Source organism: Aulonocara sp. 'chitande type north' Nkhata Bay, linkage group LG19, assembly GCF_057382095.1.
Source record: "Aulonocara sp. 'chitande type north' Nkhata Bay isolate Kocher_YH1m ecotype deep benthic linkage group LG19, A_spYH_male_GT1.1, whole genome shotgun sequence".
In the NCBI taxonomy this organism is placed as follows: Eukaryota; Metazoa; Chordata; class Actinopteri; order Cichliformes; family Cichlidae; genus Aulonocara; species Aulonocara sp. 'chitande type north' Nkhata Bay.
The window spans coordinates 4095992-4168080 of NC_141362.1; the positions used below are offsets into that span (position 1 = coordinate 4095992).

At 38.2% G+C, this 72089-nt stretch overlaps 1 protein-coding gene and 1 long non-coding RNA gene across 3 annotated transcripts; one reads left to right on the forward strand and one right to left on the reverse strand.

Moving 5' to 3' along the window:
* Nucleotides 1-12248: 12248 nt before the first annotated feature.
* Nucleotides 12249-16087, reverse strand: LOC147306337 (uncharacterized). Of its 2 annotated transcripts, XM_086275643.1 has the most exons (10): nt 15738-15797; nt 15419-15563; nt 15279-15322; nt 15107-15136; nt 14749-14793; nt 13924-13962; nt 13726-13746; nt 13481-13625; nt 13226-13300; nt 12249-12868 (listed from the first exon to the last, which is right to left on the reverse strand). In XM_086275643.1, the coding sequence occupies exons 1-10, from the start codon at nt 15789-15791 to the stop codon at nt 12756-12758; spliced, it is 711 nt and encodes a 236-aa protein (XP_086131769.1). In that variant the 5' UTR covers nt 15792-15797; the 3' UTR covers nt 12249-12755. The 2 variants fall into 2 exon arrangements, with proteins under 2 accessions (XP_086131769.1, XP_086131768.1); XM_086275642.1 differs by lacking the exon at nt 12249-12868 and having other exon boundaries at nt 13113-13300; nt 15738-16087.
* Nucleotides 16088-16296: 209 nt separating this feature from the next.
* LOC147306338 (uncharacterized) lies at nt 16297-22086 on the forward strand. Its single transcript, XR_015126496.1, has 4 exons — nt 16297-16707; nt 16804-16921; nt 18118-18169; nt 19236-22086. It is a non-coding gene; the product is annotated as an uncharacterized LOC147306338 (long non-coding RNA).
* Nucleotides 22087-72089: the final 50003 nt, after the last annotated feature.

A 72089-nucleotide genomic window follows, 5' to 3' on the forward strand; every position in this document is an offset into this window, starting at 1 on the left:
CATTATGTGAATAACTTGGAAATCTTAGCTCAAACAGCTGCAAAACCTGTTTGCCCAGCACGGAGACCTTGAGTTCTATAAGATAAAGCCATAAACATGTGTATCCGAGTCTTCTATCAAAAGTTACAGCTATTTATATGAAGTTGTACAAAAACGCTTTCTTTCGCCAAGACAGTGCGTTTCTCACTGTTACATGCATTTGAATGGGGAACTCCACCGAAACAAAGTATAGGTTTTCATTATGTGAATAACTTGGAAATCTTAGCTCAAACAGCTGCAAAACCTGTTTGCCCAGCACGGAGACCTTGAGTTCTATAAGATAAAGCCATAAACATGTGTATCCGAGTCTTCTATCAAAAGTTACAGCTATTTATATGAAGTTGTACAAAAACGCTTTCTTTCGCCAAGACAGTGCGTTTCTCACTGTTACATGCATTTGAATGGGGAACTCCACCGAAACAAAGTATAGGTTTTCATTATGTGAATAACTTGGAAATCTTAGCTCAAACAGCTGCAAAACCTGTTTGCCCAGCACGGAGACCTTGAGTTCTATAAGATAAAGCCATAAACATGTGTATCCGAGTCTTCTATCAAAAGTTACAGCTATTTATATGAAGTTGTACAAAAACGCTTTCTTTCGCCAAGACAGTGCGTTTCTCACTGTTACATGCATTTGAATGGGGAACTCCACCGAAACAAAGTATAAGTTTTCATTATGTGAATAACTTGGAAATCTTAGCTCAAACAGCTGCAAAACCTGTTTTCCCAGCACGGAGACCTTGAGTTCTATAATATAAGGCCATAAACATGTTTGTCTGAGTCTTCTATCAAAAGTTACAGCTATTTCTATGAAGTTGTACAAAAACGTTTTCTTTCGCCAAGACAGTGCGTTTCTCACTGTTACATGCATTTGAATGGGGAACTCGACCGAAACAAAGTATAGGTTTTCATTATGTGAATAACTTGGAAATCTTAGCTCAAACAGCTGCAAAACCTGTTTTCCCAGCACGGAGACCTTGAGTTCTATAAGATAAAGCCATAAACATGTTTGTCTGAGTCTTCTATCAAAAGTTACAGCTATTTATATGAAGTTGTACAAAAACGCTTTCTTTCGCCAAGACAGTGCGTTTCTCACTGTTACATGCATTTGAATGGGGAACTCGACCGAAACAAAGTATAGGTTTTCATTATGTGAATAACTTGGAAATCTTAGCTCAAACAGCTGCAAAACCTGTTTTCCCAGCACGGAGACCTTGAGTTCTATAAGATAAAGCCATAAACATGTTTGTCTGAGTCTTCTATCAAAAGTTACAGCTATTTATATGAAGTTGTACAAAAACGCTTTCTTTCGCCAAGACAGTGCGTTTCTCACTGTTACATGCATTTGAATGGGGAACTCGACCGAAACAAAGTATAGGTTTTCATTATGTGAATAACTTGGAAATCTTAGCTCAAACAGCTGCAAAACCTGTTTTCCCAGCACGGAGACCTTGAGTTCTATAAGATAAAGCCATAAACATGTGTATCCGAGTCTTCTATCAAAAGTTACAGCTATTTATATGAAGTTGTACAAAAACGCTTTCTTTCGCCAAGACAGTGCGTTTCTCACTGTTACATGCATTTGAATGGGGAACTCGACCGAAACAAAGTATAAGTTTTCATTATGTGAATAACTTGGAAATCTTAGCTCAAACAGCTGCAAAACCTGTTTTCCCAGCACGGAGACCTTGAGTTCTATAATATAAGGCCATAAACATGTTTGTCTGAGTCTTCTATCAAAAGTTACAGCTATTTCTATGAAGTTGTACAAAAACGCTTTCTTTCGCCAAGACAGTGCGTTTCTCACTGTTACATGCATTTGAATGGGGAACTCGACCGAAACAAAGTATAGGTTTTCATTATGTGAATAACTTGGAAATCTTAGCTCAAACAGCTGCAAAACCTGTTTTCCCAGCACGGAGACCTTGAGTTCTATAAGATAAAGCCATAAACATGTTTGTCTGAGTCTTCTATCAAAAGTTACAGCTATTTATATGAAGTTGTACAAAAACGCTTTCTTTCGCCAAGACAGTGCGTTTCTCACTGTTACATGGATTTTGAATGGGGAACTCCACCGAAACAAAGTATAGGTTTTCATTATGTGAATAACTTGGAAATCTTAGCTCAAACAGCTGCAAAACCTGTTTTCCCAGCACGTAGACCTTGAGTTCTATAAGATAAAGCAATAAACATGTTTGTCTGAGTCTTCTATCAAAAGTTACAGCTATTTATATGAAGTTGTACAAAAACGCTTTCTTTCGCCAAGACAGTGCGTTTCTCACTGTTACATGCATTTGAATGGGGAACTCGACCGAAACAAAGTATAGGTTTTCATTATGTGATTAACTTGGAAATCTTAGCTCAAACAGCTGCAAAACCTGTTTTGCCCAGCACGAAGACCTTGAGTTCTATAAGATAAAGCCATAAACATGTTTGTCTGAGTCTTCTATCAAAAGTTACAGCTATTTATATGAAGTTGTACAAAAACGCTTTCTTTCGCCAAGACAGTGCGTTTCTCACTGTTACATGCATTTGAATGGGGAACTCGACTGAAACAAAGTATAGGTTTTCATTATGTGAATAACTTGGAAATCTTAGCTCAAACAGCTGCAAAACCTGTTTGCCCAGCACGGAGACCTTGAGTTCTATAAGATAAAGCCATAAACATGTGTAACCGAGTCTTCTATCAAAAGTTACAGCTATTTATATGAAGTTGTACAAAAACGCTTTCTTTCGCCAAGACAGTGCGTTTCTCACTGTTACATGCATTTGAATGGGGAACTCGACCGAAACAAAGTATAGGTTTTCATTATGTGAATAACTTGGAAATCTTAGCTCAAACAGCTGCAAAACCTGTTTTCCCAGCACGGAGACCTTGAGTTCTATAAGATAAAGCCATAAACATGTGTAACCGAGTCTTCTATCAAAAGTTACAGCTATTTATATGAAGTTGTACAAAAACGCTTTCTTTCGCCAAGACAGTGCGTTTCTCACTGTTACATGCATTTGAATGGGGAACTCGACCGAAACAAAGTATAAGTTTTCATTATGTGAATAACTTGGAAATCTTAGCTCAAACAGCTGCAAAACCTGTTTTCCCAGCACGGAGACCTTGAGTTCTATAATATAAGGCCATAAACATGTTTGTCTGAGTCTTCTATCAAAAGTTACAGCTATTTCTATGAAGTTGTACAAAAACGTTTTCTTTCGCCAAGACAGTGCGTTTCTCACTGTTACATGCATTTGAATGGGGAACTCGACCGAAACAAAGTATAGGTTTTCATTATGTGAATAACTTGGAAATCTTAGCTCAAACAGCTGCAAAACCTGTTTTCCCAGCACGGAGACCTTGAGTTCTATAAGATAAAGCCATAAACATGTTTAACCGAGTCTTCTATCAAAAGTTACAGCTATTTATATGAAGTTGTACAAAAACGCTTTCTTTCGCCAAGACAGTGCGTTTCTCACTGTTACATGCATTTGAATGGGGAACTCGACCGAAACAAAGTATAGGTTTTCATTATGTGAATAACTTGGAAATCTTAGCTCAAACAGCTGCAAAACCTGTTTTCCCAGCACGGAGACCTTGAGTTCTATAAGATAAAGCCATAAACATGTTTAACCGAGTCTTCTATCAAAAGTTACAGCTATTTATATGAAGTTGTACAAAAACGCTTTCTTTCGCCAAGACAGTGCGTTTCTCACTGTTACATGCATTTGAATGGGGAACTCGACCGAAACAAAGTATAGGTTTTCATTATGTGAATAACTTGGAAATCTTAGCTCAAACAGCTGCAAAACCTGTTTTCCCAGCACGGAGACCTTGAGTTCTATAATATAAGGCCATAAACATGTTTGTCTGAGTCTTCTATCAAAAGTTACAGCTATTTCTATGAAGTTGTACAAAAACGTTTTCTTTCGCCAAGACAGTGCGTTTCTCACTGTTACATGCATTTTGAATGGGGAACTCGACCGAAACAAAGTATAGGTTTTCATTATGTGAATAACTTGGAAATCTTAGCTCAAACAGCTGCAAAACCTGTTTTGCCCAGCACGGAGACCTTGAGTTCTATAAGATAAAGCCATAAACATGTTTGTCTGAGTCTTCTATCAAAAGTTACAGCTATTTATATGAAGTTGTACAAAAACGCTTTCTTTCGCCAAGACAGTGCGTTTCTCACTGTTACATGCATTTGAATGGGGAACTCGACCGAAACAAAGTATAAGTTTTCATTATGTGAATAACTTGGAAATCTTAGCTCAAACAGCTGCAAAACCTGTTTTCCCAGCACGTAGACCTTGAGTTCTATAAGATAAAGCCATAAACATGTTTGTCTGAGTCTTCTATCAAAAGTTACAGCTATTTATATGAAGTTGTACAAAAACGCTTTCTTTCGCCAAGACAGTGCGTTTCTCACTGTTACATGCATTTGAATGGGGAACTCGACCGAAACAAAGTATAGGTTTTCATTATGTGAATAACTTGGAAATCTTAGCTCAAACAGCTGCAAAACCTGTTTTGCCCAGCACGGAGACCTTGAGTTCTATAAGATAAAGCCATAAACATGTTTGTCTGAGTCTTCTATCAAAAGTTACAGCTATTTCTATGAAGTTGTACAAAAACGCTTTCTTTCGCCAAGACAGTGCGTTTCTCACTGTTACATGCATTTGAATGGGGAACTCCACCGAAACAAAGTATAGGTTTTCATTATGTGAATAACTTGGAAATCTTAGCTCAAACAGCTGCAAAACCTGTTTGCCCAGCACGGAGACCTTGAGTTCTATAATATAAGGCCATAAACATGTTTGTCTGAGTCTTCTATCAAAAGTTACAGCTATTTCTATGAAGTTGTACAAAAACGCTTTCTTTCGCCAAGACAGTGCGTTTCTCACTGTTACATGCATTTGAATGGGGAACTCGACCGAAACAAAGTATAGGTTTTCATTATGTGAATAACTTGGAAATCTTAGCTCAAACAGCTGCAAAACCTGTTTGCCCAGCACGGAGACCTTGAGTTCTATAAGATAAAGCCATAAACATGTGTATCCGAGTCTTCTATCAAAAGTTACAGCTATTTATATGAAGTTGTACAAAAACGCTTTCTTTCGCCAAGACAGTGCGTTTCTCACTGTTACATGCATTTGAATGGGGAACTCGACCGAAACAAAGTATAGGTTTTCATTATGTGAATAACTTGGAAATCTTAGCTCAAACAGCTGCAAAACCTGTTTGCCCAGCACGGAGACCTTGAGTTCTATAAGATAAAGCCATAAACATGTGTATCCGAGTCTTCTATCAAAAGTTACAGCTATTTCTATGAAGTTGTACAAAAACGTTTTCTTTCGCCAAGACAGTGCGTTTCTCACTGTTACATGCATTTTGAATGGGGAACTCGACCGAAACAAAGTATAGGTTTTCATTATGTGAATAACTTGGAAATCTTAGCTCAAACAGCTGCAAAACCTGTTTTGCCCAGCACGGAGACCTTGAGTTCTATAAGATAAAGCCATAAACATGTTTGTCTGAGTCTTCTATCAAAAGTTACAGCTATTTATATGAAGTTGTACAAAAACGCTTTCTTTCGCCAAGACAGTGCGTTTCTCACTGTTACATGCATTTTGAATGGGGAACTCCACCGAAACAAAGTATAGGTTTTCATTATGTGAATAACTTGGAAATCTTAGCTCAAACAGCTGCAAAACCTGTTTTCCCAGCACGTAGACCTTGAGTTCTATAAGATAAAGCCATAAACATGTTTGTCTGAGTCTTCTATCAAAAGTTACAGCTATTTATATGAAGTTGTACAAAAACGCTTTCTTTCGCCAAGACAGTGCGTTTCTCACTGTTACATGCATTTGAATGGGGAACTCCACCGAAACAAAGTATAGGTTTTCATTATGTGAATAACTTGGAAATCTTAGCTCAAACAGCTGCAAAACCTGTTTTGCCCAGCACGGAGACCTTGAGTTCTATAAGATAAAGCCATAAACATGTTTGTCTGAGTCTTCTATCAAAAGTTACAGCTATTTCTATGAAGTTGTACAAAAACGCTTTCTTTCGCCAAGACAGTGCGTTTCTCACTGTTACATGCATTTGAATGGGGAACTCCACCGAAACAAAGTATAGGTTTTCATTATGTGAATAACTTGGAAATCTTAGCTCAAACAGCTGCAAAACCTGTTTGCCCAGCACGGAGACCTTGAGTTCTATAATATAAGGCCATAAACATGTTTGTCTGAGTCTTCTATCAAAAGTTACAGCTATTTCTATGAAGTTGTACAAAAACGCTTTCTTTCGCCAAGACAGTGCGTTTCTCACTGTTACATGCATTTGAATGGGGAACTCGACCGAAACAAAGTATAGGTTTTCATTATGTGAATAACTTGGAAATCTTAGCTCAAACAGCTGCAAAACCTGTTTGCCCAGCACGGAGACCTTGAGTTCTATAAGATAAAGCCATAAACATGTGTATCCGAGTCTTCTATCAAAAGTTACAGCTATTTATATGAAGTTGTACAAAAACGCTTTCTTTCGCCAAGACAGTGCGTTTCTCACTGTTACATGCATTTGAATGGGGAACTCCACCGAAACAAAGTATAGGTTTTCATTATGTGAATAACTTGGAAATCTTAGCTCAAACAGCTGCAAAACCTGTTTGCCCAGCACGGAGACCTTGAGTTCTATAAGATAAAGCCATAAACATGTGTATCCGAGTCTTCTATCAAAAGTTACAGCTATTTATATGAAGTTGTACAAAAACGCTTTCTTTCGCCAAGACAGTGCGTTTCTCACTGTTACATGCATTTGAATGGGGAACTCCACCGAAACAAAGTATAGGTTTTCATTATGTGAATAACTTGGAAATCTTAGCTCAAACAGCTGCAAAACCTGTTTTCCCAGCACGGAGACCTTGAGTTCTATAAGATAAAGCCATAAACATGTTTGTCTGAGTCTTCTATCAAAAGTTACAGCTATTTATATGAAGTTGTACAAAAACGCTTTCTTTCGCCAAGACAGTGCGTTTCTCACTGTTACATGCATTTGAATGGGGAACTCCACCGAAACAAAGTATAGGTTTTCATTATGTGAATAACTTGGAAATCTTAGCTCAAACAGCTGCAAAACCTGTTTGCCCAGCACGGAGACCTTGAGTTCTATAAGATAAAGCCATAAACATGTTTGTCTGAGTCTTCTATCAAAAGTTACGGCTATTTATATGAAGTTGTACAAAAACGCTTTCTTTCGCCAAGACAGTGCGTTTCTCACTGTTACATGCATTTGAATGGGGAACTCGACCGAAACAAAGTATAGGTTTTCATTATGTGAATAACTTGGAAATCTTAGCTCAAACAGCTGCAAAACCTGTTTGCCCAGCACGGAGACCTTGAGTTCTATAAGATAAAGCCATAAACATGTGTAACCGAGTCTTCTATCAAAAGTTACAGCTATTTATATGAAGTTGTACAAAAACGCTTTCTTTCGCCAAGACAGTGCGTTTCTCACTGTTACATGCATTTTGAATGGGGAACTCCACCGAAACAAAGTATAGGTTTTCATTATGTGAATAACTTGGAAATCTTAGCTCAAACAGCTGCAAAACCTGTTTGCCCAGCACGGAGACCTTGAGTTCTATAAGATAAAGCCATAAACATGTGTATCCGAGTCTTCTATCAAAAGTTACAGCTATTTATATGAAGTTGTACAAAAACGCTTTCTTTCGCCAAGACAGTGCGTTTCTCACTGTTACATGCATTTGAATGGGGAACTCGACCGAAACAAAGTATAGGTTTTCATTATGTGAATAACTTGGAAATCTTAGCTCAAACAGCTGCAAAACCTGTTTGCCCAGCACGGAGACCTTGAGTTCTATAAGATAAAGCCATAAACATGTGTATCCGAGTCTTCTATCAAAAGTTACAGCTATTCATATGAAGTTGTACAAAAACGCTTTCTTTCGCCAAGACAGTGCGTTTCTCACTGTTACATGCATTTGAATGGGGAACTCCACCGAAACAAAGTATAGGTTTTCATTATGTGAATAACTTGGAAATCTTAGCTCAAACAGCTGCAAAACCTGTTTGCCCAGCACGGAGACCTTGAGTTCTATAAGATAAAGCCATAAACATGTGTAACCGAGTCTTCTATCAAAAGTTACAGCTATTTATATGAAGTTGTACAAAAACGCTTTCTTTCGCCAAGACAGTGCGTTTCTCACTGTTACATGCATTTTGAATGGGGAACTCGACCGAAACAAAGTATAGGTTTTCATTATGTGAATAACTTGGAAATCTTAGCTCAAACAGCTGCAAAACCTGTTTTCCCAGCACGTAGACCTTGAGTTCTATAAGATAAAGCCATAAACATGTTTGTCTGAGTCTTCTATCAAAAGTTACAGCTATTTATATGAAGTTGTACAAAAACGCTTTCTTTCGCCAAGACAGTGCGTTTCTCACTGTTACATGCATTTGAATGGGGAACTCGACCGAAACAAAGTATAGGTTTTCATTATGTGAATAACTTGGAAATCTTAGCTCAAACAGCTGCAAAACCTGTTTGCCCAGCACGGAGACCTTGAGTTCTATAAGATAAAGCCATAAACATGTGTATCCGAGTCTTCTATCAAAAGTTACAGCTATTTATATGAAGTTGTACAAAAACGCTTTCTTTCGCCAAGACAGTGCGTTTCTCACTGTTACATGCATTTGAATGGGGAACTCGACCGAAACAAAGTATAGGTTTTCATTATGTGAATAACTTGGAAATCTTAGCTCAAACAGCTGCAAAACCTGTTTGCCCAGCACGGAGACCTTGAGTTCTATAAGATAAAGCCATAAACATGTGTATCCGAGTCTTCTATCAAAAGTTACAGCTATTTATATGAAGTTGTACAAAAACGCTTTCTTTCGCCAAGACAGTGCGTTTCTCACTGTTACATGCATTTGAATGGGGAACTCCACCGAAACAAAGTATAGGTTTTCATTATGTGAATAACTTGGAAATCTTAGCTCAAACAGCTGCAAAACCTGTTTTCCCAGCACGGAGACCTTGAGTTCTATAAGATAAAGCCATAAACATGTTTGTCTGAGTCTTCTATCAAAAGTTACGGCTATTTATATGAAGTTGTACAAAAATGCTTTCTTTCGCCAAGACAGTGCGTTTCTCACTGTTACATGCATTTGAATGGGGAACTCGACCGAAACAAAGTATAGGTTTTCATTATGTGAATAACTTGGAAATCTTAGCTCAAACAGCTGCAAAACCTGTTTGCCCAGCACGGAGACCTTGAGTTCTATAAGATAAAGCCATAAACATGTGTAACCGAGTCTTCTATCAAAAGTTACAGCTATTTATATGAAGTTGTACAAAAACGCTTTCTTTCGCCAAGACAGTGCGTTTCTCACTGTTACATGCATTTGAATTCAATTCAATTCAATTCAATTTTATTTATATAGCGCCAAATCACAACAAAAGTCGCCTCAAGGCGCTTCATAGATACAGAGAAAAACCCAACAATCATATGACCCCCTATGAGCAAGCACTTTGGCGACAGTGGGAAGGAAAAACTCCCTTTTAACAGGAAGAAACCTCCGGCAGAACCAGGCTCAGGGAGGGGCGGCCATCTGCTGCGACCGGTTGGGGTGAGAGAAGGAAGACAGGATAAAGACATGCTGTGGAAGAGAGACAGAGGTTAATAACAGATATGATTCAATGCAGAGAGGTCTATTAATACATAGTGAGTGAGAAAGGTGACTGGAAAGGAAAAACTCAATGCATCATGGGAATCCCCCGGCAGCCTACATCTATTGCAGCATAACAAAGGGAGGATTCAGGGTCACCTGGTCCAGCCCTAACTATATGCTTTAGAAAAAAGGAAAGTTTTAAGCCTAATCTTAAAAGTAGAGATAGTGTCTGTCTCCCGAATCCAAACTGGAAGCTGGTTCCACAGAAGAGGGGCCTGAAAACTGAAGGCTCTCCCTCCCATTCTACTTTTAAATACTCTAGGAACAACAAGTAGGCCTGCAGAGCGAGAGCGGAGCGCTCTAATAGGGTGATATGGTACTACAAGGTCATTAAGATAAGATGGGGCCTGATTATTTAAGACCTTGTATGTGAGGAGCAGGATTTTGAATTCAATTCTGGATTTAACAGGAAGCCAATGAAGGGAAGCCAAAACAGGAGAAATATGCTCTCTCTTTCTAGTCCCTGTCAGGACTCTTGCTGCAGCATTTTGGATTAGCTGAAGGCTTTTCAGTGAGTTTTTTGGACATCCTGATAATAATGAATTACAGTAGTCCAGCCTGGAAGTAATAAATGCATGAACTAGTTTTTCAGCGTCACTCTGAGACAGGATATTTCTAATTTTAGAGATGTTGCGCAAATGGAAGAAAGCAGTCTTACATATTTGTTTAATATGTGCGTTGAAGGACATGTCCTGGTCAAAAATGACTCCAAGGTTCCTCACCGCGTTACTGGAGGCCAAGGTAATGCCATCCAGAGTAAGAATCTGATTAGATACCATATTTCTAAGATTTTCAGGGCCGAGTACAATAACCTCAGTTTTATCTGAATTAAGAAGCAGAAAGTTAGCGGCCATCCAGGTCTTTATGTCTTTAAGACATTCCTGCAGTTTAACTAATTGGTGTGTGTTATCTGGCTTCATGGACAGATAGAGCTGGGTGTCATCTGCATAGCAGTGAAAATGTATGCTATGTCTTCTAATGATGCTGCCTAAGGGAAGCATGTATAATGTAAACAGAATTGGTCCTAGCACTGAACCCTGTGGAACTCCATAATTAACCTCAGTGTGTGAAGAGGACTCTCCATTTACATGCACGAATTGGAGTCTATTAGATAGATATGATACAAACCACTGCAGTGCAGTACCTGTAATACCTACAGCATGTTCTAATCGCTCTAATAGGATATTATGATCAACAGTATCGAACGCTGCACTGAGGTCTAGCAGGACAAGCACAGAGATGAGTCCACTGTCAGAGGCCATAAGAAGATCATTTGTAACCTTCACTAAAGCTGTTTCTGTGCTGTGCTGAGCTCTGAAACCTGACTGAAACTCTTCAAATAAACCATTCCTCTGCAGATGATCTGTTAGCTGTTTGACAACTACTCTTTCAAGGATTTTTGATATGAAAGGAAGGTTGGAGATTGGCCTATAATTAGCTAAGACTGCTGGGTCTAGAGATGGCTTTTTGAGTAAAGGTTTAACTACAGCCAGCTTGAAGGCCTGTGGTACATAGCCGATTATTAGAGATAGGTTGATCATATTTAAGATCGAAGAATTAATTAATGGCAGGACTTCTTTGAGCAGTTTTGTAGGAATGGGGTCTAAAAGACACGTTGATGGTTTGGAGGAAGTAATTATTGAAGTTAACTCAGAAAGATCAATTTGAATGGGGAACTCGACCGAAACAAAGTATAGGTTTTCATTATGTGAATAACTTGGAAATCTTAGCTCAAACAGCTGCAAAACCTGTTTTCCCAGCACGGAGACCTTGAGTTCTATAATATAAGGCCATAAACATGTTTGTCTGAGTCTTCTATCAAAAGTTACAGCTATTTCTATGAAGTTGTACAGAAACGTTTTCTTTCGCCAAGACAGTGCGTTTCTCACTGTTACATGCATTTTGAATGGGGAACTCGACCGAAACAAAGTATAGGTTTTCATTATGTGAATAACTTGGAAATCTTAGCTCAAACAGCTGCAAAACCTGTTTTCCCAGCACGGAGACCTTGAGTTCTATAAGATAAAGCCATAAACATGTTTGTCTGAGTCTTCTATCAAAAGTTACAGCTATTTATATGAAGTTGTACAAAAACGCTTTCTTTCGCCAAGACAGTGCGTTTCTCACTGTTACATGCATTTGAATGGGGAACTCCACCGAAACAAAGTATAGGTTTTCATTATGTGAATAACTTGGAACCCATACGGTAAAAAAATATATTTTGAAATATATTTTGAAATATATTTCAAAATATACAAAAATTGGCCAAAAAATATATGCGCTAAAATACATTTCAAAATATATTTATATATTTTGAAATGTATTTTAGCGCATATATTTTTTGGCCAATTTTTGTATATTTTGAAATATATTTCAAAATATATTTTTTGAAATACATTTCAAAATATATTTATATATTTTGAAATGTATTTTAGCGCATATATTTTTTGGCCAATTTTTGTATATTTTGAAATATATTTCAAAATATAATTGAAAATTAATTAAAAATCTTTCAAAAATATATTTTACCCTTCATATATTTCAGTCGAAGAAAACACATTCACATGTAACAACTGAAAATCTTTATTTGATATCTAAAACAAACACAGCATATAAATCAAGCTAGGAACATACATTATACAACTTTATTTTCATAACATTCTTAAAAATTGTAAAATTTTTAAAAAATAAAAATTATATATATACACACACACACACACACACACACACACACACACACACACACACACACATATATATATATACATACATTTTACTATACAAAATGCAACTGCAACAAACACTTATAAGTAACGATACTGTGAATTTGATGTGAACTGCTATTAACACAATAAAAATGTGATCACTCAAAGATGTTTACTGATCAATAACAAGCAGAGGAATACACACACACATATATATATATATATATAGATAGATATATATATGTGTGTGTGTACGAACATAAAACATATTTAAAATGTAACTTTTTTTTTCTTTTCCAACAGTCTGAGTTCCCCCAGCTTTGAATTGACTGCAATCCCCAAAGCCCCTCTGGATACATTGGGGAACCTCTTCCTTACCGCCACTGTAACAAACAAAAGTCACAGTTCTAGTACTTTTATCAGAGTTAAAATAAAAACATGATTTAAATTAGCTAGCTTCATTTAGCAAACAGATATTTCCGTTTATAGAGATACAGATATATTTTCCACATAATTTTACCTTTTTTTCCCCCCTCGATGGAAAGTCTATCCAGTTCACATTACAGTAATACTAACACCCCTTTTGGTCATCTATCCTTACTCTCCATCATTCAATTTGTTGACCTTCTTTGTCTGAGTCCAACCACTTCAATGCTTCATCACCTATCTGTGCAATTTTTATTGTTGCAAAGTGAGTTACTTGTGCAGTATGCAATTTTAGATACACAGTCTTCACTTACTATATATGGCTGTCATGGTTTCTTTATCAAGGGCAGTTCTTCGCTCTGCGCCGATGTCTGTTTTGCTGTGTCCTCCTATAAAAAGCATTAACATTTGAGTGTCTGGCTAGTTAAATTTCCAAAAATCTGATCTTTGTTCATCTAAACATTTGAACTACAATATTATGCTTTTTGGTAAAGAAACTGGTGACAGAGAAGTAGGCTTTTTAAAATACTATTAGCTAACCATTGGAACTAAGTTTCAAAGCTGTTTACCTTTTAAATTGCTCTGGATCAAAACCTCCAGTGGGAAGACGGCCATCAGAAGAACACGCACCATTGAAGTGGGTGTTTGGGCCTGAAGAGCAGTAGCCCACTGATGTTTCAGAATTTTTACCCCTGTAGCATGTGCTAACTCCACCTGTGGTTGCAATCACATAAAAAGAGTGTTTCAATATAAATTGTTTTTAAAAAACACATTTGAGTTTGCACCTACCTAAATTCTCAGCAAAATTACTTACATATTCAGCATCACTGGAACCCTTTAAATAAATAAACACATACATATGAAGTCAACAATGTTGTTACAGACAGAGTATTACTGGTAAACTAAATGAAAGAAGGAAGAACTCAGAATAACTTAGATGATTGAGTCTTTACACTTTAATAAGAAAGATTGACATTTCGCGGTGGAACAAAGCAGAATCAAAAATACTTACTTTAGAATCCCCAGACGCTTTGCATGAAGAGTTGGGCACCTATAAAGGAGAATATTTAAAGATTAAAAAAAATACACATAACATTGACTGCCATAAAACCACTGAATAAATATCAGAATGTGACAATGTTGCACAACAATCTAAACCTTGTAAGTCATGTATATCTATACAATTCAAGTAAATAGGTACAGCATACATGTTCTGGAGAAAAAACAAACAAACAAACAAGCAAAAAAAACAACAATATATAAGAATCCAGTGGGGTAAAAAATCTCTTCTGAAGAATATAGTTCATTTTGGGTGAAAAACAAAACATTCCTCTAAAATATATATACTGACATCAGCAATCAACATCATGATTGTAATTATTTCCCTACTAGTCCATCTACTGCTCTGTGCATGTGTCAAGCACTACGACTGTATCTATGCATATAAATTCACCATATATATCCTGCAAAAATGTCTTGTTATGGTCAAAAAAAGGCAAACAAACAAAGGCATTCAATCAGAGATGAGAAATTAATCGGGAATATCAATTATATGGTAAATGGCCTGTATTTGTATAGCGCTAGTCCCTAAGGACCCCAAAGCGCTTTACACATTCAGTCATCAACCCATTCACACACTGGTGATGGCAGCTAAAAAAACACAATCCTTATTAAGCAATGTCTAACCAGTAGTACTGGTCTGAATGACAACAAACATAGCTAGTGTTTGGGAAAATCTGTTATAAAACAGTTATTATTTCAATAGTTATGCTTAGCATGTGACATAATATCACGTGACACAGACACTGCGTAAAAAACCACAACAACTAATACTTACTTTAGGAGGATGAGGGAGGGCAGCATCAGGTTGAGACTTTGACATCTGTAAGAGAAAAACTGATGTATTAGAAACAAGTCATTTAAAAATACATTAATGTGGCAGACTGTTCCCTGTTCCGATGCAGTGTACAAGTACAATCAGGGCTGTCACAACAATGGGGCGGTGCCAAGTCGTCGCAACCCTAGGTACAATGTACAAGTACATATAACTACATATGTGAATAAAGCAAGAATCTGTTTAGGTTAGGCACACTGCTGACTGATGCTTGTTAGGTTTATATGATTGCAAACTGCACAAAAACAACAAAGCAACAAAATTAATGGTAATGACAAAAAATTAATTAGATTTTACTTACGTCAGGAAGATCTGCATTCATTTTCATGGGCTAAAATAAATAGGCACAAACATTACTGCTAAACAACCCCAAAAAAACTCCAAAAGGTCTCAAAATGATTAAAAAGGCAAGGAAATGTGGAACATTGTAATTAGTGATTATTAATGAAGGATAACTGTGCTTTGTTTCTAACCTTGGTAATTAAATGCTGTGTAGCCTGAAGGAGAGGTGGGATTTCTGTGAAAGTGAAATTAAATGTGAATAGGTTTTGATAGTTATTGTATATGACAAGTGTAAACACACACATAAAACATGCAATAGTACAGTACTTACTTTCAAGTATTTCATTTTTCAGCCTATCGTTCTCTCTTTTTAGATTCGAGTTCTCTTCTCTCAACTGATTAATGACACGCTGTAGATGTTCAAGTTTCTTTTCATTCCATAACTTTAGATCGTTTTGTTGGTCTGTTGGGTATGCCTAAGAAATGAAACAAAAAACTCTCTCTTTAAAAGCCACCTTCTGTATGAAGGAATGATCTCAAAATGTTTGGGGGGGGGGGGGGGGGTTACACATACATATATATATACACAAAACAGGTATATATATATATATTAGTATATATGTCTGTGTGTGTACGCGGCGAACACTCACCTTTTTCTTAGCTGCCGGTTCGTCTGTGACCTCTGTGGCCTCAAGGAGTTTCATAGAAGGTTTACTTTTTCTCTTAAGCACCTCTGGCTTGGGTGGTTGTTCTTCGATTTCCTTAAGCTTTGTTTGCAAAGTTTTTTCCCTTTCTGAGGAGGCAGAATAATAATAAAAAAGGCTAAAGTACATCATAATATAATTAAGTTACATATTTTGATTAACAAATAAGCGACAATAAAGTAATATTATACTGGAGAAAAGGCACCTGCTAGCTTAATGATGGAGGCTTCATAGACCGGCCACCCGCCTTTTGGCTCCTTGGCGCCTTGTCGCCACTCCACCAAATAAATGTCCTTTTCCTCCAAACCGTTTAAGTATTCCTCCTCATCAAAATCCCGAATGTGTTCAGTCGGCAGAATTGAGAACTTTCCATCTTCCGACCACTTAATTAACGCGAACATTATCCGCTTGTGTCTTCCCGTCTGTATATCGGCCTTTCGCGCCTCAAACGTCGGTTATATTTCAAAAAAAAGGGGGGGGGAGGGGGGGGAAGAAACAACAACTAATAATTTTTTTTATTACTATTATTAATATTTTTTGCGCGTTCATTGCACATGTTTGGGAATATTTCAATATTTACTTTTTATTTTATCTTTATTTATAAAAAGCACAATGGCAACGCGCATGCGCATACTCTGCTCCGCTCATTAACCTTTACACTTTCACACAACCTACAGATCTAGAACGAAGACGCTGCATTTTTTGAATAATCTCTGGCGAGCATAGATTTCATAGAAAAAACATATTATATTGTTTTAAGTACCTTTTTTTCGATTAATCCTGTGACGTACAAAGACGGACGTTTTTGGGACTTTACGTTTAAGTTTTTAAAGTTTTTGTTAAGGTCTCCATTGCGTGTGCAGACGCTCGCGGAAGAAGACGCTGAAATTTTGCGAACTCCCTGGAAAACTGCTCGGTAAGCATATATTTCACTACATTTATTTTATATGTTGCAGTTTCTGTTTTACAATCCTCGATGTTTTCTTCAATGTGATTTTAATGTCATCAACAGGTCACGTGTGAGTCAAAATGAGCGAGCCTCCTGAAAGGATTCCGTATAAACGTTATCTAACTGATCCTGAAGAGGAAATTCCTTCAAGAACCAAACGGAGATGGGCACAAAAAGAAAGGTGTGTTGGTAATGTAATATCCCTCACTCTTTACCCTGGAGGGTCTTAGGGTCGATTTGTGGCTTTTTCAAATTTCGATTACATGCCATTTGCACAGTGTTGAATGGAATATAGCGAAAGTCTGCAAAAAAAAGTTCGGTCACATTTACTGTTAAAATTTCAGTATGACTTCCGGAAATTAGCTTCAGTGGCTAAGCTAGCGATAAACTTACGCTATCGGACCTAGCTAGTGGTCGATTTGTGCCCCCATTGAAACCCATTATAAACGCTATTTTTCACGCCAGAAAAATTACGGTCAAATCGATCGTGATCGGTAATGCTTCCGCTTCCGCTTGCAGTACTGGCCTTAGAGTTGTAATTTTTTTATTTGTCCACCGGGTGGCGCCCTTGCTTCACATTTGACCTCTGCTGGAAAACAGCGGGCTGATCGTGCGGGACCATTTTTTGGTCCCTAGGACCATGAGAGGGTGCTTTTTTTTTTTTAATATATTAATATATAAAATATATAAATATATATAAAAAATATTAATATATACATTTTTTATAGCGCTTTTTTGGGCGTGGTCGATTTGTGGCTCTAAGACCGATAGTGTATGCATTTTTCTAAGACCCTCCAGGGGTTAACATTAACGAATGCCATAGGGCCGCACAATCAATAAATCTAGTGGCAATCACTAAGGATGCCACAATTATGTAATCGTTCAAAGTGGCAAATAATTGTCCACTGCATGCTTAAGATGTTTGTTTGTTTTTTATCAAGAATAAACAAAGCCAATGTGTAATAGACATTTGGGGCTTAATACTCCAGAATAGCATTGAAGGATTTTCAATTAGTGTTTTCAGCTTATGTTCTTGTAAAAATAGGACATGCAGTTGCTTAAAACAATGGTATAAACATCATTCTAAGTAAATTTTATCAAATGTAATTAATAGCCACAATGAAAATTGTAAGGAAAAAATGATCTTTATAAATTACCATACCATAAGGTACTCTGGCTCCCAAATGAATGATCTGGAGTTGGAGTTGGCTCTTTTAAACAGGGAATGTAGCTAGGCTATGTCTAATCTGCTTATTACTGATCAATAAACATCTTTATAAGTGATCACATCTTTATCGTGTTAATAGCAGTTCACTTAGAGTTCAAATATAGCAATAAGCAATTTCTATTTTCTTTATTGTATATTTTCTTTTTCAGAATTAAGGTTGCAGAAGAAGAACTTCAGAATGTTATCAAGGAATGTCAAAAGGTATGCCTTATGATATGATTGGTGGTTCAATTTGCATTTTTGTAAATTCATAAATGAACAGTTCAACCAAAAATGTAAATTCTCTAATCAATTGCTCACTCTTAAGTTGCTCACTCTTATAAACCTGTATGAATTTCTTTTGAACAAAATAATGTTGATAACCAAACAGTTGCTGGTCCCCATTGACATAGTATGGACATAGTATGAAATAACAACACTATGGAAGTCAGTAGGGACAAGAAACTGGTTACCAACATTCTTGAAAATATCTTCTTTTGTGTTCAACAGAACAAAGAAATAGGTTTAGAACAACTTGAGGGTGATGATTACCAAAATAACATTTTATTCCTTTTATCTTATCATCCATTTTATCTTATCCCTTAGCATTTAATTACCTCAGTTATAACAAATAATAAATGCTTGATTCATATTAATATTAATAATAATCTTATTGGTCTCTTTTTAAGGTTAGTGTTGGAATACAAACATTTTGGGTTAACTGTAATGAAAACACTTTTAATGCATAAACCTAAATTAAATTTATTCTGAGTATTGGACTATAGATTTCTCGAAATAAGTACACAATAGTTAGTTGAATTTTCAAGTCAAGAAATGAAATCAAAAAGATCATTACATTTCTAGACATTATTTTTTAAAGAATATTCATGAATTAGTGCATTGAACAAGAAAAAATAAAACAAGTAATCATTGTTCTAATTATGATTTTTACGGTAATTTCTACTTTCTACTGCAATCATATATTCTTACAGAATTTATCATGAAAGAAAGCACTAAGCATTCATTTTGACAGCCTAAGCACACTTAGATTTTGGCAAGACTGAATGGACATGTCAAATAGTGCACAATTAGTGAATGAGACCAATTTCAAATTTCTGCTGTAATGTTAAAAAAAGAGATGCATAAATACAGAGAAGACGGTTACAGGGCAGATCTCACCGATATAGACATGAATGCGTCTATGAGTCCACTAGGTTAATGCTCTTACACTGAAGATTTGCTTACAGGACCCATAATCATAATTCTCTCTCTCGCTTCTCTTTTCAAGGAAATCCCAGACACCCTTCCAGAAGACAGAACTCTGCTGATGACTAATGATGAAGAGTGCACTGCAGGTCCTGTTCAGATAGAGGTCCCAGTGGATTCAGGTCAAACTAAAGAGCAAAATCAACTACTACTTCTGGCACTTAAGCTCAAACACAGTTTGACCAATGACTGTCTTGAAGATATCATGAAAATCCTTAATGTTGTTGGTGGCAGTGATGCAGCATGCAGGACAAAATATTCATTTTACAAAGCTTTTGATGATACAAAAGACATCATGAAAATCTGTTATGTGTGTGAACAGTGCAGTAATATAATGTCAGCTGAACTGGACCAAGTTCATTGTGTTCAATGCAACAGCACCTATGACAAAGCAAGTAGGTTTACCAATAACTTTTTCATATACCTCTCCTTGGAAGATCAACTCAAAAATCTCTTGAGAATGCCAGGAATTACAGATGAATTAATAGGAAGGCAAACAGAAACATCTACTTCTCTCAGTGACATTTGTGATGGTTTTTTGTATCAGAAAGCTTTAAGTGGTTCAGAAACGGCCCTTCAAACCCTCAGCTTAACATTTAGCTGTGATGGTGTGCCAGTTTTTAAAAAGTCCCCTTGTAGTATTTGGCCCCTTTTTTGCACCATTAATGAATTGCCATTGAAAACAAGACAGGATAATGTACTCCTTTGTGCACTATGGTTCGGGGATGAGAAGCCTCACATGAGAAGTTTCTTAAAACCTTTCATTGATGAGTGTGTGGGCCTACAGGACAGTGGTTTCACATGGGAAGATGACAAAGGCGTTTCTGTCAATACAAAAGTAATCCCTCTAATTCTAATGAGTGACTCAGTTGCCAGACCTGTGATCCAAAATTTTAAACAGTTTAATGGTGAATATGGATGCTCCTACTGCCTTCATGAAGGAAAGGTAGTTGAAAAAGGCAGAGGATTCACTCGTGTATATCCTTTTCAGAAGGACATTCAGCTCCGCAATCAGGAACAAACTAATGAATTTGTAGAAGCTGCGCTACAGTCTGGTAAAGCTGTTATGGGTGTTAAAGGGCCAAGTATGTTGTGTAGACTTCCCAGTTTTGATATTATCGAAGGGTCTGTCCCAGACTATATGCATTCAGTACTTCTGGGTGTTGCAAGAACTGTAACAGGGCTGTGGTTAAACAGTGAAAACCATGAAAAGCACTGGTATATAGGTAGGTCTACAAAACTGTTAGATGAAATGCTTTTAAAGATTAAACCGCCATGTAATGTACCTCGTGTGCCAAGGTCTGTCACATTGAGGAAATTTTGGAAAGCCCATGAGTGGTATATGTGGCTCTTTTATTATAGCTTACCTGTACTGAAAGGTGTATTGCCAGAACCACTACTGAATCACTGGTCTAAACTAGTCAAGGGAGTATCCCTTCTGTTGGGCGAAAATATAACTAGAGAGCAGATTACTGAGTCTGAGGCACTTCTAACAGATTTTGTGAAAGACATGGAGGTATTCTATGGGGAAGCTAATCTGTCTTATAATGTCCATCTTTGCCTCCATTTACCAAGGAGTGTAGTTAACTGGGGGCCTTTGTGGGCTCATTCCGCCTTTGTGTTTGAGTCTTACAATGCTAAACTACTAGACATGATCAAAAGCACTCAAGGGGTTGCGCTACAGATTGTAAAAATGTTCTGGCTACAGAAGGCCTTACCATTTTATGGCCAGACTTTACTGAAAGATGCCTCAAATGAATGCAAGGAGATATTTGAATCTCTAACAAGACCTAAACAGTTAAAAGATGTAACTCGCACACATGGTATCACTGCACTTAATCATCCTAAAGTGCGATTAATTAGGAGGGATGACTATATGGCACTGAGTCGTTATGGGGTACAAAGGAGCAGAGTAAAGTACTTTCAACGAATCATTACAAATGGCGAGGTGTTTCACTCAGAAGATTACAGTCGTGTAGTCAAACGTAATTCATTCACTGTTATGTTGAATGATGATGATCAAAATTTCTTTAACATTAAACGATTTGTAATATGTCAAAATGAAAGTGGAGAGACGTGTTATGCCATTGGAAGATTCTATGAACGAGCAAAGCATAGTCTCTGTGCCTCAAATCCAAGTTATTTTGAACCAGTATCAAAACGTCTTGGGCATCTGACAGGTATTCTTGCTGCAGAGATCAAATGCAAATGTCTGATCATTCACACTGAAAAACTAAAAGTCAATTACATTTTTAGACTCATTAATCAGTGTGAATTCCTTAAATAAGGTTAAACACGAGAAAACATGATTTTCTGCCATGTGGTATTTTTCTGAAGTGATTTTAAACCAGTTCATAAAAAAAACATACATAATTAAACATTAAATGGCAAAACGTCAGATATACATTACATTAAATTAACATGGCCTACTTACCAGCACTGGAGGGGGAAAACACAAAATAACAAAGCAAAATGGGGGTAGGCAGAGGACAGAGGACACACTTCTTTTTATAGGTTTTGGGCTTTTGTTGTGTAACTAGAAGGGAATCTCAGTTTCTGAACACTTCATCAGCAAACTATTGTTTTGATGCTCATCTATGAGTCATATGAGCTCATCAATGATCCACAGGACATCTGAAAATACCCTGCCATCAGTGGCACACAGCCAGTCATGAGCATAATAACTGTTGTAACATAGTGATTGTTCGCTTAATTTGAAGTGCTGTTTAATTTTGCTCAACAAAATGAACATTGTGCTTATGATTTTTGTATAATCTGTAAAAAAGAAAAAAGAAAAATGACCAAAGACTTAATGGTCAAACTCAACTTTTTAACTCTGAGGGAGATGGAGAATGAGCCTATTTTCAAAAAAAGTGGACTGTTTCTTTAAGTACTATATTGTATATATTGTCAAAAACTAAAGTGTATTGTATTTTGTGTACTGTATCAATGACTATTAATTTCAAAGTCAAGTGAATGCTAATATTGTCTAATGTGAAATACTGTAAGCAAATGAATAAATAACCTAATTCTTGCTAGACCTTTGACTGTGTTTTGTTTGAATCCAACTGTGTTTGCAGATGTGATTAGATGCAGATGTTGTTACTTTTATTATTATTATGGCACTAAATACATTTTAACCTCCTAAGACCCGAACTCTTCCACGACATGCATTTTTAATTTCTCTTTGATATTTGGGCATATTGGGACCCGATGAATGTAAAAACAAAGAATTACCAGATTTTCTTTTAACTTATTTTTGTTTTTAAGAAAAATAAGAGCCACAAATGAGGATATTTGTTTAAAATTTTGATAGAACAGTAGCAGTATAATGTCCTCGGATATGGATATCAGGCCCTTGTAGAGCAAAATTGAGTATTTTGGTCTAAATAACCCAAAATGTGACGTCCACATATGTGGACACCAGGTCCAAAGAGGTTAAATAAGGGATACTTTGAAATATATTCTACTGAAAGGTTGGAAATGTATTTTCTTGAACGCAAATATCTTTTGAAATGTATTTTGGTTTGAAAGAAATATATTTTAAATTTCAAAAATATATTTTTTTGGAGCATCACAAATACAAAATATATTTACCATATATTTGAAATATATTTTGGCCAGGAAAAATGTATTTTTTTACCGTATGGGAAATCTTAGCTCAAACAGCTGCAAAACCTGTTTTCCCAGCACGGAGACCTTGAGTTCTATAAGATAAAGCCATAAACATGTTTGTCTGAGTCTTCTATCAAAAGTTACGGCTATTTATATGAAGTTGTACAAAAACGCTTTCTTTCGCCAAGACAGTGCGTTTCTCACTGTTACATGCATTTGAATGGGGAACTCGACCGAAACAAAGTATAGGTTTTCATTATGTGAATAACTTGGAAATCTTAGCTCAAACAGCTGCAAAACCTGTTTGCCCAGCACGGAGACCTTGAGTTCTATAAGATAAAGCCATAAACATGTGTAACCGAGTCTTCTATCAAAAGTTACAGCTATTTATATGAAGTTGTACAAAAACGCTTTCTTTCGCCAAGACAGTGCGTTTCTCACTGTTACATGCATTTGAATGGGGAACTCGACCGAAACAAAGTATAGGTTTTCATTATGTGAATAACTTGGAAATCTTAGCTCAAACAGCTGCAAAACCTGTTTTCCCAGCACGGAGACCTTGAGTTCTATAATATAAGGCCATAAACATGTTTGTCTGAGTCTTCTATCAAAAGTTAGGGCTATTTATATGAAGTTGTACAAAAACGCTTTCTTTCGCCAAGACAGTGCGTTTCTCACTGTTACATGCATTTGAATGGGGAACTCGACCGAAACAAAGTATAGGTTTTCATTATGTGAATAACTTGGAAATCTTAGCTCAAACAGCTGCAAAACCTGTTTGCCCAGCACGGAGACCTTGAGTTCTATAATACAAGGCCATAAACATGTTTGTCTGAGTCTTCTATCAAAAGTTACAGCTATTTCTATGAAGTTGTACAAAAACGTTTTCTTTCGCCAAGACAGTGCGTTTATCACTGTTACATGCATTTGAATGGGGAACTCGACCGAAACAAAGTATAGGTTTTCATTATGTGAATAACTTGGAAATCTTAGCTCAAACAGCTGCAAAACCTGTTTTCCCAGCACGGAGACCTTGAGTTCTATAAGATAAAGCCATAAACATGTTTGTCTGAGTCTTCTATCAAAAGTTACAGCTATTTATATGAAGTTGTACAAAAACGCTTTCTTTCGCCAAGACAGTGCGTTTCTCACTGTTACATGCATTTGAATGGGGAACTCGACCGAAACAAAGTATAGGTTTTCATTATGTGAATAACTTGGAAATCTTAGCTCAAACAGCTGCAAAACCTGTTTTCCCAGCACGGGAACCTTGAGTTCTATAAGATAAAGCCATAAACATGTGTATCCGAGTCTTCTATCAAAAGTTACAGCTATTCATATGAAGTTGTACAAAAACGCTTTCTTTCGCCAAGACAGTGCGTTTCTCACTGTTACATGCATTTGAATGGGGAACTCCACCGAAACAAAGTATAAGTTTTCATTATGTGAATAACTTGGGAATCTTAGCTCAAACAGCTGCAAAACCTGTTTTCCCAGCACGGAGACCTTGAGTTCTATAATATAAGGCCATAAACATGTTTGTCTGAGTCTTCTATCAAAAGTTACAGCTATTTATATGAAGTTGTACAAAAACGTTTTCTTTCACCAAGACAGTGCGTTTCTCACTGTTACATGCATTTGAATGGGGAACTCGACCGAAACAAAGTATAGGTTTTCATTATGTGAATAACTTGGAAATCTTAGCTCAAACAGCTGCAAAACCTGTTTGCCCAGCACGGAGACCTTGAGTTCTATAAGATAAAGCCATAAACATGTGTAACCGAGTCTTCTATCAAAAGTTACAGCTATTCATATGAAGTTGTACAAAAACGCTTTCTTTCGCCAAGACAGTGCGTTTCTCACTGTTACATGCATTTGAATGGGGAACTCGACCGAAACAAAGTATAGGTTTTCATTATGTGAATAACTTGGAAATCTTAGCTCAAACAGCTGCAAAACCTGTTTGCCCAGCACGGAGACCTTGAGTTCTATAATACAAGGCCATAAACATGTTTGTCTGAGTCTTCTATCAAAAGTTACAGCTATTTCTATGAAGTTGTACAAAAACGTTTTCTTTCGCCAAGACAGTGCGTTTCTCACTGTTACATGCATTTGAATGGGGAACTCGACCGAAACAAAGTATAGGTTTTCATTATGTGAATAACTTGGAAATCTTAGCTCAAACAGCTGCAAAACCTGTTTTCCCAGCACGGAGACCTTGAGTTCTATAAGATAAAGCCATAAACATGTTTGTCTGAGTCTTCTATCAAAAGTTACAGCTATTTATATGAAGTTGTACAAAAACGCTTTCTTTCGCCAAGACAGTGCGTTTCTCACTGTTACATGCATTTGAATGGGGAACTCGACCGAAACAAAGTATAGGTTTTCATTATGTGAATAACTTGGAAATCTTAGCTCAAACAGCTGCAAAACCTGTTTTCCCAGCACGGGAACCTTGAGTTCTATAAGATAAAGCCATAAACATGTGTATCCGAGTCTTCTATCAAAAGTTACAGCTATTCATATGAAGTTGTACAAAAACGCTTTCTTTCGCCAAGACAGTGCGTTTCTCACTGTTACATGCATTTGAATGGGGAACTCCACCGAAACAAAGTATAAGTTTTCATTATGTGAATAACTTGGGAATCTTAGCTCAAACAGCTGCAAAACCTGTTTTCCCAGCACGGAGACCTTGAGTTCTATAATACAAGGCCATAAACATGTTTGTCTGAGTCTTCTATCAAAAGTTACAGCTATTTCTATGAAGTTGTACAAAAACGTTTTCTTTCGCCAAGACAGTGCGTTTCTCACTGTTACATGCATTTGAATGGGGAACTCGACCGAAACAAAGTATAGGTTTTCATTATGTGAATAACTTGGAAATCTTAGCTCAAACAGCTGCAAAACCTGTTTGCCCAGCACGGGAACCTTGAGTTCTATAAGATAAAGCCATAAACATGTGTATCCGAGTCTTCTATCAAAAGTTACAGCTATTCATATGAAGTTGTACAAAAACGCTTTCTTTCGCCAAGACAGTGCGTTTCTCACTGTTACATGCATTTGAATGGGGAACTCCACCGAAACAAAGTATAAGTTTTCATTATGTGAATAACTTGGGAATCTTAGCTCAAACAGCTGCAAAACCTGTTTGCCCAGCACGGAGACCTTGAGTTCTATAATATAAGGCCATAAACATGTTTGTCTGAGTCTTCTATCAAAAGTTACAGCTATTTCTATGAAGTTGTACAAAAACGTTTTCTTTCGCCAAGACAGTGCGTTTCTCACTGTTACATGCATTTGAATGGGGAACTCCACCGAAACAAAGTATAGGTTTTCATTATGTGAATAACTTGGAAATCTTAGCTCAAACAGCTGCAAAACCTGTTTTCCCAGCACGGGAACCTTGAGTTCTATAAGATAAAGCCATAAACATGTTTGTCTGAGTCTTCTATCAAAAGTTACAGCTATTTATATGAAGTTGTACAAAAACGCTTTCTTTCGCCAAGACAGTGCGTTTCTCACTGTTACATGCATTTGAATGGGGAACTCGACCGAAACAAAGTATAGGTTTTCATTATGTGAATAACTTGGAAATCTTAGCTCAAACAGCTGCAAAACCTGTTTGCCCAGCACGGAGACCTTGAGTTCTATAAGATAAAGCCATAAACATGTGTATCCGAGTCTTCTATCAAAAGTTACAGCTATTCATATGAAGTTGTACAAAAACGCTTTCTTTCGCCAAGACAGTGCGTTTCTCACTGTTACATGCATTTGAATGGGGAACTCGACCGAAACAAAGTATAGGTTTTCATTATGTGAATAACTTGGAAATCTTAGCTCAAACAGCTGCAAAACCTGTTTGCCCAGCACGGAGACCTTGAGTTCTATAAGATAAAGCCATAAACATGTGTATCCGAGTCTTCTATCAAAAGTTACAGCTATTTATATGAAGTTGTACAAAAACGCTTTCTTTCGCCAAGACAGTGCGTTTCTCACTGTTACATGCATTTGAATGGGGAACTCGACCGAAACAAAGTATAGGTTTTCATTATGTGAATAACTTGGAAATCTTAGCTCAAACAGCTGCAAAACCTGTTTTCCCAGCACGGAGACCTTGAGTTCTATAATACAAGGCCATAAACATGTTTGTCTGAGTCTTCTATCAAAAGTTACAGCTATTTCTATGAAGTTGTACAAAAACGCTTTCTTTCGCCAAGACAGTGCGTTTCTCACTGTTACATGCATTTGAATGGTGAACTCGACCGAAACAAAGTATAGGTTTTCATTATGTGAATAACTTGGAAATCTTAGCTCAAACAGCTGCAAAACCTGTTTGCCCAGCACGGAGACCTTGAGTTCTATAATACAAGGCCATAAACATGTTTGTCTGAGTCTTCTATCAAAAGTTACAGCTATTTCTATGAAGTTGTACAAAAACGTTTTCTTTCGCCAAGACAGTGCGTTTCTCACTGTTACATGCATTTGAATGGGGAACTCGACCGAAACAAAGTATAGGTTTTCATTATGTGAATAACTTGGAAATCTTAGCTCAAACAGCTGCAAAACCTGTTTTCCCAGCACGGAGACCTTGAGTTCTATAAGATAAAGCCATAAACATGTTTGTCTGAGTCTTCTATCAAAAGTTACAGCTATTTATATGAAGTTGTACAAAAACGCTTTCTTTCGCCAAGACAGTGCGTTTCTCACTGTTACATGCATTTGAATGGGGAACTCGACCGAAACAAAGTATAGGTTTTCATTATGTGAATAACTTGGAAATCTTAGCTCAAACAGCTGCAAAACCTGTTTGCCCAGCACGGAGACCTTGAGTTCTATAAGATAAAGCCATAAACATGTTTGTCTGAGTCTTCTATCAAAAGTTACAGCTATTTATATGAAGTTGTACAAAAACGCTTTCTTTCGCCAAGACAGTGCGTTTCTCACTGTTACATGCATTTGAATGGGGAACTCGACCGAAACAAAGTATAGGTTTTCATTATGTGAATAACTTGGAAATCTTAGCTCAAACAGCTGCAAAACCTGTTTGCCCAGCACGGAGACCTTGAGTTCTATAAGATAAAGCCATAAACATGTGTAACCGAGTCTTCTATCAAAAGTTACAGCTATTCATATGAAGTTGTACAAAAACGCTTTCTTTCGCCAAGACAGTGCGTTTCTCACTGTTACATGCATTTTGAATGGGGAACTCGACCGAAACAAAGTATAGGTTTTCATTATGTGAATAACTTGGAAATCTTAGCTCAAACAGCTGGAAAACCTGTTTTCCCAGCACGTAGACCTTGAGTTCTATAAGATAAAGCCATAAACATGTTTGTCTGAGTCTTCTATCAAAAGTTACAGCTATTTATATGAAGTTGTACAAAATAGCTTTCTTTCGCCAAGACAGTGCGTTTCTCACTGTTACATGCATTTGAATGGGGAACTCCACCGAAACAAAGTATAGGTTTTCATTATGTGAATAACTTGGAAATCTTAGCTCAAACAGCTGCAAAACCTGTTTGCCCAGCACGGAGACCTTGAGTTCTATAATATAAGGCCATAAACATGTTTGTCTGAGTCTTCTATCAAAAGTTAGGGCTATTTATATGAAGTTGTACAAAAACGCTTTCTTTCGCCAAGACAGTGCGTTTCTCACTGTTACATGCATTTGAATGGGGAACTCGACCGAAACAAAGTATAGGTTTTCATTATGTGAATAACTTGGAAATCTTAGCTCAAACAGCTGCAAAACCTGTTTGCCCAGCACGGAGACCTTGAGTTCTATAATACAAGGCCATAAACATGTTTGTCTGAGTCTTCTATCAAAAGTTACAGCTATTTCTATGAAGTTGTACAAAAACGTTTTCTTTCGCCAAGACAGTGCGTTTCTCACTGTTACATGCATTTGAATGGGGAACTCCACCGAAACAAAGTATAGGTTTTCATTATGTGAATAACTTGGAAATCTTAGCTCAAACAGCTGCAAAACCTGTTTTCCCAGCACGGAGACCTTGAGTTCTATAAGATAAAGCCATAAACATGTTTGTCTGAGTCTTCTATCAAAAGTTACAGCTATTTATATGAAGTTGTACAAAAACGCTTTCTTTCGCCAAGACAGTGCGTTTCTCACTGTTACATGCATTTGAATGGGGAACTCCACCGAAACAAAGTATAGGTTTTCATTATGTGAATAACTTGGAAATCTTAGCTCAAACAGCTGCAAAACCTGTTTGCCCAGCATGGGAACCTTGAGTTCTATAAGATAAAGCCATAAACATGTGTATCCGAGTCTTCTATCAAAAGTTACAGCTATTCATATGAAGTTGTACAAAAACGCTTTCTTTCGCCAAGACAGTGCGTTTCTCACTGTTACATGCATTTGAATGGGGAACTCCACCGAAACAAAGTATAAGTTTTCATTATGTGAATAACTTGGGAATCTTAGCTCAAACAGCTGCAAAACCTGTTTGCCCAGCATGGAGACCTTGAGTTCTATAAGATAAAGCCATAAACATGTGTATCCGAGTCTTCTATCAAAAGTTACAGCTATTTATATGAAGTTGTACAAAAACGCTTTCTTTCGCCAAGACAGTGCGTTTCTCACTGTTACATGCATTTGAATGGGGAACTCGACCGAAACAAAGTATAGGTTTTCATTATGTGAATAACTTGGAAATCTTAGCTCAAACAGCTGCAAAACCTGTTTGCCCAGCACGGAGACCTTGAGTTCTATAAGATAAAGCCATAAACATGTGTATCCGAGTCTTCTATCAAAAGTTACAGCTATTTATATGAAGTTGTACAAAAACGTTTTCTTTCGCCAAGACAGTGCGTTTCTCACTGTTACATGCATTTGAATGGGGAACTCGACCGAAACAAAGTATAGGTTTTCATTATGTGAATAACTTGGAAATCTTAGCTCAAACAGCTGCAAAACCTGTTTGCCCAGCACGGAGACCTTGAGTTCTATAAGATAAAGCCATAAACATGTGTAACCGAGTCTTCTATCAAAAGTTACAGCTATTTATATGAAGTTGTACAAAAACGCTTTCTTTCGCCAAGACAGTGCGTTTCTCACTGTTACATGCATTTTGAATGGGGAACTCGACCGAAACAAAGTATAGGTTTTCATTATGTGAATAACTTGGAAATCTTAGCTCAAACAGCTGGAAAACCTGTTTTCCCAGCACGTAGACCTTGAGTTCTATAAGATAAAGCCATAAACATGTTTGTCTGAGTCTTCTATCAAAAGTTACAGCTATTTATATGAAGTTGTACAAAAACGCTTTCTTTCGCCAAGACAGTGCGTTTCTCACTGTTACATGCATTTGAATGGGGAACTCGACCGAAACAAAGTATAGGTTTTCATTATGTGAATAACTTGGAAATCTTAGCTCAAACAGCTGCAAAACCTGTTTTCCCAGCACGGAGACCTTGAGTTCTATAAGATAAAGCCACAAACATGTGTATCCGAGTCTTCTATCAAAAGTTACGGCTATTTATATGAAGTTGTACAAAAACGCTTTCTTTCGCCAAGACAGTGCGTTTCTCACTGTTACATGCATTTGAATGGGAAACTCGACCGAAACAAAGTATAGGTTTTCATTATGTGAATAACTTGGAAATCTTAGCTCAAACAGCTGCAAAACCTGTTTGCCCAGCACGGAGACCTTGAGTTCTATAATACAAGGCCATAAACATGTTTGTCTGAGTCTTCTATCAAAAGTTACAGCTATTTCTATGAAGTTGTACAAAAACGTTTTCTTTTGCCAAGACAGTGCGTTTCTCACTGTTACATGCATTTGAATGGGGAACTCGACCGAAACAAAGTATAGGTTTTCATTATGTGAATAACTTGGAAATCTTAGCTCAAACAGCTGCAAAACCTGTTTGCCCAGCACGGAGACCTTGAGTTCTATAAGATAAAGCCATAAACATGTGTAACCGAGTCTTCTATCAAAAGTTACAGCTATTTATATGAAGTTGTACAAAAACGCTTTCTTTCGCCAAGACAGTGCGTTTCTCACTGTTACATGCATTTTGAATGGGGAACTCGACCGAAACAAAGTATAGGTTTTCATTATGTGAATAACTTGGAAATCTTAGCTCAAACAGCTGGAAAACCTGTTTTCCCAGCACGTAGACCTTGAGTTCTATAAGATAAAGCTATAAACATGTTTGTCTGAGTCTTCTATCAAAAGTTACAGCTATTTATATGAAGTTGTACAAAAACGCTTTCTTTCGCCAAGACAGTGCGTTTCTCACTGTTACATGCATTTGAATGGGGAACTCGACCGAAACAAAGTATAGGTTTTCATTATGTGAATAACTTGGAAATCTTAGCTCAAACAGCTGCAAAACCTGTTTTCCCAGCACGGAGACCTTGAGTTCTATAATATAAGGCCATAAACATGTTTGTCTGAGTCTTCTATCAAAAGTTAGGGCTATTTATATGAAGTTGTACAAAAACGCTTTCTTTCGCCAAGACAGTGCGTTTCTCACTGTTACATGCATTTGAATGGGGAACTCGACCGAAACAAAGTATAGGTTTTCATTATGTGAATAACTTGGAAATCTTAGCTCAAACAGCTGCAAAACCTGTTTGCCCAGCACGGAGACCTTGAGTTCTATAAGATAAAGCCATAAACATGTGTATCCGAGTCTTCTATCAAAAGTTACAGCTATTTATATGAAGTTGTACAAAAACGCTTTCTTTCGCCAAGACAGTGCGTTTCTCACTGTTACATGCATTTGAATGGGGAACTCGACCGAAACAAAGTATAGGTTTTAATTATGTGAATAACTTGGAAATCTTAGCTCAAACAGCTGCAAAACCTGTTTGCCCAGCACGGAGACCTTGAGTTCTATAAGATAAAGCCATAAACATGTGTAACCGAGTCTTCTATCAAAAGTTACAGCTATTTATATGAAGTTGTACAAAAACGCTTTCTTTCGCCAAGACAGTGCGTTTCTCACTGTTACATGCATTTTGAATGGGGAACTCGACCGAAACAAAGTATAGGTTTTCATTATGTGAATAACTTGGAAATCTTAGCTCAAACAGCTGGAAAACCTGTTTTCCCAGCACGTAGACCTTGAGTTCTATAAGATAAAGCCATAAACATGTTTGTCTGAGTCTTCTATCAAAAGTTACAGCTATTTATATGAAGTTGTACAAAAACGCTTTCTTTCGCCAAGACAGTGCGTTTCTCACTGTTACATGCATTTGAATGGGGAACTCGACCGAAACAAAGGCAAGGCAAGGCAAGGCAAGTTTATTTGTATAGCACAATTCAACAACAAGGTGATTCAAAGTGCTTTACAGAGACATTAGAAACAAGAACAAATAAAAAGCATGATTTAAAATTGATTAAAACAAGCAAATAAACTAACTAATTAACAAACAAACAAACAAACAACAGTATATAAAATCAAAACAGATAAAATCAGAACAGTAGATAAAATCAGTAGTTAAATGTAAGTTTTGAAATTTAAGCTTAAAAGTGTGGATTTGGTGCTTTATTCAAATGCAGCTGAGAACAGGTGAGTCTTCAACCTGGATTTAAATAAACTGAGTGTTTCAGCTGATCTGAGGCTTTCTGGGAGTTTGTTCCAGATATAAGGAGCATAAAAGCTGAATGCAGCTTCTCCGTGTCTGGTTCTGACTCTGGGAACTGATAAAAAACCGGATCCAGATGACCTGAGGGATCTGGAAGGTTCATACTGGGTCAGGAGGTCACTGATGTATTTTGGTCCTAAACCATTCAGAGCTTTATAGGCCAGCATCAGAACTTTAAAGTCTATCCTCTGACGGACAGGCAGCCAGTGTAAAGACCTCAGAGCTGGACTGATGTGGTCCACTTTTTTGGTCTTAGTGAGGACTCGAGCAGCAGAGTTCTGAATGAGCTGTAGTTGTCTGACTGATTTTTTAGGTAGACCTGTAAAGATGCTGTTACAGTAATCAAGCCTACTAAAGATGAATGCATGGACTAGTTTTTCCAGGTCCTGTTGAGACATCAGATCTTTTATCCTTGATATATTCTTGAGGTGATAGTAAGCTGACTTTGTTATTGTCTTAATGTGTTTTTCTAAGTTTAGGTCTGCATCCATCACTACACCCAAATTTCTCGCCTGGTTTGTGGTTTTTAGATGTATAGATTGAAGTTCTCTGGTGACCTGTAATCGTTTTTCTTTGGGGCCAAAGACTATTACCTCAGTTTTGTTTTTGTTTAGCTGGAGAAAATTGTGGCACAACCAGTCATTGATTTCCTCAATGCATTTACCAAGAGCCTGTACAGGGCCTCGGTCTCCTGGTGACATTGTGATATATATTTGTGTGTCATCTGCATAGCTGTGATAGTTTATTTTGTTGTTGTTTATAATCTGTGCCAGTGGGAGCATGTAGATGTTAAACAGAAGGGGTCCCAAGATGGAACCTTGGGGAACTCCACATGTGATACTTGTCTGCTCAGATGTGAAGTTACCTATTGATACAAAGTATTTCCTGTTTTCTACGTATGTCTTGAACCAGTTTAGTACAGTTCCTGAAAGACCTGTCCAGTTCTCCAGTCGTTTGAGTAATATGTTGTGGTCAACTGTATCAAATGCTGCACTGAGATCCAGTAAAACTAAGACTGACATTTTTCCACTGTCTGTATTCAGACATATGTCATTAAACACTTTGGTCAGAGCGGTTTCAGTGCTGTGGTTCTGTCTAAAACCTGACTGGAAGGCATCGTAGCAATTATTCTGTTTTAAGAAGTAATTGAGCTGTTGAGAAACTGCTTTTTCAATGATCTTACTTAAAATCGGGAGATTTGAGATCGGCCTGTAGTTGTTCATTTGTGTCTTGTCAAGATTGTCCTTTTTCAGTATAGGTTTTATTACAGCAGTTTTTAGTGATTCTGGAAACACACCTGAAAAAGTATAGGTTTTCATTATGTGAATAACTTGGAAATCTTAGCTCAAACAGCTGCAAAACCTGTTTTCCCAGCACGGAGACCTTGAGTTCTATAATATAAGGCCATAAACATGTTTGTCTGAGTCTTCTATCAAAAGTTAGGGCTATTTATATGAAGTTGTACAAAAACGCTTTCTTTCGCCAAGACAGTGCGTTTCTCACTGTTACATGCATTTGAATGGGAAACTCGACCGAAACAAAGTATAGGTTTTCATTATGTGAATAACTTGGAAATCTTAGCTCAAACAGCTGCAAAACCTGTTTGCCCAGCACGGAGACCTTGAGTTCTATAAGATAAAGCCATAAACATGTGTAACCGAGTCTTCTATCAAAAGTTACAGCTATTTATATGAAGTTGTACAAAAACGCTTTCTTTCGCCAAGACAGTGCGTTTCTCACTGTTACATGCATTTTGAATGGGGAACTCGACCGAAACAAAGTATAGGTTTTCATTATGTGAATAACTTGGAAATCTTAGCTCAAACAGCTGCAAAACCTGTTTGCCCAGCACGGAGACCTTGAGTTCTATAAGATAAAGCCATAAACATGTGTATCCGAGTCTTCTATCAAAAGTTACAGCTATTTATATGAAGTTGTACAAAAACGTTTTCTTTCGCCAAGACAGTGCGTTTCTCACTGTTACATGCATTTGAATGGGGAACTCGACCGAAACAAAGTATAGGTTTTCATTATGTGAATAACTTGGAAATCTTAGCTCAAACAGCTGCAAAACCTGTTTGCCCAGCACGGAGACCTTGAGTTCTATAATACAAGGCCATAAACATGTTTGTCTGAGTCTTCTATCAAAAGTTACAGCTATTTCTATGAAGTTGTACAAAAACGTTTTCTTTCGCCAAGACAGTGCGTTTCTCACTGTTACATGCATTTGAATGGGGAACTCGACCGAAACAAAGTATAGGTTTTCATTATGTGAATAACTTGGAAATCTTAGCTCAAACAGCTGCAAAACCTGTTTTCCCAGCACGGAGACCTTGAGTTCTATAAGATAAAGCCATAAACATGTTTGTCTGAGTCTTCTATCAAAAGTTACAGCTATTTATATGAAGTTGTACAAAAACGCTTTCTTTCGCCAAGACAGTGCGTTTCTCACTGTTACATGCATTTGAATGGGGAACTCGACCGAAACAAAGTATAGGTTTTCATTATGTGAATAACTTGGAAATCTTAGCTCAAACAGCTGCAAAACCTGTTTGCCCAGCACGGAGACCTTGAGTTCTATAAGATAAAGCCATAAACATGTTTGTCTGAGTCTTCTATCAAAAGTTACAGCTATTTATATGAAGTTGTACAAAAACGCTTTCTTTCGCCAAGACAGTGCGTTTCTCACTGTTACATGCATTTGAATGGGGAACTCGACCGAAACAAAGTATAGGTTTTCATTATGTGAATAACTTGGAAATCTTAGCTCAAACAGCTGCAAAACCTGTTTGCCCAGCACGGAGACCTTGAGTTCTATAAGATAAAGCCATAAACATGTGTAACCGAGTCTTCTATCAAAAGTTACAGCTATTCATATGAAGTTGTACAAAAACGCTTTCTTTCGCCAAGACAGTGCGTTTCTCACTGTTACATGCATTTTGAATGGGGAACTCGACCGAAACAAAGTATAGGTTTTCATTATGTGAATAACTTGGAAATCTTAGCTCAAACAGCTGGAAAACCTGTTTTCCCAGCACGTAGACCTTGAGTTCTATAAGATAAAGCCATAAACATGTTTGTCTGAGTCTTCTATCAAAAGTTACAGCTATTTATATGAAGTTGTACAAAATAGCTTTCTTTCGCCAAGACAGTGCGTTTCTCACTGTTACATGCATTTGAATGGGGAACTCCACCGAAACAAAGTATAGGTTTTCATTATGTGAATAACTTGGAAATCTTAGCTCAAACAGCTGCAAAACCTGTTTGCCCAGCACGGAGACCTTGAGTTCTATAATATAAGGCCATAAACATGTTTGTCTGAGTCTTCTATCAAAAGTTAGGGCTATTTATATGAAGTTGTACAAAAACGCTTTCTTTCGCCAAGACAGTGCGTTTCTCACTGTTACATGCATTTGAATGGGGAACTCGACCGAAACAAAGTATAGGTTTTCATTATGTGAATAACTTGGAAATCTTAGCTCAAACAGCTGCAAAACCTGTTTGCCCAGCACGGAGACCTTGAGTTCTATAATACAAGGCCATAAACATGTTTGTCTGAGTCTTCTATCAAAAGTTACAGCTATTTCTATGAAGTTGTACAAAAACGTTTTCTTTCGCCAAGACAGTGCGTTTCTCACTGTTACATGCATTTGAATGGGGAACTCCACCGAAACAAAGTATAGGTTTTCATTATGTGAATAACTTGGAAATCTTAGCTCAAACAGCTGCAAAACCTGTTTTCCCAGCACGGAGACCTTGAGTTCTATAAGATAAAGCCATAAACATGTTTGTCTGAGTCTTCTATCAAAAGTTACAGCTATTTATATGAAGTTGTACAAAAACGCTTTCTTTCGCCAAGACAGTGCGTTTCTCACTGTTACATGCATTTGAATGGGGAACTCGACCGAAACAAAGTATAGGTTTTCATTATGTGAATAACTTGGAAATCTTAGCTCAAACAGCTGCAAAACCTGTTTGCCCAGCACGGAGACCTTGAGTTCTATAAGATAAAGCCATAAACATGTGTATCCGAGTCTTCTATCAAAAGTTACAGCTATTTATATGAAGTTGTACAAAAACGTTTTCTTTCGCCAAGACAGTGCGTTTCTCACTGTTACATGCATTTTGAATGGGGAACTCGACCGAAACAAAGTATAGGTTTTCATTATGTGAATAACTTGGAAATCTTAGCTCAAACAGCTGGAAAACCTGTTTTCCCAGCACGTAGACCTTGAGTTCTATAAGATAAAGCCATAAACATGTTTGTCTGAGTCTTCTATCAAAAGTTACAGCTATTTATATGAAGTTGTACAAAATAGCTTTCTTTCGCCAAGACAGTGCGTTTCTCACTGTTACATGCATTTGAATGGGGAACTCCACCGAAACAAAGTATAGGTTTTCATTATGTGAATAACTTGGAAATCTTAGCTCAAACAGCTGCAAAACCTGTTTGCCCAGCACGGAGACCTTGAGTTCTATAATATAAGGCCATAAACATGTTTGTCTGAGTCTTCTATCAAAAGTTAGGGCTATTTATATGAAGTTGTACAAAAACGCTTTCTTTCGCCAAGACAGTGCGTTTCTCACTGTTACATGCATTTGAATGGGGAACTCGACCGAAACAAAGTATAGGTTTTCATTATGTGAATAACTTGGAAATCTTAGCTCAAACAGCTGCAAAACCTGTTTGCCCAGCACGGAGACCTTGAGTTCTATAATACAAGGCCATAAACATGTTTGTCTGAGTCTTCTATCAAAAGTTACAGCTATTTCTATGAAGTTGTACAAAAACGTTTTCTTTCGCCAAGACAGTGCGTTTCTCACTGTTACATGCATTTGAATGGGGAACTCCACCGAAACAAAGTATAGGTTTTCATTATGTGAATAACTTGGAAATCTTAGCTCAAACAGCTGCAAAACCTGTTTTCCCAGCACGGAGACCTTGAGTTCTATAAGATAAAGCCATAAACATGTTTGTCTGAGTCTTCTATCAAAAGTTACAGCTATTTATATGAAGTTGTACAAAAACGCTTTCTTTCGCCAAGACAGTGCGTTTCTCACTGTTACATGCATTTGAATGGGGAACTCGACCGAAACAAAGTATAGGTTTTCATTATGTGAATAACTTGGAAATCTTAGCTCAAACAGCTGCAAAACCTGTTTGCCCAGCACGGAGACCTTGAGTTCTATAAGATAAAGCCATAAACATGTGTATCCGAGTCTTCTATCAAAAGTTACAGCTATTTATATGAAGTTGTACAAAAACGCTTTCTTTCGCCAAGACAGTGCGTTTCTCACTGTTACATGCATTTGAATGGGGAACTCCACCGAAACAAAGTATAGGTTTTCATTATGTGAATAACTTGGAAATCTTAGCTCAAACAGCTGCAAAACCTGTTTTCCCAGCACGGAGACCTTGAGTTCTATAAGATAAAGCCATAAACATGTTTGTCTGAGTCTTCTATCAAAAGTTACAGCTATTTATATGAAGTTGTACAAAAACGCTTTCTTTCGCCAAGACAGTGCGTTTCTCACTGTTACATGCATTTGAATGGGGAACTCGACCGAAACAAAGTATAGGTTTTCATTATGTGAATAACTTGGAAATCTTAGCTCAAACAGCTGCAAAACCTGTTTGCCCAGCACGGAGACCTTGAGTTCTATAAGATAAAGCCATAAACATGTGTATCCGAGTCTTCTATCAAAAGTTACAGCTATTTATATGAAGTTGTACAAAAACGTTTTCTTTCGCCAAGACAGTGCGTTTCTCACTGTTACATGCATTTTGAATGGGGAACTCGACCGAAACAAAGTATAGGTTTTCATTATGTGAATAACTTGGAAATCTTAGCTCAAACAGCTGGAAAACCTGTTTTCCCAGCACGTAGACCTTGAGTTCTATAAGATAAAGCCATAAACATGTTTGTCTGAGTCTTCTATCAAAAGTTACAGCTATTTATATGAAGTTGTACAAAATAGCTTTCTTTCGCCAAGACAGTGCGTTTCTCACTGTTACATGCATTTGAATGGGGAACTCCACCGAAACAAAGTATAGGTTTTCATTATGTGAATAACTTGGAAATCTTAGCTCAAACAGCTGCAAAACCTGTTTGCCCAGCACGGAGACCTTGAGTTCTATAATATAAGGCCATAAACATGTTTGTCTGAGTCTTCTATCAAAAGTTAGGGCTATTTATATGAAGTTGTACAAAAACGCTTTCTTTCGCCAAGACAGTGCGTTTCTCACTGTTACATGCATTTGAATGGGGAACTCGACCGAAACAAAGTATAGGTTTTCATTATGTGAATAACTTGGAAATCTTAGCTCAAACAGCTGCAAAACCTGTTTGCCCAGCACGGAGACCTTGAGTTCTATAATACAAGGCCATAAACATGTTTGTCTGAGTCTTCTATCAAAAGTTACAGCTATTTCTATGAAGTTGTACAAAAACGTTTTCTTTCGCCAAGACAGTGCGTTTCTCACTGTTACATGCATTTGAATGGGGAACTCCACCGAAACAAAGTATAGGTTTTCATTATGTGAATAACTTGGAAATCTTAGCTCAAACAGCTGCAAAACCTGTTTTCCCAGCACGGAGACCTTGAGTTCTATAAGATAAAGCCATAAACATGTTTGTCTGAGTCTTCTATCAAAAGTTACAGCTATTTATATGAAGTTGTACAAAAACGCTTTCTTTCGCCAAGACAGTGCGTTTCTCACTGTTACATGCATTTGAATGGGGAACTCGACCGAAACAAAGTATAGGTTTTCATTATGTGAATAACTTGGAAATCTTAGCTCAAACAGCTGCAAAACCTGTTTGCCCAGCACGGAGACCTTGAGTTCTATAAGATAAAGCCATAAACATGTGTATCCGAGTCTTCTATCAAAAGTTACAGCTATTTATATGAAGTTGTACAAAAACGTTTTCTTTCGCCAAGACAGTGCGTTTCTCACTGTTACATGCATTTGAATGGGGAACTCGACCGAAACAAAGTATAGGTTTTCATTATGTGAATAACTTGGAAATCTTAGCTCAAACAGCTGCAAAACCTGTTTGCCCAGCACGGAGACCTTGAGTTCTATAAGATAAAGCCATAAACATGTGTAACCGAGTCTTCTATCAAAAGTTACAGCTATTTATATGAAGTTGTACAAAAACGCTTTCTTTCGCCAAGACAGTGCGTTTCTCACTGTTACATGCATTTTGAATGGGGAACTCGACCGAAACAAAGTATAGGTTTTCATTATGTGAATAACTTGGAAATCTTAGCTCAAACAGCTGGAAAACCTGTTTTCCCAGCACGTAGACCTTGAGTTCTATAAGATAAAGCCATAAACATGTTTGTCTGAGTCTTCTATCAAAAGTTACAGCTATTTATATGAAGTTGTACAAAAACGCTTTCTTTCGCCAAGACAGTGCGTTTCTCACTGTTACATGCATTTGAATGGGGAACTCGACCGAAACAAAGTATAGGTTTTCATTATGTGAATAACTTGGAAATCTTAGCTCAAACAGCTGCAAAACCTGTTTTCCCAGCACGGAGACCTTGAGTTCTATAAGATAAAGCCACAAACATGTGTATCCGAGTCTTCTATCAAAAGTTACGGCTATTTATATGAAGTTGTACAAAAACGCTTTCTTTCGCCAAGACAGTGCGTTTCTCACTGTTACATGCATTTGAATGGGAAACTCGACCGAAACAAAGTATAGGTTTTCATTATGTGAATAACTTGGAAATCTTAGCTCAAACAGCTGCAAAACCTGTTTGCCCAGCACGGAGACCTTGAGTTCTATAATACAAGGCCATAAACATGTTTGTCTGAGTCTTCTATCAAAAGTTACAGCTATTTCTATGAAGTTGTACAAAAACGTTTTCTTTTGCCAAGACAGTGCGTTTCTCACTGTTACATGCATTTGAATGGGGAACTCGACCGAAACAAAGTATAGGTTTTCATTATGTGAATAACTTGGAAATCTTAGCTCAAACAGCTGCAAAACCTGTTTGCCCAGCACGGAGACCTTGAGTTCTATAAGATAAAGCCATAAACATGTGTAACCGAGTCTTCTATCAAAAGTTACAGCTATTTATATGAAGTTGTACAAAAACGCTTTCTTTCGCCAAGACAGTGCGTTTCTCACTGTTACATGCATTTTGAATGGGGAACTCGACCGAAACAAAGTATAGGTTTTCATTATGTGAATAACTTGGAAATCTTAGCTCAAACAGCTGGAAAACCTGTTTTCCCAGCACGTAGACCTTGAGTTCTATAAGATAAAGCTATAAACATGTTTGTCTGAGTCTTCTATCAAAAGTTACAGCTATTTATATGAAGTTGTACAAAAACGCTTTCTTTCGCCAAGACAGTGCGTTTCTCACTGTTACATGCATTTGAATGGGGAACTCGACCGAAACAAAGTATAGGTTTTCATTATGTGAATAACTTGGAAATCTTAGCTCAAACAGCTGCAAAACCTGTTTTCCCAGCACGGAGACCTTGAGTTCTATAATATAAGGCCATAAACATGTTTGTCTGAGTCTTCTATCAAAAGTTAGGGCTATTTATATGAAGTTGTACAAAAACGCTTTCTTTCGCCAAGACAGTGCGTTTCTCACTGTTACATGCATTTGAATGGGGAACTCGACCGAAACAAAGTATAGGTTTTCATTATGTGAATAACTTGGAAATCTTAGCTCAAACAGCTGCAAAACCTGTTTGCCCAGCACGGAGACCTTGAGTTCTATAAGATAAAGCCACAAACATGTGTATCCGAGTCTTCTATCAAAAGTTACGGCTATTTATATGAAGTTGTACAAAAACGCTTTCTTTCGCCAAGACAGTGCGTTTCTCACTGTTACATGCATTTGAATGGGAAACTCGACCGAAACAAAGTATAGGTTTTCATTATGTGAATAACTTGGAAATCTTAGCTCAAACAGCTGCAAAACCTGTTTGCCCAGCACGGAGACCTTGAGTTCTATAATACAAGGCCATAAACATGTTTGTCTGAGTCTTCTATCAAAAGTTACAGCTATTTCTATGAAGTTGTACAAAAACGTTTTCTTTTGCCAAGACAGTGCGTTTCTCACTGTTACATGCATTTGAATGGGGAACTCGACCGAAACAAAGTATAGGTTTTCATTATGTGAATAACTTGGAAATCTTAGCTCAAACAGCTGCAAAACCTGTTTGCCCAGCACGGAGACCTTGAGTTCTATAAGATAAAGCCATAAACATGTGTAACCGAGTCTTCTATCAAAAGTTACAGCTATTTATATGAAGTTGTACAAAAACGCTTTCTTTCGCCAAGACAGTGCGTTTCTCACTGTTACATGCATTTTGAATGGGGAACTCGACCGAAACAAAGTATAGGTTTTCATTATGTGAATAACTTGGAAATCTTAGCTCAAACAGCTGGAAAACCTGTTTTCCCAGCACGTAGACCTTGAGTTCTATAAGATAAAGCTATAAACATGTTTGTCTGAGTCTTCTATCAAAAGTTACAGCTATTTATATGAAGTTGTACAAAAACGCTTTCTTTCGCCAAGACAGTGCGTTTCTCACTGTTACATGCATTTGAATGGGGAACTCGACCGAAACAAAGTATAGGTTTTCATTATGTGAATAACTTGGAAATCTTAGCTCAAACAGCTGCAAAACCTGTTTTCCCAGCACGGAGACCTTGAGTTCTATAATATAAGGCCATAAACATGTTTGTCTGAGTCTTCTATCAAAAGTTAGGGCTATTTATATGAAGTTGTACAAAAACGCTTTCTTTCGCCAAGACAGTGCGTTTCTCACTGTTACATGCATTTGAATGGGGAACTCGACCGAAACAAAGTATAGGTTTTCATTATGTGAATAACTTGGAAATCTTAGCTCAAACAGCTGCAAAACCTGTTTGCCCAGCACGGAGACCTTGAGTTCTATAAGATAAAGCCATAAACATGTGTATCCGAGTCTTCTATCAAAAGTTACAGCTATTTATATGAAGTTGTACAAAAACGCTTTCTTTCGCCAAGACAGTGCGTTTCTCACTGTTACATGCATTTGAATGGGGAACTCGACCGAAACAAAGTATAGGTTTTAATTATGTGAATAACTTGGAAATCTTAGCTCAAACAGCTGCAAAACCTGTTTGCCCAGCACGGAGACCTTGAGTTCTATAAGATAAAGCCATAAACATGTGTAACCGAGTCTTCTATCAAAAGTTACAGCTATTTATATGAAGTTGTACAAAAACGCTTTCTTTCGCCAAGACAGTGCGTTTCTCACTGTTACATGCATTTTGAATGGGGAACTCGACCGAAACAAAGTATAGGTTTTCATTATGTGAATAACTTGGAAATCTTAGCTCAAACAGCTGGAAAACCTGTTTTCCCAGCACGTAGACCTTGAGTTCTATAAGATAAAGCCATAAACATGTTTGTCTGAGTCTTCTATCAAAAGTTACAGCTATTTATATGAAGTTGTACAAAAACGCTTTCTTTCGCCAAGACAGTGCGTTTCTCACTGTTACATGCATTTGAATGGGGAACTCGACCGAAACAAAGGCAAGGCAAGGCAAGGCAAGTTTATTTGTATAGCACAATTCAACAACAAGGTGATTCAAAGTGCTTTACAGAGACATTAGAAACAAGAACAAATAAAAAGCATGATTTAAAATTGATTAAAACAAGCAAATAAACTAACTAATTAACAAACAAACAAACAAACAACAGTATATAAAATCAAAACAGATAAAATCAGAACAGTAGATAAAATCAGTAGTTAAATGTAAGTTTTGAAATTTAAGCTTAAAAGTGTGGATTTGGTGCTTTATTCAAATGCAGCTGAGAACAGGTGAGTCTTCAACCTGGATTTAAATAAACTGAGTGTTTCAGCTGATCTGAGGCTTTCTGGGAGTTTGTTCCAGATATAAGGAGCATAAAAGCTGAATGCAGCTTCTCCGTGTCTGGTTCTGACTCTGGGAACTGATAAAAAACCGGATCCAGATGACCTGAGGGATCTGGAAGGTTCATACTGGGTCAGGAGGTCACTGATGTATTTTGGTCCTAAACCATTCAGAGCTTTATAGGCCAGCATCAGAACTTTAAAGTCTATCCTCTGACGGACAGGCAGCCAGTGTAAAGACCTCAGAGCTGGACTGATGTGGTCCACTTTTTTGGTCTTAGTGAGGACTCGAGCAGCAGAGTTCTGAATGAGCTGTAGTTGTCTGACTGATTTTTTAGGTAGACCTGTAAAGATGCTGTTACAGTAATCAAGCCTACTAAAGATGAATGCATGGACTAGTTTTTCCAGGTCCTGTTGAGACATCAGATCTTTTATCCTTGATATATTCTTGAGGTGATAGTAAGCTGACTTTGTTATTGTCTTAATGTGTTTTTCTAAGTTTAGGTCTGCATCCATCACTACACCCAAATTTCTCGCCTGGTTTGTGGTTTTTAGATGTATAGATTGAAGTTCTCTGGTGACCTGTAATCGTTTTTCTTTGGGGCCAAAGACTATTACCTCAGTTTTGTTTTTGTTTAGCTGGAGAAAATTGTGGCACAACCAGTCATTGATTTCCTCAATGCATTTACCAAGAGCCTGTACAGGGCCTCGGTCTCCTGGTGACATTGTGATATATATTTGTGTGTCATCTGCATAGCTGTGATAGTTTATTTTGTTGTTGTTTATAATCTGTGCCAGTGGGAGCATGTAGATGTTAAACAGAAGGGGTCCCAAGATGGAACCTTGGGGAACTCCACATGTGATACTTGTCTGCTCAGATGTGAAGTTACCTATTGATACAAAGTATTTCCTGTTTTCTACGTATGTCTTGAACCAGTTTAGTACAGTTCCTGAAAGACCTGTCCAGTTCTCCAGTCGTTTGAGTAATATGTTGTGGTCAACTGTATCAAATGCTGCACTGAGATCCAGTAAAACTAAGACTGACATTTTTCCACTGTCTGTATTCAGACATATGTCATTAAACACTTTGGTCAGAGCGGTTTCAGTGCTGTGGTTCTGTCTAAAACCTGACTGGAAGGCATCGTAGCAATTATTCTGTTTTAAGAAGTAATTGAGCTGTTGAGAAACTGCTTTTTCAATGATCTTACTTAAAATCGGGAGATTTGAGATCGGCCTGTAGTTGTTCATTTGTGTCTTGTCAAGATTGTCCTTTTTCAGTATAGGTTTTATTACAGCAGTTTTTAGTGATTCTGGAAACACACCTGAAAAAGTATAGGTTTTCATTATGTGAATAACTTGGAAATCTTAGCTCAAACAGCTGCAAAACCTGTTTTCCCAGCACGGAGACCTTGAGTTCTATAATATAAGGCCATAAACATGTTTGTCTGAGTCTTCTATCAAAAGTTAGGGCTATTTATATGAAGTTGTACAAAAACGCTTTCTTTCGCCAAGACAGTGCGTTTCTCACTGTTACATGCATTTGAATGGGAAACTCGACCGAAACAAAGTATAGGTTTTCATTATGTGAATAACTTGGAAATCTTAGCTCAAACAGCTGCAAAACCTGTTTGCCCAGCACGGAGACCTTGAGTTCTATAATACAAGGCCATAAACATGTTTGTCTGAGTCTTCTATCAAAAGTTACAGCTATTTCTATGAAGTTGTACAAAAACGTTTTCTTTCGCCAAGACAGTGCGTTTCTCACTGTTACATGCATTTGAATGGGGAACTCGACCGAAACAAAGTATAGGTTTTCATTATGTGAATAACTTGGAAATCTTAGCTCAAACAGCTGCAAAACCTGTTTGCCCAGCACGGAGACCTTGAGTTCTATAAGATAAAGCCATAAACATGTGTAACCGAGTCTTCTATCAAAAGTTACAGCTATTTATATGAAGTTGTACAAAAACGCTTTCTTTCGCCAAGACAGTGCGTTTCTCACTGTTACATGCATTTTGAATGGGGAACTCGACCGAAACAAAGTATAGGTTTTCATTATGTGAATAACTTGGAAATCTTAGCTCAAACAGCTGGAAAACCTGTTTTCCCAGCACGTAGACCTTGAGTTCTATAAGATAAAGCTATAAACATGTTTGTCTGAGTCTTCTATCAAAAGTTACAGCTATTTATATGAAGTTGTACAAAAACGCTTTCTTTCGCCAAGACAGTGCGTTTCTCACTGTTACATGCATTTGAATGGGGAACTCCACCGAAACAAAGTATAGGTTTTCATTATGTGAATAACTTGGAAATCTTAGCTCAAACAGCTGCAAAACCTGTTTGCCCAGCACGGAGACCTTGAGTTCTATAAGATAAAGCCATAAACATGTGTAACCGAGTCTTCTATCAAAAGTTACAGCTATTTATATGAAGTTGTACAAAAACGCTTTCTTTCGCCAAGACAGTGCGTTTCTCACTGTTACATGCATTTTGAATGGGGAACTCGACCGAAACAAAGTATAGGTTTTCATTATGTGAATAACTTGGAAATCTTAGCTCAAACAGCTGGAATACCTGTTTTCCCAGCACGTAGACCTTGAGTTCTATAAGATAAAGCCATAAACATGTTTGTCTGAGTCTTCTATCAAAAGTTACAGCTATTTATATGAAGTTGTACAAAAACGCTTTCTTTCGCCAAGACAGTGCGTTTCTCACTGTTACATGCATTTGAATGGGGAACTCGACCGAAACAAAGTATAGGTTTTCATTATGTGAATAACTTGGAAATCTTAGCTCAAACAGCTGCAAAACCTGTTTTCCCAGCACGGAGACCTTGAGTTCTATAATATAAGGCCATAAACATGTTTGTCTGAGTCTTCTATCAAAAGTTACAGCTATTTCTATGAAGTTGTACAAAAACGTTTTCTTTCGCCAAGACAGTGCGTTTCTCACTGTTACATGCATTTTGAATGGGGAACTCGACCGAAACAAAGTATAGGTTTTCATTATGTGAATAACTTGGAAATCTTAGCTCAAACAGCTGGAAAACCTGTTTTCCCAGCACGTAGACCTTGAGTTCTATAAGATAAAGCTATAAACATGTTTGTCTGAGTCTTCTATCAAAAGTTACAGCTATTTATATGAAGTTGTACAAAAACGCTTTCTTTCGCCAAGACAGTGCGTTTCTCACTGTTACATGCATTTGAATGGGGAACTCGACCGAAACAAAGTATAGGTTTTCATTATGTGAATAACTTGGAAATCTTAGCTCAAACAGCTGCAAAACCTGTTTTCCCAGCACGGAGACCTTGAGTTCTATAATATAAGGCCATAAACATGTTTGTCTGAGTCTTCTATCAAAAGTTAGGGCTATTTATATGAAGTTGTACAAAAACGCTTTCTTTCGCCAAGACAGTGTGTTTCTCACTGTTACATGCATTTGAATGGGGAACTCGACCGAAACAAAGTATAGGTTTTCATTATGTGAATAACTTGGAAATCTTAGCTCAAACAGCTGCAAAACCTGTTTTCCCAGCACGGAGACCTTGAGTTCTATAAGATAAAGCCATAAACATGTGTATCCGAGTCTTCTATCAAAAGTTACAGCTATTTATATGAAGTTGTACAAAAACGCTTTCTTTCGCCAAGACAGTGCGTTTCTCACTGTTACATGCATTTGAATGGGGAACTCGACCGAAACAAAGTATAGGTTTTCATTATGTGAATAACTTGGAAATCTTAGCTCAAACAGCTGCGAAACCTGTTTTCCCAGCACGGAGACCTTGAGTTCTATAAGATAAAGCCATAAACATGTTTGTCTGAGTCTTCTATCAAAAGTTACGGCTATTTATATGAAGTTGTACAAAAACGCTTTCTTTCGCCAAGACAGTGCGTTTCTCACTGTTACATGCATTTGAATGGGGAACTCCACCGAAACAAAGTATAGGTTTTCATTATGTGAATAACTTGGAAATCTTAGCTCAAACAGCTGCAAAACCTGTTTGCCCAGCACGGAGACCTTGAGTTCTATAATATAAGGCCATAAACATGTTTGTCTGAGTCTTCTATCAAAAGTTACAGCTATTTCTATGAAGTTGTACAAAAACGTTTTCTTTCGCCAAGACAGTGCGTTTCTCACTGTTACATGCATTTGAATGGGGAACTCCACCGAAACAAAGTATAGGTTTTCATTATGTGAATAACTTGGAAATCTTAGCTCAAACAGCTGCAAAACCTGTTTTCCCAGCACGTAGACCTTGAGTTCTATAAGATAAAGCCATAAACATGTTTGTCTGAGTCTTCTATCAAAAGTTACAGCTATTTATATGAAGTTGTACAAAAACGCTTTCTTTCGCCAAGACAGTGCGTTTCTCACTGTTACATGCATTTGAATGGGGAACTCCACCGAAACAAAGTATAGGTTTTCATTATGTGAATAACTTGGAAATCTTAGCTCAAACAGCTGCAAAACCTGTTTTCCCAGCACGGAGACCTTGAGTTCTATAATATAAGGCCATAAACATGTGTATCCGAGTCTTCTATCAAAAGTTACAGCTATTCATATGAAGTTGTACAAAAACGCTTTCTTTCGCCAAGACAGTGCGTTTCTCACTGTTACATGCATTTGAATGGGGAACTCCACCGAAACAAAGTATAGGTTTTCATTATGTGAATAACTTGGAAATCTTAGCTCAAACAGCTGCAAAACCTTTTTGCCCAGCACGGAGACCTTGAGTTCTATAAGATAAAGCCATAAACGTGTATCCGAGTCTTCTATCAAAAGTTACAGCTATTCATATGAAGTTGTACAAAAACGCTTTCTTTCGCCAAGACAGTGCGTTTCTCACTGTTACATGCATTTGAATGGGGAACTCCACCGAAACAAAGTATAGGTTTTCATTATGTGAATAACTTGGAAATCTTAGCTCAAACAGCTGCAAAACCTGTTTTCCCAGCACGGAGACCTTGAGTTCTATAATATAAAGCCATAAACATGTTTGTCTGAGTCTTCTATCAAAAGTTACAGCTATTCATATGAAGTTGTACAAAAACGCTTTCTTTCGCCAAGACAGTGCGTTTCTCACTGTTACATGCATTTGAATGGGGAACTCGACCGAAACAAAGTATAGGTTTTCATTATGTGAATAACTTGGAAATCTTAGCTCAAACAGCTGCAAAACCTGTTTTCCCAGCACGGGAACCTTGAGTTCTATAAGATAAAGCCATAAACATGTTTGTCTGAGTCTTCTATCAAAAGTTACGGCTATTTATATGAAGTTGTACAAAAACGCTTTCTTTCGCCAAGACAGTGCGTTTCTCACTGTTACATGCATTTGAATGGGGAACTCCACCGAAACAAAGTATAGGTTTTCATTATGTGAATAACTTGGAAATCTTAGCTCAAACAGCTGCAAAACCTGTTTGCCCAGCACGGAGACCTTGAGTTCTATAATATAAGGCCATAAACATGTTTGTCTGAGTCTTCTATCAAAAGTTACAGCTATTTCTATGAAGTTGTACAAAAACGTTTTCTTTCGCCAAGACAGTGCGTTTCTCACTGTTACATGCATTTGAATGGGGAACTCCACCGAAACAAAGTATAGGTTTTCATTATGTGAATAACTTGGAAATCTTAGCTCAAACAGCTGCAAAACCTGTTTTCCCAGCACGTAGACCTTGAGTTCTATAAGATAAAGCCATAAACATGTTTGTCTGAGTCTTCTATCAAAAGTTACAGCTATTTATATGAAGTTGTACAAAAACGCTTTCTTTCGCCAAGACAGTGCGTTTCTCACTGTTACATGCATTTGAATGGGGAACTCCACCGAAACAAAGTATAGGTTTTCATTATGTGAATAACTTGGAAATCTTAGCTCAAACAGCTGCAAAACCTGTTTTCCCAGCACGTAGACCTTGAGTTCTATAAGATAAAGCCATAAACATGTTTGTCTGAGTCTTCTATTAGAGCGATTAGAACATGCTGTAGGTATTACAGGTACTGCACTGCAGTGGTTTGTATCATATCTATCTAATAGACTCCAATTCGTGCATGTAAATGGAGAGTCCTCTTCACACACTGAGGTTAATTATGGAGTTCCACAGGGTTCAGTGCTAGGACCAATTCTGTTTACATTATACATGCTTCCCTTAGGCAGCATCATTAGAAGACATAGCATACATTTTCACTGCTATGCAGATGACACCCAGCTCTATCTGTCCATGAAGCCAGATAACACACACCAATTAGTTAAACTGCAGGAATGTCTTAAAGACATAAAGACCTGGATGGCCGCTAACTTTCTGCTTCTTAATTCAGATAAAACTGAGGTTATTGTACTCGGCCCTGAAAATCTTAGAAATATGGTATCTAATCAGATTCTTACTCTGGATGGCATTACCTTGGCCTCCAGTAACGCTGTGAGGAACCTTGGAGTCATTTTTGACCAGGACATGTCCTTCAACGCACATATTAAACAAATATGTAAGACTGCTTTCTTCCATTTGCGCAACATCTCTAAAATTAGAAATATCCTGTCTCAGAGTGACGCTGAAAAACTAGTTCATGCATTTATTACTTCCAGGCTGGACTACTGTAATTCATTATTATCAGGATGTCCAAAAAACTCACTGAAAAGCCTTCAGCTAATCCAAAATGCTGCAGCAAGAGTCCTGACAGGGACTAGAAAGAGAGAGCATATTTCTCCTGTTTTGGCTTCCCTTCATTGGCTTCCTGTTAAATCCAGAATTGAATTCAAAATCCTGCTCCTCACATACAAGGTCTTAAATAATCAGGCCCCATCTTATCTTAATGACCTTGTAGTACCATATCACCCTATTAGAGCGCTCCGCTCTCGCTCTGCAGGCCTACTTGTTGTTCCTAGAGTATTTAAAAGTAGAATGGGAGGCAGAGCCTTCAGTTTTCAGGCCCCTCTTCTGTGGAACCAGCTTCCAGTTTGGATTCGGGAGACAGACACTATCTCTACTTTTAAGATTAGGCTTAAAACTTTCCTTTTTTCTAAAGCATATAGTTAGGGCTGGACCAGGTGACCCTGAATCCTCCCTTTGTTATGCTGCAATAGATGTAGGCTGCCGGGGGATTCCCATGATGCATTGAGTTTTTCCTTTCCAGTCACCTTTCTCACTCACTATGTATTAATAGACCTCTCTGCATTGAATCATATCTGTTATTAACCTCTGTCTCTCTTCCACAGCATGTCTTTATCCTGTCTTCCTTCTCTCACCCCAACCGGTCGCAGCAGATGGCCGCCCCTCCCTGAGCCTGGTTCTGCCGGAGGTTTCTTCCTGTTAAAAGGGAGTTTTTCCTTCCCACTGTCGCCAAAGTGCTTGCTCATAGGGGGTCATATGATTGTTGGGTTTTTCTCTGTATCTATGAAGCGCCTTGAGGCGACTTTTGTTGTGATTTGGCGCTATATAAATAAAATTGAATTGAATTGAATTCTATCAAAAGTTACAGCTATTTATATGAAGTTGTACAAAAACGCTTTCTTTCGCCAAGACAGTGTGTTTCTCACTGTTACATGCATTTGAATGGGGAACTCCACCGAAACAAAGTATAGGTTTTCATTATGTGAATAACTTGGAAATCTTAGCTCAAACAGCTGCAAAACCTTTTTGCCCAGCACGGGAACCTTGAGTTCTATAAGATAAAGCCATAAACATGTGTATCCGAGTCTTCTATCAAAAGTTACAGCTATTCATATGAAGTTGTACAAAAACGCTTTCTTTCGCCAAGACAGTGCGTTTCTCACTGTTACATGCATTTGAATGGGGAACTCGACCGAAACAAAGTATAGGTTTTCATTATGTGAATAACTTGGCAATCTTAGCTCAAACAGCTGCAAAACCTGTTTGCCCAGCACGGAGACCTTGAGTTCTATAAGATAAAGCCATAAACATGTGTATCCGAGTCTTCTATCAAAAGTTACAGCTATTTATATGAAGTTGTACAAAAACGCTTTCTTTCGCCAAGACAGTGCGTTTCTCACTGTTACATGCATTTGAATGGGGAACTCCACCGAAACAAAGTATAGGTTTGCATTATGTGAATAACTTGGAAATCTTAGCTCAAACAGCTGCGAAACCTGTTTTCCCAGCACGGAGACCTTGAGTTCTATAAGATAAAGCCATAAACATGTTTGTCTGAGTCTTCTATCAAAAGTTACGGCTATTTATATGAAGTTGTACAAAAACGCTTTCTTTCGCCAAGACAGTGCGTTTCTCACTGTTACATGCATTTGAATGGGGAACTCGACCGAAACAAAGTATAGGTTTTCATTATGTGAATAACTTGGAAATCTTAGCTCAAACAGCTGCAAAACCTGTTTTCCCAGCACGGAGACCTTGAGTTCTATAATATAAGGCCATAAACATGTTTGTCTGAGTCTTCTATCAAAAGTTACAGCTATTTCTATGAAGTTGTACAAAAACGTTTTCTTTCGCCAAGACAGTGCGTTTCTCACTGTTACATGCATTTGAATGGGGAACTCCACCGAAACAAAGTATAGGTTTTCATTATGTGAATAACTTGGAAATCTTAGCTCAAACAGCTGCAAAACCTGTTTTCCCAGCACGTAGACCTTGAGTTCTATAAGATAAAGCCATAAACATGTTTGTCTGAGTCTTCTATCAAAAGTTACAGCTATTTATATGAAGTTGTACAAAAACGCTTTCTTTCGCCAAGACAGTGCCTTTCTCACTGTTACATGCATTTGAATGGGGAACTCCACCGAAACAAAGTATAGGTTTTCATTATGTGAATAACTTGGAAATCTTAGCTCAAACAGCTGCAAAACCTGTTTTCCCAGCACGGGAACCTTGAGTTCTATAAGATAAAGCCATAAACATGTGTATCTGAGTCTTCTATCAAAAGTTACGGCTATTTATATGAAGTTGTACAAAAACGCTTTCTTTCGCCAAGACAGTGCGTTTCTCACTGTTACATGCATTTGAATGGGGAACTCCACCGAAACAAAGTATAGGTTTTCATTATGTGAATAACTTGGAAATCTTAGCTCAAACAGCTGCAAAACCTGTTTTCCCAGCACGGAGACCTTGAGTTCTATAATATAAGGCCATAAACATGTGTATCCGAGTCTTCTATCAAAAGTTACAGCTATTCATATGAAGTTGTACAAAAACGCTTTCTTTCGCCAAGACAGTGCGTTTCTCACTGTTACATGCATTTGAATGGGGAACTCCAACGAAACAAAGTATAGGTTTTCATTATGTGAATAACTTGGAAATCTTAGCTCAAACAGCTGCAAAACCTGTTTTCCCAGCACGGAGACCTTGAGTTCTATAATATAAAGCCATAAACATGTTTGTCTGAGTCTTCTATCAAAAGTTACAGCTATTCATATGAAGTTGTACAAAAACGCTTTCTTTCGCCAAGACAGTGCGTTTCTCACTGTTACATGCATTTGAATGGGGAACTCGACCGAAACAAAGTATAGGTTTTCATTATGTGAATAACTTGGAAATCTTAGCTCAAACAGCTGCAAAACCTGTTTGCCCAGCACGGGAACCTTGAGTTCTATAAGATAAAGCCATAAACATGTTTGTCTGAGTCTTCTATCAAAAGTTACGGCTATTTATATGAAGTTGTACAAAAACGCTTTCTTTCGCCAAGACAGTGCGTTTCTCACTGTTACATGCATTTGAATGGGGAACTCGACCGAAACAAAGTATAGGTTTTCATTATGTGAATAACTTGGAAATCTTAGCTCAAACAGCTGCAAAACCTGTTTGCCCAGCACGGAGACCTTGAGTTCTATAAGATAAAGCCATAAACATGTGTATCCGAGTCTTCTATCAAAAGTTACAGCTATTTCTATGAAGTTGTACAAAAACGCTTTCTTTCGCCAAGACAGTGCGTTTCTCACTGTTACATGCATTTGAATGGGGAACTCCACCGAAACAAAGTATAGGTTTTCATTATGTGAATAACTTGGAAATCTTAGCTCAAACAGCTGCAAAACCTGTTTTCCCAGCACGGAGACCTTGAGTTCTATAATATAAGGCCATAAACATGTGTATCCGAGTCTTCTATCAAAAGTTACAGCTATTCATATGAAGTTGTACAAAAACGCTTTCTTTCGCCAAGACAGTGCGTTTCTCACTGTTACATGCATTTGAATGGGGAACTCGACCGAAACAAAGTATAGGTTTTCATTATGTGAATAACTTGGAAATCTTAGCTCAAACAGCTGCAAAACCTTTTTGCCCAGCACGGAGACCTTGAGTTCTATAAGATAAAGCCATAAACGTGTATCCGAGACTTCTATCAAAAGTTACAGCTATTCATATGAAGTTGTACAAAAACGCTTTCTTTCGCCAAGACAGTGCGTTTCTCACTGTTACATGCATTTGAATGGGGAACTCCACCGAAACAAAGTATAGGTTTTCATTATGTGAATAACTTGGAAATCTTAGCTCAAACAGCTGCAAAACCTGTTTTCCCAGCACGGAGACCTTGAGTTCTATAATATAAAGCCATAAACATGTTTGTCTGAGTCTTCTATCAAAAGTTACAGCTATTCATATGAAGTTGTACAAAAACGCTTTCTTTCGCCAAGACAGTGCGTTTCTCACTGTTACATGCATTTGAATGGGGAACTCGACCGAAACAAAGTATAGGTTTTCATTATGTGAATAACTTGGAAATCTTAGCTCAAACAGCTGCAAAACCTGTTTGCCCAGCACGGAGACCTTGAGTTCTATAATATAAGGCCATAAACATGTTTGTCTGAGTCTTCTATCAAAAGTTACAGCTATTCATATGAAGTTGTACAAAAACGCTTTCTTTCGCCAAGACAGTGCGTTTCTCACTGTTACATGCATTTGAATGGGGAACTCCACCGAAACAAAGTATAGGTTTTCATTATGTGAATAACTTGGAAATCTTAGCTCAAACAGCTGCAAAACCTGTTTTCCCAGCACGGGAACCTTGAGTTCTATAAGATAAAGCCATAAACATGTTTGTCTGAGTCTTCTATCAAAAGTTACGGCTATTTATATGAAGTTGTACAAAAACGCTTTCTTTCGCCAAGACAGTGCGTTTCTCACTGTTACATGCATTTGAATGGGGAACTCCACCGAAACAAAGTATAGGTTTTCATTATGTGAATAACTTGGAAATCTTAGCTCAAACAGCTGCAAAACCTGTTTGCCCAGCACGGAGACCTTGAGTTCTATAATATAAGGCCATAAACATGTTTGTCTGAGTCTTCTATCAAAAGTTACAGCTATTTCTATGAAGTTGTACAAAAACGTTTTCTTTCGCCAAGACAGTGCGTTTCTCACTGTTACATGCATTTGAATGGGGAACTCCACCGAAACAAAGTATAGGTTTTCATTATGTGAATAACTTGGAAATCTTAGCTCAAACAGCTGCAAAACCTGTTTTCCCAGCACGTAGACCTTGAGTTCTATAAGATAAAGCCATAAACATGTTTGTCTGAGTCTTCTATCAAAAGTTACAGCTATTTATATGAAGTTGTACAAAAACGCTTTCTTTCGCCAAGACAGTGCGTTTCTCACTGTTACATGCATTTGAATGGGGAACTCCACCGAAACAAAGTATAGGTTTTCATTATGTGAATAACTTGGAAATCTTAGCTCAAACAGCTGCAAAACCTGTTTTCCCAGCACGTAGACCTTGAGTTCTATAAGATAAAGCCATAAACATGTTTGTCTGAGTCTTCTATTAGAGCGATTAGAACATGCTGTAGGTATTACAGGTACTGCACTGCAGTGGTTTGTATCATATCTATCTAATAGACTCCAATTCGTGCATGTAAATGGAGAGTCCTCTTCACACACTGAGGTTAATTATGGAGTTCCACAGGGTTCAGTGCTAGGACCAATTCTGTTTACATTATACATGCTTCCCTTAGGCAGCATCATTAGAAGACATAGCATACATTTTCACTGCTATGCAGATGACACCCAGCTCTATCTGTCCATGAAGCCAGATAACACACACCAATTAGTTAAACTGCAGGAATGTCTTAAAGACATAAAGACCTGGATGGCCGCTAACTTTCTGCTTCTTAATTCAGATAAAACTGAGGTTATTGTACTCGGCCCTGAAAATCTTAGAAATATGGTATCTAATCAGATTCTTACTCTGGATGGCATTACCTTGGCCTCCAGTAACGCTGTGAGGAACCTTGGAGTCATTTTTGACCAGGACATGTCCTTCAACGCACATATTAAACAAATATGTAAGACTGCTTTCTTCCATTTGCGCAACATCTCTAAAATTAGAAATATCCTGTCTCAGAGTGACGCTGAAAAACTAGTTCATGCATTTATTACTTCCAGGCTGGACTACTGTAATTCATTATTATCAGGATGTCCAAAAAACTCACTGAAAAGCCTTCAGCTAATCCAAAATGCTGCAGCAAGAGTCCTGACAGGGACTAGAAAGAGAGAGCATATTTCTCCTGTTTTGGCTTCCCTTCATTGGCTTCCTGTTAAATCCAGAATTGAATTCAAAATCCTGCTCCTCACATACAAGGTCTTAAATAATCAGGCCCCATCTTATCTTAATGACCTTGTAGTACCATATCACCCTATTAGAGCGCTCCGCTCTCGCTCTGCAGGCCTACTTGTTGTTCCTAGAGTATTTAAAAGTAGAATGGGAGGCAGAGCCTTCAGTTTTCAGGCCCCTCTTCTGTGGAACCAGCTTCCAGTTTGGATTCGGGAGACAGACACTATCTCTACTTTTAAGATTAGGCTTAAAACTTTCCTTTTTTCTAAAGCATATAGTTAGGGCTGGACCAGGTGACCCTGAATCCTCCCTTTGTTATGCTGCAATAGATGTAGGCTGCCGGGGGATTCCCATGATGCATTGAGTTTTTCCTTTCCAGTCACCTTTCTCACTCACTATGTATTAATAGACCTCTCTGCATTGAATCATATCTGTTATTAACCTCTGTCTCTCTTCCACAGCATGTCTTTATCCTGTCTTCCTTCTCTCACCCCAACCGGTCGCAGCAGATGGCCGCCCCTCCCTGAGCCTGGTTCTGCCGGAGGTTTCTTCCTGTTAAAAGGGAGTTTTTCCTTCCCACTGTCGCCAAAGTGCTTGCTCATAGGGGGTCATATGATTGTTGGGTTTTTCTCTGTATCTATGAAGCGCCTTGAGGCGACTTTTGTTGTGATTTGGCGCTATATAAATAAAATTGAATTGAATTGAATTCTATCAAAAGTTACAGCTATTTATATGAAGTTGTACAAAAACGCTTTCTTTCGCCAAGACAGTGTGTTTCTCACTGTTACATGCATTTGAATGGGGAACTCCACCGAAACAAAGTATAGGTTTTCATTATGTGAATAACTTGGAAATCTTAGCTCAAACAGCTGCAAAACCTTTTTGCCCAGCACGGGAACCTTGAGTTCTATAAGATAAAGCCATAAACATGTGTATCCGAGTCTTCTATCAAAAGTTACAGCTATTCATATGAAGTTGTACAAAAACGCTTTCTTTCGCCAAGACAGTGCGTTTCTCACTGTTACATGCATTTGAATGGGGAACTCGACCGAAACAAAGTATAGGTTTTCATTATGTGAATAACTTGGCAATCTTAGCTCAAACAGCTGCAAAACCTGTTTGCCCAGCACGGAGACCTTGAGTTCTATAAGATAAAGCCATAAACATGTGTATCCGAGTCTTCTATCAAAAGTTACAGCTATTTATATGAAGTTGTACAAAAACGCTTTCTTTCGCCAAGACAGTGCGTTTCTCACTGTTACATGCATTTGAATGGGGAACTCCACCGAAACAAAGTATAGGTTTGCATTATGTGAATAACTTGGAAATCTTAGCTCAAACAGCTGCGAAACCTGTTTTCCCAGCACGGAGACCTTGAGTTCTATAAGATAAAGCCATAAACATGTTTGTCTGAGTCTTCTATCAAAAGTTACGGCTATTTATATGAAGTTGTACAAAAACGCTTTCTTTCGCCAAGACAGTGCGTTTCTCACTGTTACATGCATTTGAATGGGGAACTCGACCGAAACAAAGTATAGGTTTTCATTATGTGAATAACTTGGAAATCTTAGCTCAAACAGCTGCAAAACCTGTTTTCCCAGCACGGAGACCTTGAGTTCTATAATATAAGGCCATAAACATGTGTATCCGAGTCTTCTATCAAAAGTTACAGCTATTCATATGAAGTTGTACAAAAACGCTTTCTTTCGCCAAGACAGTGCGTTTCTCACTGTTACATGCATTTGAATGGGGAACTCGACCGAAACAAAGTATAGGTTTTCATTATGTGAATAACTTGGAAATCTTAGCTCAAACAGCTGCAAAACCTGTTTGCCCAGCACGGAGACCTTGAGTTCTATAAGATAAAGCCATAAACATGTGTATCCGAGTCTTCTATCAAAAGTTACAGCTATTTATATGAAGTTGTACAAAAACGCTTTCTTTCGCCAAGACAGTGCGTTTCTCACTGTTACATGCATTTGAATGGGGAACTCGACCGAAACAAAGTATAGGTTTTCATTATGTGAATAACTTGGAAATCTTAGCTCAAACAGCTGCAAAACCTGTTTTCCCAGCACGGGAACCTTGAGTTCTATAAGATAAAGCCATAAACATGTGTATCTGAGTCTTCTATCAAAAGTTACGGCTATTTATATGAAGTTGTACAAAAACGCTTTCTTTCGCCAAGACAGTGCGTTTCTCACTGTTACATGCATTTGAATGGGGAACTCCACCGAAACAAAGTATAGGTTTTCATTATGTGAATAACTTGGAAATCTTAGCTCAAACAGCTGCAAAACCTGTTTTCCCAGCACGGAGACCTTGAGTTCTATAATATAAGGCCATAAACATGTGTATCCGAGTCTTCTATCAAAAGTTACAGCTATTCATATGAAGTTGTACAAAAACGCTTTCTTTCGCCAAGACAGTGCGTTTCTCACTGTTACATGCATTTGAATGGGGAACTCGACCGAAACAAAGTATAGGTTTTCATTATGTGAATAACTTGGAAATCTTAGCTCAAACAGCTGCAAAACCTTTTTGCCCAGCACGGAGACCTTGAGTTCTATAAGATAAAGCCATAAACGTGTATCCGAGACTTCTATCAAAAGTTACAGCTATTCATATGAAGTTGTACAAAAACGCTTTCTTTCGCCAAGACAGTGCGTTTCTCACTGTTACATGCATTTGAATGGGGAACTCCACCGAAACAAAGTATAGGTTTTCATTATGTGAATAACTTGGAAATCTTAGCTCAAACAGCTGCAAAACCTGTTTTCCCAGCACGGAGACCTTGAGTTCTATAATATAAAGCCATAAACATGTTTGTCTGAGTCTTCTATCAAAAGTTACAGCTATTCATATGAAGTTGTACAAAAACGCTTTCTTTCGCCAAGACAGTGCGTTTCTCACTGTTACATGCATTTGAATGGGGAACTCGACCGAAACAAAGTATAGGTTTTCATTATGTGAATAACTTGGAAATCTTAGCTCAAACAGCTGCAAAACCTGTTTGCCCAGCACGGGAACCTTGAGTTCTATAAGATAAAGCCATAAACATGTTTGTCTGAGTCTTCTATCAAAAGTTACGGCTATTTATATGAAGTTGTACAAAAACGCTTTCTTTCGCCAAGACAGTGCGTTTCTCACTGTTACATACATTTGAATGGGGAACTCCACCGAAACAAAGTATAGGTTTTCATTATGTGAATAACTTGGAAATCTTAGCTCAAACAGCTGCAAAACCTGTTTGCCCAGCACGGAGACCTTGAGTTCTATAATATAAGGCCATAAACATGTTTGTCTGAGTCTTCTATCAAAAGTTACAGCTATTTCTATGAAGTTGTACAAAAACGTTTTCTTTCGCCAAGACAGTGCGTTTCTCACTGTTACATGCATTTGAATGGGGAACTCCACCGAAACAAAGTATAGGTTTTCATTATGTGAATAACTTGGAAATCTTAGCTCAAACAGCTGCAAAACCTGTTTTCCCAGCACGGAGACCTTGAGTTCTATAATATAAAGCCATAAACATGTTTGTCTGAGTCTTCTATCAAAAGTTACAGCTATTCATATGAAGTTGTACAAAAACGCTTTCTTTCGCCAAGACAGTGCGTTTCTCACTGTTACATGCATTTGAATGGGGAACTCGACCGAAACAAAGTATAGGTTTTCATTATGTGAATAACTTGGAAATCTTAGCTCAAACAGCTGCAAAACCTGTTTTCCCAGCACGGGAACCTTGAGTTCTATAAGATAAAGCCATAAACATGTTTGTCTGAGTCTTCTATCAAAAGTTACGGCTATTTATATGAAGTTGTACAAAAACGCTTTCTTTCGCCAAGACAGTGCGTTTCTCACTGTTACATGCATTTGAATGGGGAACTCGACCGAAACAAAGTATAGGTTTTCATTATGTGAATAACTTGGAAATCTTAGCTCAAACAGCTGCAAAACCTGTTTGCCCAGCACGGAGACCTTGAGTTCTATAAGATAAAGCCATAAACATGTGTATCCGAGTCTTCTATCAAAAGTTACAGCTATTTCTATGAAGTTGTACAAAAACGCTTTCTTTCGCCAAGACAGTGCGTTTCTCACTGTTACATGCATTTGAATGGGGAACTCCACCGAAACAAAGTATAGGTTTTCATTATGTGAATAACTTGGAAATCTTAGCTCAAACAGCTGCAAAACCTGTTTTCCCAGCACGGAGACCTTGAGTTCTATAATATAAGGCCATAAACATGTGTATCCGAGTCTTCTATCAAAAGTTACAGCTATTCATATGAAGTTGTACAAAAACGCTTTCTTTCGCCAAGACAGTGCGTTTCTCACTGTTACATGCATTTGAATGGGGAACTCGACCGAAACAAAGTATAGGTTTTCATTATGTGAATAACTTGGAAATCTTAGCTCAAACAGCTGCAAAACCTTTTTGCCCAGCACGGAGACCTTGAGTTCTATAAGATAAAGCCATAAACGTGTATCCGAGACTTCTATCAAAAGTTACAGCTATTCATATGAAGTTGTACAAAAACGCTTTCTTTCGCCAAGACAGTGCCTTTCTCACTGTTACATGCATTTGAATGGGGAACTCCACCGAAACAAAGTATAGGTTTTCATTATGTGAATAACTTGGAAATCTTAGCTCAAACAGCTGCAAAGCCTGTTTTCCCAGCACGGAGACCTTGAGTTCTATAATATAAAGCCATAAACATGTTTGTCTGAGTCTTCTATCAAAAGTTACAGCTATTCATATGAAGTTGTACAAAAACGCTTTCTTTCGCCAAGACAGTGCGTTTCTCACTGTTACATGCATTTGAATGGGGAACTCGACCGAAACAAAGTATAGGTTTTCATTATGTGAATAACTTGGAAATCTTAGCTCAAACAGCTGCAAAACCTGTTTGCCCAGCACGGGAACCTTGAGTTCTATAAGATAAAGCCATAAACATGTTTGTCTGAGTCTTCTATCAAAAGTTACGGCTATTTATATGAAGTTGTACAAAAACGCTTTCTTTCGCCAAGACAGTGCGTTTCTCACTGTTACATGCATTTGAATGGGGAACTCCACCGAAACAAAGTATAGGTTTTCATTATGTGAATAACTTGGAAATCTTAGCTCAAACAGCTGCAAAACCTGTTTGCCCAGCACGGAGACCTTGAGTTCTATAATATAAGGCCATAAACATGTTTGTCTGAGTCTTCTATCAAAAGTTACAGCTATTTCTATGAAGTTGTACAAAAACGTTTTCTTTCGCCAAGACAGTGCGTTTCTCACTGTTACATGCATTTGAATGGGGAACTCCACCGAAACAAAGTATAGGTTTTCATTATGTGAATAACTTGGAAATCTTAGCTCAAACAGCTGCAAAACCTGTTTTCCCAGCACGTAGACCTTGAGTTCTATAAGATAAAGCCATAAACATGTTTGTCTGAGTCTTCTATCAAAAGTTACAGCTATTTATATGAAGTTGTACAAAAACGCTTTCTTTCGCCAAGACAGTGCCTTTCTCACTGTTACATGCATTTGAATGGGGAACTCCACCGAAACAAAGTATAGGTTTTCATTATGTGAATAACTTGGAAATCTTAGCTCAAACAGCTGCAAAACCTGTTTTCCCAGCACGGAGACCTTGAGTTCTATAATATAAGGCCATAAACATGTGTATCCGAGTCTTCTATCAAAAGTTACAGCTATTCATATGAAGTTGTACAAAAACGCTTTCTTTCGCCAAGACAGTGCGTTTCTCACTGTTACATGCATTTGAATGGGGAACTCGACCGAAACAAAGTATAGGTTTTCATTATGTGAATAACTTGGAAATCTTAGCTCAAACAGCTGCAAAACCTTTTTGCCCAGCACGGAGACCTTGAGTTCTATAAGATAAAGCCATAAACGTGTATCCGAGACTTCTATCAAAAGTTACAGCTATTCATATGAAGTTGTACAAAAACGCTTTCTTTCGCCAAGACAGTGCGTTTCTCACTGTTACATGCATTTGAATGGGGAACTCCACCGAAACAAAGTATAGGTTTTCATTATGTGAATAACTTGGAAATCTTAGCTCAAACAGCTGCAAAACCTGTTTTCCCAGCACGGAGACCTTGAGTTCTATAAGATAAAGCCATAAACATGTTTGTCTGAGTCTTCTATCAAAAGTTACAGCTATTCATATGAAGTTGTACAAAAACGCTTTCTTTCGCCAAGACAGTGCGTTTCTCACTGTTACATGCATTTGAATGGGGAACTCGACCGAAACAAAGTATAGGTTTTCATTATGTGAATAACTTGGAAATCTTAGCTCAAACAGCTGCAAAACCTGTTTGCCCAGCACGGGAACCTTGAGTTCTATAAGATAAAGCCATAAACATGTTTGTCTGAGTCTTCTATCAAAAGTTACGGCTATTTATATGAAGTTGTACAAAAACGCTTTCTTTCGCCAAGACAGTGCGTTTCTCACTGTTACATGCATTTGAATGGGGAACTCCACCGAAACAAAGTATAGGTTTTCATTATGTGAATAACTTGGAAATCTTAGCTCAAACAGCTGCAAAACCTGTTTGCCCAGCACGGAGACCTTGAGTTCTATAATATAAGGCCATAAACATGTTTGTCTGAGTCTTCTATCAAAAGTTACAGCTATTTCTATGAAGTTGTACAAAAACGTTTTCTTTCGCCAAGACAGTGCGTTTCTCACTGTTACATGCATTTGAATGGGGAACTCCACCGAAACAAAGTATAGGTTTTCATTATGTGAATAACTTGGAAATCTTAGCTCAAACAGCTGCAAAACCTGTTTTCCCAGCACGTAGACCTTGAGTTCTATAAGATAAAGCCATAAACATGTTTGTCTGAGTCTTCTATCAAAAGTTACAGCTATTTATACGAAGTTGTACAAAAACGCTTTCTTTCGCCAAGACAGTGCCTTTCTCACTGTTACATGCATTTGAATGGGGAACTCCACCGAAACAAAGTATAGGTTTTCATTATGTGAATAACTTGGAAATCTTAGCTCAAACAGCTGCAAAACCTGTTTTCCCAGCACGGGAACCTTGAGTTCTATAAGATAAAGCCATAAACATGTTTGTCTGAGTCTTCTATCAAAAGTTACAGCTATTTATATGAAGTTGTACAAAAACGCTTTCTTTCGCCAAGACAGTGCGTTTCTCACTGTTACATGCATTTGAATGGGGAACTCCACCGAAACAAAGTATAGGTTTTCATTATGTGAATAACTTGGAAATCTTAGCTCAAACAGCTGCAAAACCTGTTTTCCCAGCACGGAGACCTTGAGTTCTATAATATAAGGCCATAAACATGTGTATCCGAGTCTTCTATCAAAAGTTACAGCTATTCATATGAAGTTGTATAAAAACGCTTTCTTTCGCCAAGACAGTGCGTTTCTCACTGTTACATGCATTTGAATGGGGAACTCCACCGAAACAAAGTATAGGTTTTCATTATGTGAATAACTTGGAAATCTTAGCTCAAACAGCTGCAAAACCTGTTTGCCCAGCACGGAGACCTTGAGTTCTATAAGATAAAGCCATAAACATGTGTATCCGAGTCTTCTATCAAAAGTTACAGCTATTTATATGAAGTTGTACAAAAACGCTTTCTTTCGCCAAGACAGTGCGTTTCTCACTGTTACATGCATTTGAATGGGGAACTCGACCGAAACAAAGTATAGGTTTTCATTATGTGAATAACTTGGAAATCTTAGCTCAAACAGCTGCAAAACCTGTTTGCCCAGCACGGAGACCTTGAGTTCTATAAGATAAAGCCATAAACATGTGTATCCGAGTCTTCTATCAAAAGTTACAGCTATTTATATGAAGTTGTACAAAAACGCTTTCTTTCGCCAAGACAGTGCGTTTCTCACTGTTACATGCATTTGAATGGGGAACTCCACCGAAACAAAGTATAGGTTTTCATTATGTGAATAACTTGGAAATCTTAGCTCAAACAGCTGCAAAACCTGTTTTCCCAGCACGGAGACCTTGAGTTCTATAATATATAAGGCCATAAACATGTTTGTCTGAGTCTTCTATCAAAAGTTACAGCTATTTCTATGAAGTTGTACAAAAACGTTTTCTTTCGCCAAGACAGTGCGTTTCTCACTGTTACATGCATTTTGAATGGGGAACTCGACCGAAACAAAGTATAGGTTTTCATTATGTGAATAACTTGGAAATCTTAGCTCAAACAGCTGCAAAACCTGTTTTCCCAGCACGGGAACCTTGAGTTCTATAAGATAAAGCCATAAACATGTGTATCCGAGTCTTCTATCAAAAGTTACAGCTATTTATATGAAGTTGTACAAAAACGCTTTCTTTCGCCAAGACAGTGCGTTTCTCACTGTTACATGCATTTGAATGGGGAACTCGACCGAAACAAAGTATAGGTTTTCATTATGTGAATAACTTGGAAATCTTAGCTCAAACAGCTGCAAAACCTGTTTGCCCAGCACGGAGACCTTGAGTTCTATAAGATAAAGCCATAAACATGTGTATCCGAGTCTTCTATCAAAAGTTACAGCTATTTATATGAAGTTGTACAAAAACGCTTTCTTTCGCCAAGACAGTGCGTTTCTCACTGTTACATGCATTTGAATGGGGAACTCGACCGAAACAAAGTATAGGTTTTCATTATGTGAATAACTTGGAAATCTTAGCTCAAACAGCTGCAAAACCTGTTTGCCCAGCACGGAGACCTTGAGTTCTATAAGATAAAGCCATAAACATGTGTATCCGAGTCTTCTATCAAAAGTTACAGCTATTTATATGAAGTTGTACAAAAACGCTTTCTTTCGCCAAGACAGTGCGTTTCTCACTGTTACATGCATTTGAATGGGGAACTCCACCGAAACAAAGTATAGGTTTTCATTATGTGAATAACTTGGAAATCTTAGCTCAAACAGCTGCAAAACCTGTTTGCCCAGCACGGAGACCTTGAGTTCTATAAGATAAAGCCATAAGCATGTGTATCCGAGTCTTCTATCAAAAGTTACAGCTATTTATATGAAGTTGTACAAAAACGCTTTCTTTCGCCAAGACAGTGCGTTTCTCACTGTTACATGCATTTGAATGGGGAACTCCACCGAAACAAAGTATAGGTTTTCATTATGTGAATAACTTGGAAATCTTAGCTCAAACAGCTGCAAAACCTGTTTTCCCAGCACGGAGACCTTGAGTTCTATAATATAAGGCCATAAACATGTGTATCCGAGTCTTCTATCAAAAGTTACAGCTATTCATATGAAGTTGTACAAAAACGCTTTCTTTCGCCAAGACAGTGCGTTTCTCACTGTTACATGCATTTGAATGGGGAACTCCACCGAAACAAAGTATAAGTTTTCATTATGTGAATAACTTGGAAATCTTAGCTCAAACAGCTGCAAAACCTGTTTTCCCAGCACGGGAACCTTGAGTTCTATAAGATAAAGCCATAAACATGTTTGTCTGAGTCTTCTATCAAAAGTTACAGCTATTTATATGAAGTTGTACAAAAACGCTTTCTTTCGCCAAGACAGTGCGTTTCTCACTGTTACATGCATTTGAATGGGGAACTCGACCGAAACAAAGTATAGGTTTTCATTATGTGAATAACTTGGAAATCTTAGCTCAAACAGCTGCAAAACCTGTTTGCCCAGCACGGAGACCTTGAGTTCTATAAGATAAAGCCATAAACATGTGTATCCGAGTCTTCTATCAAAAGTTACAGCTATTTATATGAAGTTGTACAAAAACGCTTTCTTTCGCCAAGACAGTGCGTTTCTCACTGTTACATGCATTTGAATGGGGAACTCCACCGAAACAAAGTATAGGTTTTCATTATGTGAATAACTTGGAAATCTTAGCTCAAACAGCTGCAAAACCTGTTTTCCCAGCACGGAGACCTTGAGTTCTATAAGATAAAGCCATAAACATGTGTATCCGAGTCTTCTATCAAAAGTTACAGCTATTTCTATGAAGTTGTACAAAAACGCTTTCTTTCGCCAAGACAGTGCGTTTCTCACTGTTACATGCATTTGAATGGGGAACTCGACCAAAACAAAGTATAGGTTTTCATTATGTGAATAACTTGGAAATCTTAGCTCAAACAGCTGCAAAACCTGTTTGCCCAGCACGGAGACCTTGAGTTCTATAAGATAAAGCCATAAACATGTTTGTCTGAGTCTTCTATCAAAAGTTACAGCTATTTATATGAAGTTATACAAAAACGCTTTCTTTCGCCAAGACAGTGCGTTTCTCACTGTTACATGCATTTGAATGGGGAACTCGACCGAAACAAAGTATAGGTTTTCATTATGTGAATAACTTGGAAATCTTAGCTCAAACAGCTGCAAAACCTGTTTTCCCAGCACGGGAACCTTGAGTTCTATAAGATAAAGCCATAAACATGTGTATCCGAGTCTTCTATCAAAAGTTACAGCTATTCATATGAAGTTGTACAAAAACGCTTTCTTTCGCCAAGACAGTGCGTTTCTCACTGTTACATGCATTTGAATGGGGAACTCCACCGAAACAAAGTATAAGTTTTCATTATGTGAATAACTTGGAAATCTTAGCTCAAACAGCTGCAAAACCTGTTTTTCCAGCACGGAGACCTTGAGTTCTATAAGATAAAGCCATAAACATGTTTGTCTGAGTCTTCTATCAAAAGTTACAGCTATTTCTATGAAGTTGTACAAAAACGTTTTCTTTCGCCAAGACAGTGCGTTTCTCACTGTTACATGCATTTGAATGGGGAACTCGACCGAAACAAAGTATAGGTTTTCATTATGTGAATAACTTGGAAATCTTAGCTCAAACAGCTGCAAAACCTGTTTTCCCAGCACGGGAACCTTGAGTTCTATAAGATAAAGCCATAAACATGTTTGTCTGAGTCTTCTATCAAAAGTTACAGCTATTTATATGAAGTTGTACAAAAACGCTTTCTTTCGCCAAGACAGTGCGTTTCTCACTGTTACATGCATTTGAATGGGGAACTCGACCGAAACAAAGTATAGGTTTTCATTATGTGAATAACTTGGAAATCTTAGCTCAAACAGGTGCAAAACCTGTTTTCCCAGCACGGAGACCTTGAGTTCTATAATATAAGGCCATAAACATGTGTATCCGAGTCTTCTATCAAAAGTTACAGCTATTCATATGAAGTTGTACAAAAACGCTTTCTTTCGCCAAGACAGTGCGTTTCTCACTGTTACATGCATTTGAATGGGGAACTCCACCGAAACAAAGTATAGGTTTTCATTATGTGAATAACTTGGAAATCTTAGCTCAAACAGCTGCAAAACCTGTTTGCCCAGCACGGAGACCTTGAGTTGTATAAGATAAAGCCATAAACATGTGTATCCGAGTCTTCTATCAAAAGTTACAGCTATTTATATGAAGTTGTACAAAAACGCTTTCTTTCGCCAAGACAGTGCGTTTCTCACTGTTACATGCATTTGAATGGGGAACTCGACCGAAACAAAGTATAGGTTTTCATTATGTGAATAACTTGGAAATCTTAGCTCAAACAGCTGCAAAACCTGTTTGCCCAGCACGGAGACCTTGAGTTCTATAAGATAAAGCCATAAACATGTGTATCCGAGTCTTCTATCAAAAGTTACAGCTATTTCTATGAAGTTGTACAAAAACGCTTTCTTTCGCCAAGACAGTGCGTTTCTCACTGTTACATGCATTTGAATGGGGAACTCCACCGAAACAAAGTATAGGTTTTCATTATGATAACATTTACTTTTACAATAATTGATTACACAGCGGTGAAGAGTAGACTTTATCAAAGTAGATGTCTTTCTGAAAGCACTGTAACTAAGTTTAAGAATATAATCCACCCACTGTTATCATCTTCAATGCCCTGTACCAACACAGAGCAGAGTAGCTATCTGAACGCTACCCCAACAGAGGTCGATTATCTTGTTAATAATTTCACCTCCTCACTACGTACGACTCTGGATACTGTAGCTCCTGTGAAAACTAAGGCCTCAAATCAGAAGTACCTGACTCCGTGGTATAATTCTGAAACACGTACCCTAAAGCAGATGACTCGTAATCTGGAGAGGAAATGGCGTGTCACAAATCTAGAGGATCATCATTTAGCCTGGAGAAATAGTTTGCTGCTTTATAAGAAAGCCCTCCGCAAAGCCAGAACATCTTACTATTCATCACTGATTGAAGAAAATAAGAACAACCCTAGGTTTCTCTTCAGCACTGTAGCCAGGCTGACAAAAAGTCAGAGCTCTTTTGAGCCAACCATCCCTTTAACGTTAACTAGTAATGACTTCATGAACTTCTTCACAAATAAAATTTTTATCATTAGAGAAAAAATTACCAATAATCATCCCACAGATGTAATATTATCTACAGCTACTCTTAGTACCATTGATATTAAGTTAGACTCTTTTTCTCCAATTGATCTTTCTGAGTTAACTTCAATAATTACTTCCTCCAAACCATCAACGTGTCTTTTAGACCCAATTCCTACAAAACTGCTCAAAGAAGTCCTGCCATTAATTAATTCTTCGATCTTAAATATGATCAACCTATCTCTAATAATCGGCTATGTACCACAGGCCTTCAAGCTGGCTGTAGTTAAACCTTTACTCAAAAAGCCATCTCTAGACCCAGCAGTCTTAGCTAATTATAGGCCAATCTCCAACCTTCCTTTCATATCAAAAATCCTTGAAAGAGTAGTTGTCAAACAGCTAACAGATCATCTGCAGAGGAATGGTTTATTTGAAGAGTTTCAGTCAGGTTTCAGAGCTCAGCACAGCACAGAAACAGCTTTAGTGAAGGTTACAAATGATCTTCTTATGGCCTCTGACAGTGGACTCATCTCTGTGCTTGTCCTGCTAGACCTCAGTGCAGCGTTCGATACTGTTGATCATAATATCCTATTAGAGCGATTAGAACATGCTGTAGGTATTACAGGTACTGCACTGCAGTGGTTTGTATCATATCTATCTAATAGACTCCAATTCGTGCATGTAAATGGAGAGTCCTCTTCACACGCTGAGGTTAATTATGGAGTTCCACAGGGTTCAGTGCTAGGACCAATTCTGTTTACATTATACATGCTTCCCTTAGGCAGCATCATTAGAAGACATAGCATACATTTTCACTGCTATGCAGATGACACCCAGCTCTATCTGTCCATGAAGCCAGATAACACACACCAATTAGTTAAACTGCAGGAATGTCTTAAAGACATAAAGACCTGGATGGCCGCTAACTTTCTGCTTCTTAATTCAGATAAAACTGAGGTTATTGTACTCGGCCCTGAAAATCTTAGAAATATGGTATCTAATCAGATTCTTACTCTGGATGGCATTACCTTGGCCTCCAGTAACGCTGTGAGGAACCTTGGAGTCATTTTTGACCAGGACATGTCCTTCAACGCACATATTAAACAAATATGTAAGACTGCTTTCTTCCATTTGCGCAACATCTCTAAAATTAGAAATATCCTGTCTCAGAGTGACGCTGAAAAACTAGTTCATGCATTTATTACTTCCAGGCTGGACTACTGTAATTCATTATTATCAGGATGTCCAAAAAACTCACTGAAAAGCCTTCAGCTAATCCAAAATGCTGCAGCAAGAGTCCTGACAGGGACTAGAAAGAGAGAGCATATTTCTCCTGTTTTGGCTTCCCTTCATTGGCTTCCTGTTAAATCCAGAATTGAATTCAAAATCCTGCTCCTCACATACAAGGTCTTAAATAATCAGGCCCCATCTTATCTTAATGACCTTGTAGTACCATATCACCCTATTAGAGCGCTCCGCTCTCGCTCTGCAGGCCTACTTGTTGTTCCTAGAGTATTTAAAAGTAGAATGGGAGGCAGAGCCTTCAGTTTTCAGGCCCCTCTTCTGTGGAACCAGCTTCCAGTTTGGATTCGGGAGACAGACACTATCTCTACTTTTAAGATTAGGCTTAAAACTTTCCTTTTTTCTAAAGCATATAGTTAGGGCTGGACCAGGTGACCCTGAATCCTCCCTTTGTTATGCTGCAATAGATGTAGGCTGCCGGGGGATTCCCATGATGCATTGAGTTTTTCCTTTCCAGTCACCTTTCTCACTCACTATGTATTAATAGACCTCTCTGCATTGAATCATTTCTGTTATTAACCTCTGTCTCTCTTCCACAGCATGTCTTTATCCTGTCTTCCTTCTCTCACCCCAACCGGTCGCAGCAGATGGCCGCCCCTCCCTGAGCCTGGTTCTGCCGGAGGTTTCTTCCTGTTAAAAGGGAGTTTTTCCTTCCCACTGTCGCCAAAGTGCTTGCTCATAGGGGGTCATATGATTGTTGGGTTTTTCTCTGTATCTATGAAGCGCCTTGAGGCGACTTTTGTTGTGATTTGGCGCTATATAAATAAAATTGAATTGAATTGAATTGAATTATGTGAATAACTTGGAAATCTTAGCTCAAACAGCTGCAAAACCTGTTTTCCCAGCACGGAGACCTTGAGTTCTATAATATAAGGCCATAAACATGTTTGTCTGAGTCTTCTATCAAAAGTTACAGCTATTTATATGAAGTTGTACAAAAACGCTTTCTTTCGCCAAGACAGTGCGTTTCTCACTGTTACATGCATTTGAATGGGGAACTCAAGGGCTGGCAAGGCTTTCGGAGCCTGGGGAGCGGACACCCTCACAAAGGGTGGCCAGGCGGCCTGGTCCGGGTTTTTTCTTCTTTTCTTCTTTCTTTCACACGCCTGGTGGGCGGTGCCACCCGATCACAAGGGCTGGCAAGGCTTTCGTAGCCTGGGGAGCGGACACCCGCACAAAGGGTGGCCAGGCGGCCCGGTCCGGGTTTTTTCTTCTTTTCTTCTTTCTTTCACACGCCTGGTGGGCGGTGCCACCCGATCACAAGGGCTGGCAAGGCTTTCGGAGCCTGGGGAGCGGACACCCGCACAAAGGGTGGCCAGGCGGCCCGGTCCGGGTTTTTTCTTCTTTTCTTCTTTCTTTCACGCGCCTGGTGGGCGGTGACACCCGATCACAAGGGCTGGCAAGGCTTTCGTAGCCTGGGGAGCGGACCCCCTCACAAAGGGTGGCCAGGCGGCCCGGTCTGGGTTTTTTCTTCTTTTCTTCTTTCTTTCACACGCCTGGTGGGCGGTGCCACCCGATCACAAGGGCTGGCAAGGCTTTCGGAGCCTGGGGAGCGGACACCCGCACTAAGGGTGGCCAGGCGGCCCGGTCCGGGTTTTTTCTTCTTTTCTTCTTTCTTTCACACGCCTGGTGGGCGGTGCCACCCGATCACAAGGGCTGGCAAGGCTTTCGTAGCCTGGGGAGCGGACACCCGCACAAAGGGTGGCCAGGCGGCCCGGTCTGGGTTTTTTCTTCTTTTCTTCTTTCTTTCACACGCCTGGTGGGAACCTTGGTGCATTCCGGAACTCTGAACATTCCGGAATTCCGAACATTCCGGAACCTTGGTGCATTCCGGAACTCTGAACATTCCGGAACCTTGGTGCATTCCGGAACCTTGGTGCATTCCGGAACTCTGAACATTCCGGAACCTTGGTGCATTCCGGAACTCTTAATATTCCGGAACCTTGGTGCATTCCGGAACTCTGAACATTCCGGAACTCTGAACATTCCGGAATTCCGAACATTCCGGAACCTTGGTACATTCCGGAATTCCGAACATTCCGGAATTCCGAACATTCCGGAACCTTGGTGCATTCCGGAACTCTGAACATTCCGGAATTCCGAACATTCCGGAACCTTGGTGCATTCCGGAACTCTGAACATTCTGGAACCTTTGTGCATTCCGGAACCTTGGTGCATTCCGGAACTCTGAACATTCCGGAATTCCGTACATTTCGGAACCTTGGTGCATTCCGGAACTCTGAACATTCCGGAACTCTGAACATTCCGGAATTCCGAACATTCCGGAATTCCGAACATTCCGGAACCTTGGTGCATTCCGGAACTCTGAACATTCCGGAACTCTGAACATTCCGGAATTCCGAACATTCCGGAATTCCAAACATTCCGGAACCTTGGTGCATTCCGGAACCTTTGTGCATTCCGGAATTCCGAACATTCCGGAACCTTGGTACATTCCGGAACTCTGAACATTCCGGAATTCCGAACATTCCGGAACCTTGGTGCATTCCGGAACTCTGAATATTCCGGAACTCTGAACATTCCGGAACTCTGAACATTCCGGAATTCCGAACATTCCGGAACTCTGAACATTCCGGAATTCCGAACATTCC

What these genes read in the sequence shown, in the direction of transcription:
- LOC147306337 (XM_086275642.1), bottom strand. Translation starts at nt 15,923, where the DNA reads ATGATGTACTTTAGCCTTTTTTATTATTATTCTGCCTCCTCAGAAAGG. An exon ending in CACAGCATTTAATTACCAAG is followed by an intron (nt 15,137 to 15,278) that starts GTTAGAAACAAA and finishes TATTTATTTTAG; the next exon opens with CCCATGAAAATGAATGCAGA. An exon ending in TGAATGCAGATCTTCCTGAC is followed by an intron (nt 14,794 to 15,106) that starts GTAAGTAAAATC and finishes TTTCTCTTACAG; the next exon opens with ATGTCAAAGTCTCAACCTGA.